Raw genomic sequence first — 68,862 nt, 5'->3', positions numbered from 1 at the left:
GAATTGCGGCGATGGCGGGAAAAATCTGAACCCTGACTGGGCCTCCTCGTGGTCGACTCAGCCTGAAGATGCCGACACGGGGCTCTGTGTGAGGTGAGTCTGTGGGTCTCTGTGTGTGGTGAGTTTGTGTGGTGAGTTTGTGTGGTGAGTCTGTGGGTCTCTGTGTGGTGAGTCTGTGGGTCTCTGTGTGGTGAGTCTGTGGGTCTCTGTGTGAGGTGAGTCTGTGGATGTCTGCGTGAGGTGAGTCTGTGGGTCTCTGTGTGGTGAGTCTGTGGGTCTCTGTGTGGTGAGTCTGTGGGTCTCTGTGTGGTGAGTCTGTGGGTCTCTGTGTAAGGTGAGTCTGTGGGTCTCTGTGTGAAGTGAGTCTGTGGGTGTCTGTGTGAGGTGAGTTTGTGGGTGTCTGTGTGGTGAGTTTGTATTTATCTGTGAGGTGAGTCTGTGCGTCTTTGTGTGAGGTGAGTGTAGGTGTCTGTGTGTGGTGAGTCTGTGGGTCTCTGTGTGTGTCTGTGTGAGGTGAGTGTGTGTGTCTGTGTGAGGTGAGGGTGTGTGTCTGTGTGAGGTGAGTCTGTGGGTCTCTGTGTCGTTAGTCTGTGTGAGGTGAGTCTGTGGGTGTCTGTGTGAGGTGAGGGTGTGTGTCTGTGTGAGGTGAGTCTGGGTCTCTGTGTGAGGTGAGTTTGTGGGTCTCTCTGTGTGGTGAGTTTGTGGGTCTCTCTGTGTGGTGAGTCTGTGGGTCTCTGTGTGAGGTGAGTCTGTGGGTGTCTGTGTGAGCTGAGTCTGTTGGTGTCTGTGTGAGGTGAGTTTGTGGGTCTCTGTGTGTGGTGAGTCTGTGGGTCTCTGTGTGTGTCTGGGTGAGGTGAGTCTGTGGGTGTCTGTGAGGTCAGTCTGTGGGTGTCTGTGTGAGGTGAGTTTGTGGGTCTCTGTGTCGTGAGTCTGTGTGAGGTGAGTCTGTGGGTCTCTGTGTGAGGTGAGTCTGTGGGTGTCTGTGTGAGGTGAGTCTGTGGGTGTCTGTGTGAGGTGAGTTTGTGGGTCTCTGTGTGTAGTGAGTCTGTGGGTCTCTGTGTGTGTCTGTGTGAGGTGAGTTTGTGGGTGTCTGTGAGGTGAGTCTGTGGGTTTCTGTGTGAGGTGAGTTTGTGGGTTTCTGTGTAAGGTGAGTCTGTGGGTCTCTGTGTGAGATGAGTCTGTTCGTGTCTGTGTGAGGTGAGTTTGTGGGTCTCTGTGTGGTGAGTCTGTGTGAGGTGAGTCTGTGGGTGTCTGTGTGAGGGGAGTCTGTGCGTCTCTGTGTGAGGTGAGTCTGTGGGTCTCTGTGTGGTGAGTCTGTGTGAGGTGAGTCTGTGGGTGTCTGTGTGAGGTGAGTGTGTGTGTCTGTGTAAGGTGAGTTTGTGGGTATCTGTGAGGTGAGTTTGTGGGTCTCTGTGTGTGTCTGTGTGAGGTGAGTCTGTTGTTCTCTATGTGGTAAGTCTGTGGGTCTGTGTGCGTGTGAGGTGAGTTTGTGGGTATCTGTGAGGTGAGTCTGTCGGTTTCTGTGTGAGGTGAGTTTGTCGGTTTCTGTGTAAGGTAAGTCTGTGGGTCTCTGTGTGAGGTGAGTCTGTGGGTGTCTGTGTGAGGTGAGTTTGTGGGTGTCTGTGTGGTGAGTTTGTGGGTATCTGTGAGGTGAGTCTGTGCGTCTTTGTGTGAGGTGAGTGTAGGTGTCTGTGTGGTGAGTCTGGGTCTCTGTGTGTGTCTGTGTGAGGTGAGTGTGTGTGTCTGTGTGAGGTGAGGGTGTGTGTCTGTGAGGTGAGTCTGTGGGTCTCTGTGTCGTTAGTCTGTGTGAGGTGAGTCTGTGGGTGTCTGTGTGAGGTGAGGGTGTGTGTCTGTGTGAGGTGAGTCTGGGTCTCTGTGTGTGGTGAGTCTGTGGGTCTCTGTGTGTGTCTGGGTGAGGTGAGTCTGTGGGTGTCTGTGAGGTGAGTCTGTGGGTGTCTGTGTGAGGTGAATTTGTGGGTCTCTGTGTCGTGAGTCTGTGTGAGGTGAGTCTGTGGGTCTCTGTGTGAGGTGAGTCTGTGGGTGTCTGTGTGAGGTGAGTCTGTGGGTGTCTGTGTGAGGTGAGTTTGTGGGTCTCTGTGTGTGGTGAGTCTGTGGGTCTCTGTGTGTGTCTGTGTGAGGTGAGTTTGTGGGTGTCTGTGAGGTGAGTCTGTGGGTTTCTGTGTGAGGTGAGTTTGTGGGTTTCTGTGTAAGGTGAGTCTGTGGGTCTCTGTGTGAGGTGAGTCTGTGGGTGTCTGTGTGAGGTGAGTTTGTGGGTCTCTGTGTGGTGAGTCTGTGTGAGGTGAGTCTGTGGGTGTCTGTGTGAGGGGAGTCTGTGCGTCTCTGTGTGAGGTGAGTCTGTGGGTCTCTGTGTGGTGAGTCTGTGTGAGGTGAGTCTGTGGGTGTCTGTGTGAGGTGAGTGTGTGTGTCTGTGTAAGGTGAGTTTGTGGGTATTTGTGAGGTGAGTTTGTTGGTCTCTGTGTGTGTCTGTGTGAGGTGAGTCTGTTGTTCTCTATGTGGTAAGTCTGTGGGTCTGTGTGCATGTGAGGTGAGTTTGTGGGTATCTGTGAGGTGAGTCTGTCGGTTTCTGTGTGAGGTGAGTTTGTCGGTTTCTGTGTAAGGTGAGTCTGTGAGCCTATGTGTGAGGTGAGTCTGTGGGTGTCTGTGTGAGGTGAGTTTGTGGGTGTCTGTGTGGTGAGTTTGTGGGTATCTGTGAGGTGAGTCTGTGCATCTTTGTGTGAGGTGAGTGTAGGTGTCTGTGTGTGGTGAGTCTGGGTCTCTGTGTGTGTCTGTGTGAGGTGAGTGTGTGTGTCTGTGTGAGGTGAGGGTGTGTGTCTGTGTGAGGTGAGTCTGGGTCTCTGTGTGAGGTGAGTTTGTGGGTCTCTCTGTGTGGTGAGTCTGTGGGTCTCTGTGTGTGTCTGTGTGAGGTGAGTCTGGGTCTCTGTGTGACTGAGTTTGTGGGTTTCTGTGTAAGGTGAGTCTGTGGGTCTCTGTGTGAGGTGAGTGTGGGTGTCTGTGTGAGGTGAGTTTGTGGGTCTCTGTGTCGTGAGTCTGTGTGAGGTGAGTCTGTGGGTCTCTGTGTGAGGTGAGTCTGTGGGTGTCTGTGTGAGGTGAGTTTGTGGGTCTCTGTGTGGTGAGTCTGTGTGAGGTGAGTCTGTGGGTGTCTGCGTGAGGTGAGTTTGTGAGTCTCTGTGTGTGTCTGTGTGAGGTAAGTCTGTGGGTCTCTGTGTGGTGAGTCTGTGTGAGGTGAGTCTGTGGGTGTCTGTGTGAGTTGAGTGTGGGTGTATGTGTAAGGTGAGTTTGTGGGTATCTGTGAGGTGAGTTTGTGGGTCTCTGTGTGTGTCTGTGTGAGGTGAGTCTGTTGTTCTCTATGTGGTAAGTATGTGGGTCTGTGTGCATGTGAGGTGAGTTTGTGGGTCTCTGTGTGTGTCTGTGTGAGGTGAGTCTGTTGTTCTCTATGTGGTAAGTATGTGGGTCTGTGTGCATGTGAGGTGAGTTTGTGGGTATCTGTGAGGTGAGTCTGTCGGTTTCTGTGTGAGGTGAGTTTGTGGGTTTCTGTGTAAGGTGAGTCTGTGGGTCTCTGTGTGAGGTGAGTCTGTGGGTGTCTGTGTGAGGTGAGTTTGTGGGTGTCTGTGTGAAGGGAGTCTGTGTCTCTCTGTGTGAGGTGAGTGTGGGTGTCTGTGTGAGGTGAGTTTGTGGGTTTCTGTGTAAGGTGAGTCTGTGGGTCTCTGTGTGAGGTGAATCTGTGGGTCTCTGTGTGGTGAGTCTGTGTGAGGGTGAGTCTGTGGGTGTCTGTGTGAGGTGAGTGTGGGTGTCTGTGTAAGGTGAGTTTGTGGGTATCTGTGAGGTGAGTTTTTGGGTCTCTGTGTGTGTCTGTGTGAGGTAAGTCTGTTGTTCTCTATGTGGTAAGTCTGTGGGTCTGTGTGCGTGTGACGTGAGTTTGTCGGTTTCTGTGTGAGGTGAGTTTGTGGGTGTCTGTGTGAGGGGAGTCTTTGGGTCTCTGTGTGGTGAGTTTGTGGGTCTCTGTGTGAGGCGAGTCTGTGGGTCTCTGTGTGTGTGTGTATGATGAGTCTGTGGGTGTCTGTGTGAGGTGAGTCTGTGGGTCTCTGTGTGAGGTGAGTATGTGGTTCTCTGTGTGAGGTGGGTCTGTGGGTCTCTGTGTTTGTGTGTGTGAGGTGAGTCTGTGGGTCTCTGTGTGTGTCTGTGTGTGGTGAATCTGTGGGTCTCTGTTTGTGGTGAGTCTGTGGGTCTCTGTGTGATGAGTCTGTGGGTGTGTGTGTGAGGTGATTGTGGATCTCTGTGTGAGGTGAGTTTGTGGGTCTCTTTGTCTTCAGCAGAAGTTGTTTGAAAGGCGACGAGGATGAAGCTGAAGCAGCTGAAGTTTGAGAAGCTGCCGTCTCCTTCATGTCTCGTACTCTGAGGAAGCACGTGGTGATTGCGACGTCACCGGTGATATCACAGTGCGAGGGACGTGACCACGCCCCCTTCAGCCACGCCCCTCCAAGTGACGTGACAGTGCGAGTCCACACCCCCGGAAGCCGCCTCCCGCCCCTCCTTTTTGGGCGTCCCCTCCACCTCCACCCCCAGCTTCGACTTGCGCTTCCGGTCGGGGCGAATGGCGGCGATGGCGGGAAAATTCTGAACCCTGTCTGGGGCTCCTCGAGGTCGACTCAGCCTGAAGATGCCGATACGAGGTTCTGTGTGAGGTGAGTTTGTGGGTGTCTGTGTGAGGTGATTCTGTGGGTCTCTGTGTGTGTCTGTGTGAGATGAGTCTGTGTGTGTCTGTGTGAGGTGAGTCTGCGTGTCTGTGAGGTGATTCTGTGGGTTTCTGTGTGAGTTGAGTCTGTGGGTCTCTGTGTGAGGTGAGTCTGTGGGTCTCTTTGTGAGGTGAGTTTGTGGGTGTCTGTGTGAGGGGAGTCTGTGCGTCTCTGTGTGAGGTGAGTGTGGGTGTCTGTGTGAGGTGAGTCTGTGGTTCTCTATGTGGTGAGTCTGTGGGTCTCTGTGTGAGGTGAGTCTGTGGGTTTCTGTGTCGTAAGTCTGTGTGAGGTGAGTCTGTGGGTGTCTGTGTGAGGTGTGTGTTGGTGTCAGTGTAAGGTGAGTTTGTGGGTATCTGTGAGGTGAGTTTGTGGGTCTCTGTGAGGTGAGTCTGTCGGTTTCTGTGTGAGGTGAGTTTGTGGGTTTCTGTGTAAGGTGATTCTGTGGGTCTCTGTGTGAGGTGAGTCTGTGGGTGTCTGTGCGAGGTGAGTTTGTGGGTGTCTGTGTGAGGGGAGTCTGTGGGTCTCTGTGTGGTGAGTTTGTGTCTGTGTGAGGTGAGTTTGTGGGTTTCTGTGTAAGGTGAATCTGTGTATCTCTGTGTGAGGTGAGTCTGTGTGTGTCTGTGTTAGGTGAGTCTGTGGTTCTCTATGTGGTGAGTCTGTGGGTCTCTGTGTAAGGTGAGTCTGTGGGTCTCTGTGTGGTGAGTATGTGTGAGGTGAGTCTGTGGGTGTCTGTGTGAGGTGAGTGTGTGTGTCTGTGTGAGGTGAGTGTGTGTGTCTGTGTGAGGTGAATTTGTGGGTCTCTGTGTGTGGTGAGTCTGTTGGTCTCTGTGTGTGTCTGTGTGAGGTGAGTCTGTGGGTGTCTGTGAGGTGAGTCTGTGGGTCTCTGTGAGGTGAGTCTGTGGGTCTCTTTGTGAGGTGAGTTTGTGGGTATCTGTGAGGTGAGTCTGTGCGTCTCTGTGTGAGGTGAGTGTGGGTGTTTTGTGTGAGGTGAGTCTGTGGGTCTCTTTGGCTCCAGCAGAAGTTGTTTGAAAGGCGACGATGATGAAACTGAAGCAGCTGAAGTTTGAGAAGCTGCCGTCTCCTTCACGTCTCGTACTCTGAGGAAGCACGTGGTGATTGCGACGTCACCGGTGATGTCACAGTGCGAGGGACGTGACCACGCCCCCTTCAGCCACGCCCCTCCGAGTGACGTGACAGTGCGAGACCACACCCCCGGAAGCCGCCTCCCGCCCCTCCTTTTTGGGCGTCCCCCCCACCTCCACCCCCAGCTTCGACTTCCGCTTCCGGTCGGGGCGAATGGCGGCGATGGCGGGAAAATTCTGAACCCTGTCTGGGGCTCCTCGAGGTCGACTCAGCCTGAAGATGCCGATACGGGGCTCTGTGTGAGGTGAGTTTGTGGGTGTCTGTGTGAGGTGATTCTGTGGGTCTCTGTTTGTGTCTGTGTGAGATGAGTCTGTGTGTGTCTGTGTGAGGTGAGTCTGTGGGTCTCTGTGTGTGTCTGTGTGAAGTGAGTCTGTGGGTGTCTGTGTGTGGTAAGTCTGGGTCTCTGTGTGTGTCTGTGTGAGGTGAGTTTGTGGGTATCTGTGAGGTGAGTCTGTCGGTTTCTGGGTGAGGTGAGTTTGTGGGTTTCTGTGTAAGGTGAGTCTGTGGGTGTCTGTGTGAGGTGAGTCTGTGGGTTTCTGTGTGGTAAGTCTGTGTGAGGTGAGTCTGTGGGTGTCTGTGTGAGGTGAGTTTGTGGGTGTCTGTGTGAGGGGAGTCTGTGGGTCTCTGTGTGGTGAGTTTGTGTGTCTGTGTGAGGTGAGTTTGTGGGTATCTGTGAGGTGAGTCTGTGCGTCTCTGTGTGAGGTGAGTGTGCGTGTCTGTGTGAGGTGAGTTTGTGGGTTTCTGTGTAAGGTGAATCTGTGTATCTCTGTGTGAGGTGAGTCTGTGTGTGTCTGTGTGAGGTGAGTCTGTGGTTCTCTATGTGGTGAGTCTGTGGGTCTCTGTGTAAGGTGAGTCTGTGGGTCTCTGTGTGGTGAGTCTGTGTGAGGTGAGTCTGTGGGTGTCTGTGTGAGGTGAGTGTGTGTGTCTGTGTGAGGTGAGTGTGTGTGTCTGTGTGAGGTGAATTTGTGGATCTCTGTGTGTGGTGAGTCTGTTGGTCTCTGTGTGTGTCTTGTGTGAGGTGAGTCTGTGGGTGTCTGTGAGGTGAGTCTGTGGGTCTCTGTGAGGTGAGTCTGTGGGTCTCTTTGTGAAGTGAGTTTGTGGGTATCTGTGAGGTGAGTCTGTGCATCTCTGTGTGAGGTGAGTGTGGGTGTTTTGTGTGAGGTGAGTCTGTCGTTCTCTATGTGGTGAGTCTGTGTGTGATGAGTCTGTGCGTCTCTGTGTGTGGTGAGTCTGTGGGTCTCTGTGTGAGGTGAGTATGTGGTTCTCTGTGTGAGGTGGGTCTGTGGGTCTCTGTGTTTGTGTGTGTGAGGTGAGTCTGTGGGTCTCTGTGTGTGTCTGTGTGTGGTGAATCTGTGGGTCTCTGTTTGTGGTGAGTCTGTGGGTCTCTGTGTGATGAGTCTGTGGGTGTGTGTGTGAGGTGATTGTGGATCTCTGTGTGAGGTGAGTTTGTGGGTCTCTTTGTCTTCAGCAGAAGTTGTTTGAAAGGCGACGATGATGAAGCTGAAGCAGCTGAAGTTTGAGAAGCTGCCGTCTCCTTCATGTCTCGTACTCTGAGGAAGCACGTGGTGATTGCGACGTCACCGGTGATATCACAGTGCGAGGGACGTGACCACGCCCCCTTCAGCCACGCCCCTCCAAGTGACGTGACAGTGCGAGTCCACACCCCCGGAAGCCGCCTCCCGCCCCTCCTTTTTGGGCGTCCCCTCCACCTCCACCCCCAGCTTCGACTTGCGCTTCCGGTCGGGGCGAATGGCGGCGATGGCGGGAAAATTCTGAACCCTGTCTGGGGCTCCTCGAGGTCGACTCAGCCTGAAGATGCCGATACGAGGTTCTGTGTGAGGTGAGTTTGTGGGTGTCTGTGTGAGGTGATTCTGTGGGTCTCTGTGTGTGTCTGTGTGAGATGAGTCTGTGTGTGTCTGTGTGAGGTGAGTCTGCGTGTCTGTGAGGTGATTCTGTGGGTTTCTGTGTGAGTTGAGTCTGTGGGTCTCTGTGTGAGGTGAGTCTGTGGGTCTCTTTGTGAGGTGAGTTTGTGGGTGTCTGTGTGAGGGGAGTCTGTGCGTCTCTGTGTGAGGTGAGTGTGGGTGTCTGTGTGAGGGGAGTCTGTGCGTCCCTGTGTGAGGTGAGTGTGGGTGTCTGTGTGAGGTGAGTCTGTGGTTCTCTATGTGGTGAGTCTGTGGGTCTCTGTGTGAGGTGAGTCTGTGGGTTTCTGTGTCGTAAGTCTGTGTGAGGTGAGTCTGTGGGTGTCTGTGTGAGGTGTGTGTTGGTGTCAGTGTAAGGTGAGTTTGTGGGTATCTGTGAGGTGAGTTTGTGGGTCTCTGTGAGGTGAGTCTGTCGGTTTCTGTGTGAGGTGAGTTTGTGGGTTTCTGTGTAAGGTGATTCTGTGGGTCTCTGTGTGAGGTGAGTCTGTGGGTGTCTGTGCGAGGTGAGTTTGTGGGTGTCTGTGTGAGGGGAGTCTGTGGGTCTCTGTGTGGTGAGTTTGTGTCTGTGTGAGGTGAGTTTGTGGGTTTCTGTGTAAGGTGAATCTGTGTATCTCTGTGTGAGGTGAGTCTGTGTGTGTCTGTGTTAGGTGAGTCTGTGGTTCTCTATGTGGTGAGTCTGTGGGTCTCTGTGTAAGGTGAGTCTGTGGGTCTCTGTGTGGTGAGTATGTGTGAGGTGAGTCTGTGGGTGTCTGTGTGAGGTGAGTGTGTGTGTCTGTGTGAGGTGAGTGTGTGTGTCTGTGTGAGGTGAATTTGTGGGTCTCTGTGTGTGGTGAGTCTGTTGGTCTCTGTGTGTGTCTGTGTGAGGTGAGTCTGTGGGTGTCTGTGAGGTGAGTCTGTGGGTCTCTGTGAGGTGAGTCTGTGGGTCTCTTTGTGAGGTGAGTTTGTGGGTATCTGTGAGGTGAGTCTGTGCGTCTCTGTGTGAGGTGAGTGTGGGTGTTTTGTGTGAGGTGAGTCTGTGGGTCTCTTTGGCTCCAGCAGAAGTTGTTTGAAAGGCGACGATGATGAAACTGAAGCAGCTGAAGTTTGAGAAGCTGCCGTCTCCTTCACGTCTCGTACTCTGAGGAAGCACGTGGTGATTGCGACGTCACCGGTGATGTCACAGTGCGAGGGACGTGACCACGCCCCCTTCAGCCACGCCCCTCCGAGTGACGTGACAGTGCGAGACCACACCCCCGGAAGCCGCCTCCCGCCCCTCCTTTTTGGGCGTCCCCCCCACCTCCACCCCCAGCTTCGACTTCCGCTTCCGGTCGGGGCGAATGGCGGCGATGGCGGGAAAATTCTGAACCCTGTCTGGGGCTCCTCGAGGTCGACTCAGCCTGAAGATGCCGATACGGGGCTCTGTGTGAGGTGAGTTTGTGGGTGTCTGTGTGAGGTGATTCTGTGGGTCTCTGTTTGTGTCTGTGTGAGATGAGTCTGTGTGTGTCTGTGTGAGGTGAGTCTGTGGGTCTCTGTGTGTGTCTGTGTGAAGTGAGTCTGTGGGTGTCTGTGTGTGGTAAGTCTGGGTCTCTGTGTGTGTCTGTGTGAGGTGAGTTTGTGGGTATCTGTGAGGTGAGTCTGTCGGTTTCTGGGTGAGGTGAGTTTGTGGGTTTCTGTGTAAGGTGAGTCTGTGGGTGTCTGTGTGAGGTGAGTCTGTGGGTTTCTGTGTGGTAAGTCTGTGTGAGGTGAGTCTGTGGGTGTCTGTGTGAGGTGAGTTTGTGGGTGTCTGTGTGAGGGGAGTCTGTGGGTCTCTGTGTGGTGAGTTTGTGTGTCTGTGTGAGGTGAGTTTGTGGGTATCTGTGAGGTGAGTCTGTGCGTCTCTGTGTGAGGTGAGTGTGCGTGTCTGTGTGAGGTGAGTTTGTGGGTTTCTGTGTAAGGTGAATCTGTGTATCTCTGTGTGAGGTGAGTCTGTGTGTGTCTGTGTGAGGTGAGTCTGTGGTTCTCTATGTGGTGAGTCTGTGGGTCTCTGTGTAAGGTGAGTCTGTGGGTCTCTGTGTGGTGAGTCTGTGTGAGGTGAGTCTGTGGGTGTCTGTGTGAGGTGAGTGTGTGTGTCTGTGTGAGGTGAGTGTGTGTGTCTGTGTGAGGTGAATTTGTGGATCTCTGTGTGTGGTGAGTCTGTTGGTCTCTGTGTGTGTCTTGTGTGAGGTGAGTCTGTGGGTGTCTGTGAGGTGAGTCTGTGGGTCTCTGTGAGGTGAGTCTGTGGGTCTCTTTGTGAAGTGAGTTTGTGGGTATCTGTGAGGTGAGTCTGTGCATCTCTGTGTGAGGTGAGTGTGGGTGTTTTGTGTGAGGTGAGTCTGTCGTTCTCTATGTGGTGAGTCTGTGTGTGATGAGTCTGTGCGTCTCTGTGTGTGGTGAGTCTGTGGGTCTCTGTGTGAGGTGAGTATGTGGTTCTCTGTGTGAGGTGGGTCTGTGGGTCTCTGTGTTTGTGTGTGTGAGGTGAGTCTGTGGGTCTCTGTGTGTGTCTGTGTGTGGTGAATCTGTGGGTCTCTGTTTGTGGTGAGTCTGTGGGTCTCTGTGTGATGAGTCTGTGGGTGTGTGTGTGAGGTGATTGTGGATCTCTGTGTGAGGTGAGTTTGTGGGTCTCTTTGTCTTCAGCAGAAGTTGTTTGAAAGGCGACGATGATGAAGCTGAAGCAGCTGAAGTTTGAGAAGCTGCCGTCTCCTTCATGTCTCGTACTCTGAGGAAGCACGTGGTGATTGCGACGTCACCGGTGATATCACAGTGCGAGGGACGTGACCACGCCCCCTTCAGCCACGCCCCTCCAAGTGACGTGACAGTGCGAGTCCACACCCCCGGAAGCCGCCTCCCGCCCCTCCTTTTTGGGCGTCCCCTCCACCTCCACCCCCAGCTTCGACTTGCGCTTCCGGTCGGGGCGAATGGCGGCGATGGCGGGAAAATTCTGAACCCTGTCTGGGGCTCCTCGAGGTCGACTCAGCCTGAAGATGCCGATACGAGGTTCTGTGTGAGGTGAGTTTGTGGGTGTCTGTGTGAGGTGATTCTGTGGGTCTCTGTGTGTGTCTGTGTGAGATGAGTCTGTGTGTGTCTGTGTGAGGTGAGTCTGCGTGTCTGTGAGGTGATTCTGTGGGTTTCTGTGTGAGTTGAGTCTGTGGGTCTCTGTGTGAGGTGAGTCTGTGGGTCTCTTTGTGAGGTGAGTTTGTGGGTGTCTGTGTGAGGGGAGTCTGTGCGTCTCTGTGTGAGGTGAGTGTGGGTGTCTGTGTGAGGTGAGTCTGTGGTTCTCTATGTGGTGAGTCTGTGGGTCTCTGTGTGAGGTGAGTCTGTGGGTTTCTGTGTCGTAAGTCTGTGTGAGGTGAGTCTGTGGGTGTCTGTGTGAGGTGTGTGTTGGTGTCAGTGTAAGGTGAGTTTGTGGGTATCTGTGAGGTGAGTTTGTGGGTCTCTGTGAGGTGAGTCTGTCGGTTTCTGTGTGAGGTGAGTTTGTGGGTTTCTGTGTAAGGTGATTCTGTGGGTCTCTGTGTGAGGTGAGTCTGTGGGTGTCTGTGCGAGGTGAGTTTGTGGGTGTCTGTGTGAGGGGAGTCTGTGGGTCTCTGTGTGGTGAGTTTGTGTCTGTGTGAGGTGAGTTTGTGGGTTTCTGTGTAAGGTGAATCTGTGTATCTCTGTGTGAGGTGAGTCTGTGTGTGTCTGTGTTAGGTGAGTCTGTGGTTCTCTATGTGGTGAGTCTGTGGGTCTCTGTGTAAGGTGAGTCTGTGGGTCTCTGTGTGGTGAGTATGTGTGAGGTGAGTCTGTGGGTGTCTGTGTGAGGTGAGTGTGTGTGTCTGTGTGAGGTGAGTGTGTGTGTCTGTGTGAGGTGAATTTGTGGGTCTCTGTGTGTGGTGAGTCTGTTGGTCTCTGTGTGTGTCTGTGTGAGGTGAGTCTGTGGGTGTCTGTGAGGTGAGTCTGTGGGTCTCTGTGAGGTGAGTCTGTGGGTCTCTTTGTGAGGTGAGTTTGTGGGTATCTGTGAGGTGAGTCTGTGCGTCTCTGTGTGAGGTGAGTGTGGGTGTTTTGTGTGAGGTGAGTCTGTGGGTCTCTTTGGCTCCAGCAGAAGTTGTTTGAAAGGCGACGATGATGAAACTGAAGCAGCTGAAGTTTGAGAAGCTGCCGTCTCCTTCACGTCTCGTACTCTGAGGAAGCACGTGGTGATTGCGACGTCACCGGTGATGTCACAGTGCGAGGGACGTGACCACGCCCCCTTCAGCCACGCCCCTCCGAGTGACGTGACAGTGCGAGACCACACCCCCGGAAGCCGCCTCCCGCCCCTCCTTTTTGGGCGTCCCCCCCACCTCCACCCCCAGCTTCGACTTCCGCTTCCGGTCGGGGCGAATGGCGGCGATGGCGGGAAAATTCTGAACCCTGTCTGGGGCTCCTCGAGGTCGACTCAGCCTGAAGATGCCGATACGGGGCTCTGTGTGAGGTGAGTTTGTGGGTGTCTGTGTGAGGTGATTCTGTGGGTCTCTGTTTGTGTCTGTGTGAGATGAGTCTGTGTGTGTCTGTGTGAGGTGAGTCTGTGGGTCTCTGTGTGTGTCTGTGTGAAGTGAGTCTGTGGGTGTCTGTGTGTGGTAAGTCTGGGTCTCTGTGTGTGTCTGTGTGAGGTGAGTTTGTGGGTATCTGTGAGGTGAGTCTGTCGGTTTCTGGGTGAGGTGAGTTTGTGGGTTTCTGTGTAAGGTGAGTCTGTGGGTGTCTGTGTGAGGTGAGTCTGTGGGTTTCTGTGTGGTAAGTCTGTGTGAGGTGAGTCTGTGGGTGTCTGTGTGAGGTGAGTTTGTGGGTGTCTGTGTGAGGGGAGTCTGTGGGTCTCTGTGTGGTGAGTTTGTGTGTCTGTGTGAGGTGAGTTTGTGGGTATCTGTGAGGTGAGTCTGTGCGTCTCTGTGTGAGGTGAGTGTGCGTGTCTGTGTGAGGTGAGTTTGTGGGTTTCTGTGTAAGGTGAATCTGTGTATCTCTGTGTGAGGTGAGTCTGTGTGTGTCTGTGTGAGGTGAGTCTGTGGTTCTCTATGTGGTGAGTCTGTGGGTCTCTGTGTAAGGTGAGTCTGTGGGTCTCTGTGTGGTGAGTCTGTGTGAGGTGAGTCTGTGGGTGTCTGTGTGAGGTGAGTGTGTGTGTCTGTGTGAGGTGAGTGTGTGTGTCTGTGTGAGGTGAATTTGTGGATCTCTGTGTGTGGTGAGTCTGTTGGTCTCTGTGTGTGTCTTGTGTGAGGTGAGTCTGTGGGTGTCTGTGAGGTGAGTCTGTGGGTCTCTGTGAGGTGAGTCTGTGGGTCTCTTTGTGAAGTGAGTTTGTGGGTATCTGTGAGGTGAGTCTGTGCATCTCTGTGTGAGGTGAGTGTGGGTGTTTTGTGTGAGGTGAGTCTGTCGTTCTCTATGTGGTGAGTCTGTGTGTGATGAGTCTGTGCGTCTCTGTGTGTGGTGAGTCTGTGGGTCTCTGTGTGAGGTGAGTATGTGGTTCTCTGTGTGAGGTGGGTCTGTGGGTCTCTGTGTTTGTGTGTGTGAGGTGAGTCTGTGGGTCTCTGTGTGTGTCTGTGTGTGGTGAATCTGTGGGTCTCTGTTTGTGGTGAGTCTGTGGGTCTCTGTGTGATGAGTCTGTGGGTGTGTGTGTGAGGTGATTGTGGATCTCTGTGTGAGGTGAGTTTGTGGGTCTCTTTGTCTTCAGCAGAAGTTGTTTGAAAGGCGACGATGATGAAGCTGAAGCAGCTGAAGTTTGAGAAGCTGCCGTCTCCTTCATGTCTCGTACTCTGAGGAAGCACGTGGTGATTGCGACGTCACCGGTGATATCACAGTGCGAGGGACGTGACCACGCCCCCTTCAGCCACGCCCCTCCAAGTGACGTGACAGTGCGAGTCCACACCCCCGGAAGCCGCCTCCCGCCCCTCCTTTTTGGGCGTCCCCTCCACCTCCACCCCCAGCTTCGACTTGCGCTTCCGGTCGGGGCGAATGGCGGCGATGGCGGGAAAATTCTGAACCCTGTCTGGGGCTCCTCGAGGTCGACTCAGCCTGAAGATGCCGATACGAGGTTCTGTGTGAGGTGAGTTTGTGGGTGTCTGTGTGAGGTGATTCTGTGGGTCTCTGTGTGTGTCTGTGTGAGATGAGTCTGTGTGTGTCTGTGTGAGGTGAGTCTGCGTGTCTGTGAGGTGATTCTGTGGGTTTCTGTGTGAGTTGAGTCTGTGGGTCTCTGTGTGAGGTGAGTCTGTGGGTCTCTTTGTGAGGTGAGTTTGTGGGTGTCTGTGTGAGGGGAGTCTGTGCGTCTCTGTGTGAGGTGAGTGTGGGTGTCTGTGTGAGGGGAGTCTGTGCGTCTCTGTGTGAGGTGAGTGTGGGTGTCTGTGTGAGGTGAGTCTGTGGTTCTCTATGTGGTGAGTCTGTGGGTCTCTGTGTGAGGTGAGTCTGTGGGTTTCTGTGTCGTAAGTCTGTGTGAGGTGAGTCTGTGGGTGTCTGTGTGAGGTGTGTGTTGGTGTCAGTGTAAGGTGAGTTTGTGGGTATCTGTGAGGTGAGTTTGTGGGTCTCTGTGAGGTGAGTCTGTCGGTTTCTGTGTGAGGTGAGTTTGTGGGTTTCTGTGTAAGGTGATTCTGTGGGTCTCTGTGTGAGGTGAGTCTGTGGGTGTCTGTGCGAGGTGAGTTTGTGGGTGTCTGTGTGAGGGGAGTCTGTGGGTCTCTGTGTGGTGAGTTTGTGTCTGTGTGAGGTGAGTTTGTGGGTTTCTGTGTAAGGTGAATCTGTGTATCTCTGTGTGAGGTGAGTCTGTGTGTGTCTGTGTTAGGTGAGTCTGTGGTTCTCTATGTGGTGAGTCTGTGGGTCTCTGTGTAAGGTGAGTCTGTGGGTCTCTGTGTGGTGAGTATGTGTGAGGTGAGTCTGTGGGTGTCTGTGTGAGGTGAGTGTGTGTGTCTGTGTGAGGTGAGTGTGTGTGTCTGTGTGAGGTGAATTTGTGGGTCTCTGTGTGTGGTGAGTCTGTTGGTCTCTGTGTGTGTCTGTGTGAGGTGAGTCTGTGGGTGTCTGTGAGGTGAGTCTGTGGGTCTCTGTGAGGTGAGTCTGTGGGTCTCTTTGTGAGGTGAGTTTGTGGGTATCTGTGAGGTGAGTCTGTGCGTCTCTGTGTGAGGTGAGTGTGGGTGTTTTGTGTGAGGTGAGTCTGTGGGTCTCTTTGGCTCCAGCAGAAGTTGTTTGAAAGGCGACGATGATGAAACTGAAGCAGCTGAAGTTTGAGAAGCTGCCGTCTCCTTCACGTCTCGTACTCTGAGGAAGCACGTGGTGATTGCGACGTCACCGGTGATGTCACAGTGCGAGGGACGTGACCACGCCCCCTTCAGCCACGCCCCTCCGAGTGACGTGACAGTGCGAGACCACACCCCCGGAAGCCGCCTCCCGCCCCTCCTTTTTGGGCGTCCCCCCCACCTCCACCCCCAGCTTCGACTTCCGCTTCCGGTCGGGGCGAATGGCGGCGATGGCGGGAAAATTCTGAACCCTGTCTGGGGCTCCTCGAGGTCGACTCAGCCTGAAGATGCCGATACGGGGCTCTGTGTGAGGTGAGTTTGTGGGTGTCTGTGTGAGGTGATTCTGTGGGTCTCTGTTTGTGTCTGTGTGAGATGAGTCTGTGTGTGTCTGTGTGAGGTGAGTCTGTGGGTCTCTGTGTGTGTCTGTGTGAAGTGAGTCTGTGGGTGTCTGTGTGTGGTAAGTCTGGGTCTCTGTGTGTGTCTGTGTGAGGTGAGTTTGTGGGTATCTGTGAGGTGAGTCTGTCGGTTTCTGGGTGAGGTGAGTTTGTGGGTTTCTGTGTAAGGTGAGTCTGTGGGTGTCTGTGTGAGGTGAGTCTGTGGGTTTCTGTGTGGTAAGTCTGTGTGAGGTGAGTCTGTGGGTGTCTGTGTGAGGTGAGTTTGTGGGTGTCTGTGTGAGGGGAGTCTGTGGGTCTCTGTGTGGTGAGTTTGTGTGTCTGTGTGAGGTGAGTTTGTGGGTATCTGTGAGGTGAGTCTGTGCGTCTCTGTGTGAGGTGAGTGTGCGTGTCTGTGTGAGGTGAGTTTGTGGGTTTCTGTGTAAGGTGAATCTGTGTATCTCTGTGTGAGGTGAGTCTGTGTGTGTCTGTGTGAGGTGAGTCTGTGGTTCTCTATGTGGTGAGTCTGTGGGTCTCTGTGTAAGGTGAGTCTGTGGGTCTCTGTGTGGTGAGTCTGTGTGAGGTGAGTCTGTGGGTGTCTGTGTGAGGTGAGTGTGTGTGTCTGTGTGAGGTGAGTGTGTGTGTCTGTGTGAGGTGAATTTGTGGATCTCTGTGTGTGGTGAGTCTGTTGGTCTCTGTGTGTGTCTTGTGTGAGGTGAGTCTGTGGGTGTCTGTGAGGTGAGTCTGTGGGTCTCTGTGAGGTGAGTCTGTGGGTCTCTTTGTGAAGTGAGTTTGTGGGTATCTGTGAGGTGAGTCTGTGCATCTCTGTGTGAGGTGAGTGTGGGTGTTTTGTGTGAGGTGAGTCTGTCGTTCTCTATGTGGTGAGTCTGTGTGTGATGAGTCTGTGCGTCTCTGTGTGTGGTGAGTCTGTGGGTCTCTGTGTGATTTGAGTGTGGGTGTCTGTGTGTGGTGAGTCTGTGGGTCTCTGTGTGAGGTGAGTCTGTGGGTCTCTGTGTGAGGTGAGTCTGTGGGTCTCTGTGTGGTGAGTCTGTGGGTCCCTATGTGGTGAGTCTGTGGGTCTGTGTGTGTGTGTGTGAGGTGAGTCTGTTGGTCTCTGTGTGAGGTGAGTGTGGGTGTCTGTGTGAGGTGAGTCTGTGGTTTCGCTATGTGGTGAGTCTGTGGGTCTCTGTGTGGTGAGTTTGTGGGTCTCTGTGTGGTGAGTCTGTGTGTGTCTGTGTGTGGTGAGTCTGTGGGTCTCTGTGTGAGGTGAGTCTGTGGGTCTCTGTGTGGTGAGTTTGTGGGTCTCTGTGTTTGTCTGTGTGAGGTGAGTCTGTGGGTATCTGTGTGTGTCTGTGTGTGGTGAGTCTGTGGGTCTTTGTGTGTGTCTGTGTGTGGTGAGTCTGTGGGTGTCTGTGTGTTGAGTGTTGGTAAATGTGTGAAGTGTGTTTGTGGGTCTCTGTGTGGTGAGTCTGTGGGTCTCTGTGTGAGGTGAGTCTGTGGATCTCTGTGTGTGTCTTTGTGTGGTGATTCTGTGTGTCTCTGTGCGAGGTGAGTCACTGGGTGTCTGTGTCAAGTGAGTGTGGGTGTCTGTGTGTGGTGAGTCTGTGGGTGTCTGTGTGTGATGAGTTTGTGGGTCTCTGTGTGTGGTGAGTCTGTGGGTCTCTGTGTGGTGAGTTTGTGGGTCTCTGTGTGGTGAGTCTGTGTGTGTCTGTGTGTGGTGAGTCTGTGGGTCTCTGTGTGAGGTGAGTCTGTGTGTCTCTGTGTGGTGAGTTTGTGGGTCTCTGTGTTTGTCTGTGTGAGGTGAGTCTGTGGGTATCTGTGTTTGTCTGTGTGTGGTGAGTCTGTGGGTCTTTGTGTGTGTCTGTGTGTGGTGAGTCTGTGGGTGTCTGTGAGTTGAGTGTTCGTAAATGTGTGAAGTGTGTTTGTGGGTCTCTGTGTGGTGAGTCTGTGGGTCTCTGTGTGAGGTGAGTCTGTGGGTCTCAGTGTGATGAGTCTGGGTCTCTGTGTGAGGTGGGTCTCTGTATTTGTCTCTGTGAGGTGGGTCTGTTGGTCTCTGTGTGTGTCTGTGTGTGGTGGAGTCTGTGCGTCTTTGTGTGAGGTGAGTCTGTGGGTGTCTGTGTGAGTTGAGTTTGGGTAAATGTCTGAGGTGTGTTTGTGGGTCTCAGTGTGATGAGTCTGGGTCTCTGTGTGAGGTGAGTCTTTGTGTTTGTCTGTGTGAGGTGAGTCTGTGGGTCGCTGTGTTTCTGTGTGTGTTGAGTCTGCGCGTCTCTGTGTGTGGTGAGTCTGTGGGTGTCTGTGTGATTTGAGTGTGGGTGTCTGTGTGTGGTGAGTCTGTGGGTCTGTGTTTGTCTGTTAGTTGAGTATGTGGTTCTCTGTGTGATGAGTCTGTGGATGTCTGTGTGAGTTGAGTTTGGGTAAATCTGTGAGGCAAATTTGTGGGTCTCTGTGTGGTAAGTCTGTGGGTCTCTGTGTGAGGTGAGTCTGTGGGTCTCTGTGTGATGAGTATGTGGGTTTCTGTGTGATGAGTGTGTGGGTCTCTGTGTGTGTCTGTGTATGATGAGTCTGTGGATGTCTGTGTGAGGTGAGTCTGCGGTTCTCTGTGTGTTGTGGGTCTGTGGGTCTCTGTGTTTGTCTGTGTGAGGTGAGTCTGTGGGTCTCTGTGTGGTGAGTCTGTGGGTCTCTGTGTGAGGTTAGTCAGTGGGTCTCTGTTTGAGTTGAGTTTGTGGGTCTCTGTGTGTGTCTGTGTGAGGTGAGTTTGTGGGTCTCTTTGTGTGTCTGTGTGAGGTGAGTCTGTGGGTCTCTGTGTGAGGTGAGTCTGTGGGTCTCTGTGTTTGTCTGTGTGTGGTGAGTCTGTGGGTCTCTGTTTGTGGTGAGTCTCTGGGTGTCTGTGTGAGGTAAGTGTGGGTGTCTGTGTGTGGTGAGTCTGTGGGTCTCTGTGTGAGGTGAGTCTGTGGGTCTCTGTGTGGTGAGTTTGTGGGTCTCTGTGTTTGTCTGTGTGAGGTGAGTCTGTGGGTATCTGTGTGTGTCTGTGTGTGGTGAGTCTGTGGGTCTTTGTGTGTGTCTGTGTGTGGTGAGTCTGTGGGTGTCTGTGTGTTGAGTGTTGGTAAATGTGTGAAGTGTGTTTGTGGGTCTCTGTGTGGTGAGTCTGTTGGTTCTCTGTGTGAGGTGAGTCTGTGGATCTCTGTGTGTGTCTTTGTGTGGTGATTCTGTGTGTCTCTGTGCGAGGTGAGTCACTGGGTGTCTGTGTCAAGTGAGTGTGGGTGTCTGTGTGTGGTGAGTCTGTGGGTGTCTGTGTGTGATGAGTTTGTGGGTCTCTGTGTGTGGTGAGTCTGTGGGTCTCTGTGTGGTGAGTTTGTGGGTCTCTGTGTGGTGAGTCTGTGTGTGTCTGTGTGTGGTGAGTCTGTGGGTCTCTGTGTGAGGTGAGTCTGTGGGTCTCTGTGTGGTGAGTTTGTGGGTCTCTGTGTTTGTCTGTGTGAGGTGAGTCTGTGGGTATCTGTGTTTGTCTGTGTGTGGTGAGTCTGTGGGTCTTTGTGTGTGTCTGTGTGTGGTGAGTCTGTGGGTGTCTGTGAGTTGAGTGTTCGTAAATGTGTGAAGTGTGTTTGTGGGTCTCTGTGTGGTGAGTCTGTGGGTCTCTGTGTGAGGTGAGTCTGTGGGTCTCAGTGTGATGAGTCTGGGTCTCTGTGTGAGGTGGGTCTCTGTATTTGTCTCTGTGAGGTGGGTCTGTTGGTCTCTGTGTGTGTCTGTGTGTGGTGATTCTGTGCGTCTCTGTGTGAGGTGAGTCTGTGGGTGTCTGTGTGAGTTGAGTTTGGGTAAATGTCTGAGGTGTGTTTGTGGGTCTCAGTGTGATGAGTCTGGGTCTCTGTGTGAGGTGAGTCTTTGTGTGTGTCTGTGTGTGGTGAGTCTGTGGGTCTCTGTGTTTGTCTGTGTGAGGTGAGTCTGTGGGTCGCTGTGTTTCTGTGTGTGTTGAGTCTGCGCGTCTCTGTGTGTGGTGAGTCTGTGGGTGTCTGTGTGATTTGAGTGTGGGTGTCTGTGTGTGGTGAGTCTGTGGGTCTGTGTTTGTCTGTGAGTTGAGTATGTGGTTCTCTGTGTGATGAGTCTGTGGATGTCTGTGTGAGTTGAGTTTGGGTAAATCTGTGAGGCAAATTTGTGGGTCTCTGTGTGGTAAGTCTGTGGGTCTCTGTGTGAGGTGAGTCTGTGGGTCTCTGTGTGATGAGTATGTGGGTTTCTGTGTGATGAGTGTGTGGGTCTCTGTGTGTGTCTGTGTATGATGAGTCTGTGGATGTCTGTGTGAGGTGAGTCTGCGGTTCTCTGTGTGAGGTGGGTCTGTGGGTCTTTGTGTTTGTCTGTGTGAGGTGAGTCTGTGGGTCTCTGTGTGGTGAGTCTGTGGGTCTCTGTGTGAGGTTAGTCAGTGGGTCTCTGTTTGAGTTGAGTTTGTGGGTCTCTGTGTGTGTCTGTGTGAGGTGAGTTTGTGGGTCTCTTTGTGTGTCTGTGTGAGGTGAGTCTGTGGGTCTCTGTGTGAGGTGAGTCTGTGGGTCTCTGTGTTTGTCTGTGTGTGGTGAGTCTGTGGGTCTCTGTTTGTGGTGAGTCTCTGGGTGTCTGTGTGAGGTAAGTGTGGGTGTCTGTGTGTTGTGAGTCTGTGGGTCTCAGTGTGATGAGTCTGGGTCTCTGTGTGAGGTGGCTCTCTGTATTTGTCTCTGTGAGGTAGGTCTGTTGGTCTCTGTGTGTGTCTGTGTGTGGTGAGTCTGTGCGTCTCTGTGTGAGGTGAGTCTGTGGGTGTCTGTGTGAGTTGAGTTTGGGTAAATGTCTGAGGTGTGTTTGTGGGTCTCAGTGTGATGAGTCTGGGTCTCTGTGTGAGGTGAGTCTTTGTGTGTGTCTGTGTGTGGTGAGTCTGTGGGTCTCTGTGTTTGTCTGTGTGAGGTGAGTCTGTGGGTCGCTGTGTTTCTGTGTGTGTTGAGTCTGCGCGTCGCTGTGTGTGGTGAGTCTGTGGGTGTCTGTGTGATTTGAGTGTGGGTGTCTGTGTGGTGAGTCTGTGGGTCTCTGTGTTTGTCTGTGAGTTGAGTATGTGGTTCTCTGTGTGATGAGTCTGTGGATGTCTGTGTGAGTTGAGTTTGGGTGAATCTGTGAGGCAAATTTGTGGGTCTCTGTGTGGTGAGTCTGTGGGTCTCTGTGTGAGGTGAGTCTGTGGGTCTCTGTGTGATGAGTATGTGTGTCTCGGTGTGATGAGTGTGTGGGTCTCTGTGTGTGTCTGTGTATGATGAGTCTGTGGATGTCTGTGTGAGGTGAGTCTGCGGTTCTCTGTGTGAGGTGGGTCTGTGGGTCTCTGTGTTTGTCTGTGTGAGGTGATTTTGTGGGTCTCTTTGTGTGTCTGTGTGAGGTGAGTCTGTGGGTCTCTGTGTGAGGTGAGTCTGTGGGTCTCTGTGTTTGTCTGTGTGTGGTGAGTCTGTGGGTCTCTGTTTGTGGTGAGTCTCTGGGTGTCTGTGTGAGGTAAGTGTGGGTGTCTGTGTGTGGTGAGTCTGTGGGTCTCTGTGTGAGGTGAGTCTGTGGGTCTCTGTGTGTGTCTGTGTGAGGTGAGTCTGTGGGTCTATGTGGTTGTCTGCGTGTGGTGAGTCTGGGTATCTTTGTGTGGTGAGTCTGTGGGTGTTTGTGTGTTCTGAGTCTGTGGGTGTCCGTGTGTGGTGAATCTGTGTGTCTCTCTGTGAGGTGAATCTGTGGGTCTCTGTGTGAGGTGAGTCTGTGGATCTCTGTGTGTGTCTTTGTGTGGTGATTCTGTGTGTCTCTGTGCGAGGTGAGTCACTGGGTGTCTGTGTCAAGTGAGTGTGGGTGTCTGTGTGTGGTGAGTCTGTGGGTGTTTGTGTGAGTTGAGTTTGGGTAAATGTGTGAGGTGTGTTTGTGGGTCTCCGTGTGGTGAGTCTGTGAGTCTCTGTCTAAGGTGAGTCTGTGGGTCTCTGTGTGAGGTGAGTCCGTGGGTCTCTGTGTGAGGTGAGTCTGTGGGTCTCTGTGTGAGGTGTGTATGTGGTTCTCTGTTTAAGGTTGGTCTGTTGGTCTCTGTGTGTGCTGAGTCTGTGGGTCTCTGTGTGATGAGTATGTGGGTCTCTGTGTGATGAGTGTGTGGGTCTCTGTGTGTGTCTGTGTATGATGAGTCTGTGGATGTCTGTGTGAGGTGAGTCTGCGGTTCTCTGTGTGAGGTGGGTCTGTGGGTCTCTGTGTTTGTCTGTGTGCGGTGAGTCTGTGGGTCTCTGTGTGGCGAGTCTGTGGGTCTCTGTGTGATGAGTATGTGGGTCTCTGTGTGATGAGTGTGTGGGTCTCTGTGTGTGTCTGTGTATGATGAGTCTGTGGATGTCTGTGTGAGGTGAGTCTGCGGTTCTCTGTGTGAGGTGGGTCTGTGGGTCTCTGTGTTTGTCTGTGTGAGGTGAGTCTGTGGGTCTCTGTGTGGTGAGTCTGTGGGTCTCTGTGTGAGGTTAATCAGTGGGTCTCTGTTTGAGTTGAGTTTGTGGGTCTCTGTGTGTGTCTGTGTGAGGTGAGTTTGTGGGTCTCTTTGTGTGTCTGTGTGAGGTGAGTCTGTGGGTCTCTGTGTGAGGTGAGTCTGTGGGTCTCTGTGTTTGTCTGTGTGTGGTGAGTCTGTGGGTCTCTGTTTGTGGTGAGTCTCTGGGTGTCTGTGTGAGGTAAGTGTGGGTGTCTGTGTGTGGTGAGTCTGTGGGTCTCTGTGTGAGGTGAGTCTGTGGGTCTCTGTGTGTGTCTGTGTGAGGTGAGTCTGTGGGTCTCTGTGTGTGTCTGCGTGTGGTGAGTCTGGGTATCTTTGTGTGGTGAGTCTGTGGGTGTCTGTGTGTTCTGAGTCTGTGGGTGTTTGTGTGTGGTGAGTCTGTGTGTCTCTCTGTGAGGTGAATCTGTGGGTCTCTGTGTGAGGTGAGTCTGTGGATCTCTGTGTGTGTCTTTGTGTGGTGATTCTGTGTGTCTCTGTGCGAGGTGAGTCACTGGGTGTCTGTGTCAAGTGAGTGTGGGTGTCTGTGTGTGGTGAGTCTGTGGGTGTCTGTGTGAGTTGAGTTTGGGTAAATGTGTGAGGTGTGTTTGTGGGTCTCCGTGTGGTGAGTCTGTGAGTCTCTGTGTAAGGTGAGTCTGTGGGTCTCTGTGTGAGGTGAGTCTGTGGGTCTCTGTGTGAGGTGAGTCTGTGGGTCTCTGTGTGAGGTGTGTATGTGGTTCTCTGTTTGAGGTGGGTCTGTTGGTCTCTGTGTGTGCTGAGTCTGTGGGTCTCTGTGTGATGAGTCTGTGGGTCTCTGTGTGGCGAGTCTGTGGGTCTGTGTGTGTATGTGTGTGGTGATTCTGTGGGTGTCTGTGTGAAGTGAGTGTGTGTGTATGTGTGTGGTGAGTCTGTGGGTGTCTGTTTGAGTTGAGTTTGGATAAATGTGTGAGGTGTGTTTGTGGGTCTCTGTGTGGCGAGTCTGTGAGTCTCTGTGTAAGGTGAGTCTGTGGGTCTCTGTGTGGTGAGTCTGTGCGTCTCTGTGTGAGGTGAGTCTGTGGGTGTCTGTGAGTTGAGTTTGGGTAAATGTGTGAGGTGTGTTTGTGGGTCTCTGTGTGGTGAGTCTGTGTGTGTCTGTGTGTGGTGAGTCTGTGGGTTTCTGTGTGATGAGTCTGTGGGTTTCTGTGTGATGAGTCTGTGGGTCTCTGTGTGATGAGTTTGTGGGTCTCTGTGTGTGTCTGTGTATGATGAGTCTGTGGGTGTCTGTTTGAGGTGAGTGTGGGTCTCTGTGTGACGTGAGTCTGTGGGTCTCTGTGTGAGGTGTGTATGTGGTTCTCTGTGTGAGGTGGGTCTGTTGGCCTCTGTGTTTGTTTGTGTGAGGTGAGTCTGTGGGTCTCTGTGTGTGTCTGTGTGTGGTGAGTCTGTGGGTCTCTGTGTGTGTATGTGTGTGGTGAGTCTGTGGGTCTCTGTGTGTGTATGTGTATGGTGAGTCTGTGGGTGTCTGTGTGAGTTGAGTTTGGGTAAATGTGTGATGTCTGTTTGTGGGTCTCTGTGTGGTGAGTCTGTGGGTCTCTGTGTGAGGTGAGTCTGTGGGTCTCTGTGTGTGTCTGTGTATGATGAGTCTGTGGCTGTCTGTGTGAGGTGAGTCTGTGGGTCTCTGTGTGTGTCTGTGTGTGTCTGTGTGTGGTGAGTCTGTGCGTCTCTGTGTTAGGTGAGTCTGTGGGTGTCTGTGTGAGTTCAGTTTGGGTAAATGTCTGAGGTGTGTTTGTGGGTCTCTGTGTGGTGAGTCTGTGGGTCTCTGTGTGAGGTGAGTCTGTGGGTGTCTGTGAGTTGAGTTTGGGTAAATGTGTGCGGTGTGTTTGTGGGTCTCTGTGTGGTTAGTCTGTGTGTGTCTGTGTGTGGTGAGTCTGTGGGTCTCTGTGTGTGTATGTGTGTGGTGAGTCTGTGGGTGTCTGTGTGAGTTGAGTTTGGGTAAATGTGTGAGGTGTGTTTGTGGGTCTCTGTGTGGTGAGTCTGTGGGTCTCTGTGTGTGGTGAGTCTGTGGGTCTCTGTGTGTGTATGTGTGTGGTGAGTCTGTGGGTGTCTGTGTGAGTTGAGTTTGGGTAAATGTGTGAGGTGTGTTTGTGGGTCTCTGTGTGGTGAGTCTGTGCATCTCTGTGTGAGGTGAGTCTGTGGGTGTCTGTGTGAGTTCAGTTTGGGTAAATGTGTCTGAGGTGTGTTTGTGGGTCTCTGTGTGGTGAGTCTGTGGGTCTCTGTGTGTGTATGTGTGTGGTGAGTCTGTGGGTGTCTGTGTGAGTTGAGTTTGGGTAAATGTGTGAGGTGTGTTTGTGGGTCTCTGTGTGGTGAGTCTGTGGGTCTCTGTGTGTGGTGAGTCTGTGGGTCTCTGTGTGTGTATGTGTGTGGTGAGTCTGTGGGTGTCTGTGTGAGTTGAGTTTGGGTAAATGTGTGAGGTGTGTTTGTGGGTCTCTGTGTGGTGAGTCTGTGCATCTCTGTGTGAGGTGAGTCTGTGGGTGTCTGTGTGAGTTCAGTTTGGGTAAATGTGTCTGAGGTGTGTTTGTGGGTCTCTGTGTGGTGAGTCTGTGGGTCTCTGTGTGAGGTGAGTCTGTGGGTGTCTGTGAGTTGAGTTTGGGTAAATGTGTGAGGTGTGTTTGTGGGTCTCTGTGTGGTGAGTCTGTGTGTGTCTGTGTGTGGTGAGTCTGTGGGTTTCTGTGTGATGAGTCTGTGGGTCTCTGTGTGAGGTGTGTATGTGGTTCTCTGTGTGAGGTGGGTCTGTTGGCCTCTGTGTTTGTTTGTGTGAGGTGAGTCTGTGGGTCTCTGTGTGTGTCTGTGTGTGGTGAGTCTGTGGGTCTCTGTGTGTGTATGTGTGTGGTGAGTCTGTGGGTCTCTGTGTGTGTCTGTGTATGATGAGTCTGTGGCTGTCTGTGTGAGGTGAGTCTGTGGGTCTCTGTGTGTGTCTGTGTGTGTCTGTGTGTGGTGAGTCTGTGCGTCTCTGTGTTAGGTGAGTCTGTGGGTGTCTGTGTGAGTTCAGTTTGGGTAAATGTCTGAGGTGTGTTTGTGGGTCTCTGTGTGGTGAGTCTGTGGGTCTCTGTGTGAGGTGAGTCTGTGGGTGTCTGTGAGTTGAGTTTGGGTAAATGTGTGCGGTGTGTTTGTGGGTCTCTGTGTGGTTAGTCTGTGTGTGTCTGTGTGTGGTGAGTCTGTGGGTCTCTGTGTGTGTATGTGTGTGGTGAGTCTGTGGGTGTCTGTGTGAGTTGAGTTTGGGTAAATGTGTGAGGTGTGTTTGTGGGTCTCTGTGTGGTGAGTCTGTGGGTCTCTGTGTGAGGTGAGTCTGTGGGTGTCTGTGTGTGTCTGTGTATGATGAGTCTGTGGCTGTCTGTGTGAGGTGAGTCTGTGGGTCTCTGTGTGTGTCTGTGTGTGTCTGTGTGTGGTGAGTCTGTGCGTCTCTGTGTTAGGTGAGTCTGTGGGTGTCTGTGTGAGTTCAGTTTGGGTAAATGTCTGAGGTGTGTTTGTGGGTCTCTGTGTGGTGAGTCTGTGGGTCTCTGTGTGAGGTGAGTCTGTGGGTGTCTGTGAGTTGAGTTTGGGTAAATGTGTGCGGTGTGTTTGTGGGTCTCTGTGTGGTTAGTCTGTGTGTGTCTGTGTGTGGTGAGTCTGTGGGTCTCTGTGTGTGTATGTGTGTGGTGAGTCTGTGGGTGTCTGTGTGAGTTGAGTTTGGGTAAATGTGTGAGGTGTGTTTGTGGGTCTCTGTGTGGTGAGTCTGTGGGTCTCTGTGTGTGGTGAGTCTGTGGGTCTCTGTGTGTGTATGTGTGTGGTGAGTCTGTGGGTGTCTGTGTGAGTTGAGTTTGGGTAAATGTGTGAGGTGTGTTTGTGGGTCTCTGTGTGGTGAGTCTGTGCATCTCTGTGTGAGGTGAGTCTGTGGGTGTCTGTGTGAGTTCAGTTTGGGTAAATGTGTCTGAGGTGTGTTTGTGGGTCTCTGTGTGGTGAGTCTGTGGGTCTCTGTGTGTGTATGTGTGTGGTGAGTCTGTGGGTGTCTGTGTGAGTTGAGTTTGGGTAAATGTGTGAGGTGTGTTTGTGGGTCTCTGTGTGGTGAGTCTGTGGGTCTCTGTGTGTGGTGAGTCTGTGGGTCTCTGTGTGTGTATGTGTGTGGTGAGTCTGTGGGTGTCTGTGTGAGTTGAGTTTGGGTAAATGTGTGAGGTGTGTTTGTGGGTCTCTGTGTGGTGAGTCTGTGCATCTCTGTGTGAGGTGAGTCTGTGGGTGTCTGTGTGAGTTCAGTTTGGGTAAATGTGTCTGAGGTGTGTTTGTGGGTCTCTGTGTGGTGAGTCTGTGGGTCTCTGTGTGAGGTGAGTCTGTGGGTGTCTGTGAGTTGAGTTTGGGTAAATGTGTGAGGTGTGTTTGTGGGTCTCTGTGTGGTGAGTCTGTGTGTGTCTGTGTGTGGTGAGTCTGTGGGTTTCTGTGTGATGAGTCTGTGGGTCTCTGTGTGAGGTGTGTATGTGGTTCTCTGTGTGAGGTGGGTCTGTTGGCCTCTGTGTTTGTTTGTGTGAGGTGAGTCTGTGGGTCTCTGTGTGTGTCTGTGTGTGGTGAGTCTGTGGGTCTCTGTGTGTGTATGTGTGTGGTGAGTCTGTGGGTCTCTGTGTGTGTCTGTGTATGATGAGTCTGTGGCTGTCTGTGTGAGGTGAGTCTGTGGGTCTCTGTGTGTGTCTGTGTGTGTCTGTGTGTGGTGAGTCTGTGCGTCTCTGTGTTAGGTGAGTCTGTGGGTGTCTGTGTGAGTTCAGTTTGGGTAAATGTCTGAGGTGTGTTTGTGGGTCTCTGTGTGGTGAGTCTGTGGGTCTCTGTGTGAGGTGAGTCTGTGGGTGTCTGTGAGTTGAGTTTGGGTAAATGTGTGCGGTGTGTTTGTGGGTCTCTGTGTGGTTAGTCTGTGTGTGTCTGTGTGTGGTGAGTCTGTGGGTCTCTGTGTGTGTATGTGTGTGGTGAGTCTGTGGGTGTCTGTGTGAGTTGAGTTTGGGTAAATGTGTGAGGTGTGTTTGTGGGTCTCTGTGTGGTGAGTCTGTGGGTCTCTGTGTGAGGTGAGTCTGTGGGTGTCTGTGAGTTGAGTTTGGGTAAATGTGTGAGGTGTGTTTGTGGGTCTCTGTGTGGTGAGTCTGTGTGTGTCTGTGTGTGGTGAGTCTGTGGGTTTCTGTGTGATGAGTCTGTGGGTCTCTGTGATGAGTTTGTGGGTCTCTGTGTGTGTCTGTGTATGATGAGTCTGTGGGTGTCTGTTTGAGGTGAGTGTGGGTCTCTGTGTGACGTGGGTCTGTTGGCCTCTGTGTTTGTTTGTGTGAGGTGAGTCTGTGGGTCTCTGTGTGTGTCTGTGTGTGGTGAGTCTGTGGGTCTCTGTGTGTGTATGTGTGCGGTGAGTCTGTGGGTGTCTGTGTGAGTTGAGTTTGGGTAAATGTGTGAGGTGTGTTTGTGGGTCTCTGTGTGGTGAGTCTGTGGGTCTCTGTGTGAGGTGAGTCTGTGGGTCTCTGTGTGTGTCTGTGTATGATGAGTCTGTGGCTGTCTGTGTGAGGTGAGTCTGTGGGTCTCTGTGTGTGTCTGTGTGTGTCTGTGTGTGGTGAGTCTGTGCATCTCTGTGTGAGATGAGTCTGTGGGTGTCTGTGTGAGTTCAGTTTGGGTAAATGTGAGGTGTGTTTGTGGGTCTCTGTGTGGTGAGTCTGTGGGTCTCTGTGTGAGGTGAGTCTGTTGGCCTCTGTGTTTGTTTGGGTGAGGTGAGTCTGTGGGTCTCTGTGTGTGTATGTGTGTGTTGAGTCTGTGGGTGTCTGTGTGAGGTGAGTGTGGGTGTTTGTGTGTGGTGAGTCTATGGGTGTATGTGTGAGTTGAGTTTGGGTAAATGTGTGAGGTCTGTTTGTGGGTCTCTGTGTGAGGTGAGTTTGTGGGTCTCTGTGTGGTGAGTCTGTGTGTGTCTGTGTGTGATGAGTTTGTGGGTCTCTGTGTGTGGTGAGTCTGTGGGTCTCTGTGTGTGTCTCTCTGTGTCTCTGACTCTCTGTGTGTCTCTATGGGTCTCTGTCTATCTCTATGGGTCTCTGCGTGTGGGTCTCACGATCATCATCATCCATAATATTCTCTTAGTCTTTCACGAAGCTATGTGTGTCGGTGTTGTTGTGTGTGTCACAGTAGGGGGCACAGGTAGTGCATCGGCCAGTCAGTCGACCCGTGGCACCTGCTGGGTCTGCCCCATGACCTCCTCCTCATGCACCTAGCCTGGCACAGCAGTCAACCCACGGCACCTGCTGGGTCTGCCTCGTGACCTCCAAGTGCACCTAGCCTGGCACAGCAGTGAACCCATGGCATCTGCTGGGTCTGTTCCGTGACCTCCTCCTCCTGCACCTAGCCTGGCACAGCAATCAACCCACGGCACCTGTTGGGTATGTCCCATGGCTATCGCACACGCACACACACACGCATGGATATCACACACACACGCATGGATATCACACACACACGCGCGCCGGTGGTGTTGGCTACGTTGTTTATTGAGTTTCGCTACAGACACGGACAGAGAGACACCAACGCGATCATAGCGACAGACACAGCAGCAGCAGCCTGCAATCATCTCAGGCACCATCATCAGCATTACCGCCACCATCATTACCACCACCATCATTACCGCCACACGGCAGTAGCAGCAGATGGCTCATGCACAGGGGCAGCTGCCACTGGGGGTGCCCCGAGGCTATAGGACCCACACAGCAGCTGACTCACACACAGGGACAGCTGCCTCTGGGGGTGCCCCCTAGGCTACGGCACCACACAGCAGCAGCAGACTCGCACACAGGGACAGCTGTCACTGGGGGTGCCCCCTAGGCTACGGCACCACACAGCAGCAGCACTCCCACACACGGACAGCTGTCACTGGGGGTACCTTTAGGCTATAGGATCCACACAGCAGCCTCGCACACAGGGACAGCTGCTACTTGGAGTGCCCCTAGGCTATAGGCACCACACAGCAGCAGACTCACACACAGGGACAGCTGTCACTGGGGGTGCCCCCTAGGCTACGGCACCACACAGCAGCAGCAGCAGACTCACACACAGGGACAGCTGTCACTGGGGGTGCCCCCTAGGCTACAGCACCCCACAGCAGCAGCAGACTCACACACAGGGACAGCTGCTGCTGGGGGTGCCCCCTAGGCTATAGGACCCACACAGCAGCAGCAGCAGACTCACAGGGACAGCTGCCACTGGGCGTGCCACAAGACCACACAGCAGCAGCTGACTCACAACACAGGGGCAGCTGCCGCTGGGGGTGCCCCCTATGCTACAGGACCACACAGCAGCGGCAGCAGACTCACACACAGGGACAGCTGCCCCCTCCCCGTGTGGCAGAGGAGGGGAACGCTGTAAAATTAAAGTGCAGTCCTCTCTAGTCACGTACACGCGCACGCACACACACACACCTGAGTTAAATTCCCGCTCGCCAGTATGGGTGGGAATCCAACGCGGGTCAGTGCCAGGTTCGTAGTAGTACCGGCACAGCGCAAACCACTACAGCACTCATGGAGACAGACACACACACAGAGATACACAGACACACACAACAACCGCCATTCGCCACTGGAGTGGAAAATATGGCATCTGTGCAGGACCGCCCTTTCCTGAAACCGCATTGGGGCTCCGCAAGCCTCTCCTGAGCGTGCCTGGCAAGGCGATGTTGAATAATCCTTGCCAGGACCTTTCCCGGCACACTGAGGAGTGAGATGCCCCTGTAGTTGTTACAGTCTGTGCGGTCCCCCTTCTTAAAGAGGGGGACCACCAGGGCATCATTCCAATCCTGCGGAACCCGTCCAGTGGTCCAGACTGTTGTTATGATGTCATATAGGGCAGTCTGTGCACAAACGCCACCCTCCCTCAGCATTTTGCTTGGGAGATCATCTCTGCCGGCTGCCTTTCCTGGTCTCAGACTCCGGATCGCCTTCAGTACTTCCTCAACAGATGGCACCTCAGCCAGCCACTCACAGGGGGGGACTTTGAGGCACCGAATATTTGAGGCACCGCAGCCTCAGCAGGGTCATCCCCACTTTGTGCCACGATGTTTTCCTGGCTGAGGGATTTTCCCTCCCCCAGGACCTCACAGAAATGCTCAGCAAATCTGCAAACCTGTTTCTGGGGGTCAGAGATTGGTTCACCGTTTTTTCCCCTAATGATGGTAATAGGTGTGGCGCTGCAGGTTACTTTTTGGATGGAGTTAAATAGAGATTTGTGATCACGGGCCACTGAGGCAGACTCCATCTCCTCAGCAACCCGCGACCACCACCCATCCTTGCAGCGCCTCACGGCTCTCCGAACCTCCGAGCGAAGGCTACGGTAAGCCTCCTCATTCTCTGACTTTGGATACTGTAGACAATTAGAATGGGCCTGTCGCTTTGTCTCAACTATCCTGAACACCTCCTCTGTCAGCCAGGGTCTCTGGGGAGGTCTGGACCGCACTCAAAGCAGCCATTGCAGCTGCATGAGTCACAGTCCTAAACCTCGCCCATTTACCCTCGACATCTGGAGGAGTGGGGGACGATGCCAAGCCCAGCCGCAAGCGATGACGAAATTCTCGATTGCAACTTTCATCAGATAATTGAGACCAGGCCACTTTAGGTTGGAATGGGGTCCTGGGTGTACACCCACCACCGGAGTGGAAGAATGGCAGGAGCATCTTACAGATGACTAGTCGATGGTCAGAGGGCAGATCAGCTCCACGGTAGGTCCTGGTGTCAAGGACATGGGCTCGCATCTGCTGGTCCGTCACTATGTAGTCCAGCAGATGTTCTTGCTTGGACCCGGCATGCATCCATGATGTTGTGTGGATGCGCCGATGCCGAAACAGCGTGTTTGTAATTACAAGCCCATGGGCTGCACAAAAATCTACCAGCCTCCTACCGAGACACACACAGAGATACACAGACTCACTCCCCACAGAGACACACAGACACGCAGAAACACAGACACATAAAACTCGCTCCCCACAGAGACACAGACACATAGACACACACAAAACTCGCTTCCCACAGACACACACAGACTTGCTCCCCACAGAGAGAGACAGACACACACAGAGACACACAAGATTCGCTCCCCATAGAGACACAGAGACTCGCTCCCCACAGACACAGACTCGCTCTCCACAGAGACACACGGAGACTTGCTCCGCACAGAGACACACACACAGAGAGACACACACAGAGACTCGCTCCCCACAGAGACACACACACAGACAGACACAGACACACACACACACAGAGACTCGCTCCCCACAGAGACACACGAAGACTTGCTCCGCACAGATACACAGACTTGCTTCCCACAGAGAGACACACACACAAGACTCGCTCCCCACAGAGACACACAGACACACACACAGAGAGACACAGACACACAGAGACACACAGACTCGCTCCTCACAGAGACACACACACACAGAGACACACACACACACAGAGACTCGCTCCCCACAGAGACACACAGACACACACACAGATAGACACAGACACACACACAGACACACACAGAGAGACACAGACACACAGAGACTCGCTCCCCACAGAGACACACACACAGAGAGACACAGGCACTCGCTCCCCACAGAGAGACACAGACACACAGAGACTCGCTCCCCACAGAGAGACACACACAGAGACTCGCTCCCCAGAGAGAGGCACACACACAGACACACACACAGACACGCACAGAGACTCGCTCCCCACAGAGAGAGACACACAGAGACTCGCTCCCCATAGAGACACACACAGACACACACAGAGACACACACAGAGACTCGCTCCCCACAGAGAGACACACATAGACACTTTCTGCTGCTCCCACTTAAGAAGCCATCACAATCAAATAAATAACCCTCCCACCCACCCGCCCGATGCCCCGTCACACTACGTCAAGTATACTACCACTACTCACACCTCCCCCCGAAGCTACGAGACTACATCACGTCACCATCCCTACTCAACTCACCAGCTACCCCGACCCACCGACGCACACCACCACATCAAGTATACACCGGCCACACGCATCTTGTGGGGAGGGGTGGCGACGTGGATAATATTTACAAGTGGCAGGCGGGAATTGAGGAATCTGTGCGGCGTTTGAGAGGCGAGGGAGTTTCCGCCGCTTTGGGGTGATGTTCCAGGACGAGTGGGGGTGGTGGTGATGATGGCGATTGTGGTGATTGATGGTGGTGACGATGATGTTGATGGTGGTGATTGTGGTGACGATGGTGGTGATTATGATGGTGGTGATTGTGATGATGATGATGGTGATGATGATGATGGTGGTGATGATGGTGATGATGGTGGTGATGATGGTGGTGATGGGTTCAAATGGAACAGGCCCTGGCTAGCTCAGCTGATGCTCGTTAACCCCGAAACCCCCATATCGCTAAGGGGGCGGGGCCTAACAGTATAGGGGCGGGGCTAGCAGTTTAAGGGCGGACCTAAAGTTTGTGGGGGCGTGACTAGGATAGTTAGGGGGGTGGGGCTACTGTTTAGGGGAGGGGCTAGGGGAGTTGAGGGTGGGGCTAGTGTTTCAGGGAAGGGCCAGGGGAGTTGAGGGCGGGGTTAGGAGAGGGGCTCTGGGAGTTGAGGGTGGAGTCAGTGTTTGGGGGAGGGGCCGGGGGAGTTGAGGGCGGGGTTAGTGTTTGAGGGAGGGGCCAGGGGAGTCGAGGGCGGGGTTGGTGTTTGGGGGAGGAGCCATCGGGGTTAAGGGCGGGGTTAAGGGCAGGGTTAGTGTTTGGAGGCAGGGCCAGGGGAGTCTAGGGCGGGGTTAGTGTTTGGGGGAGGGGCCATCGGGGTTAAGGGCAGGGTTAGTGTTTGGAGGCAGGGCCAGGGGAGTCTAGGGCGGGGTTAGTGTTTGGGGGAGGGGCCATCGGGGTTAAGGGCGGGGTTAGTGTTTGGAGGCGGGGCCAGGGGAGTCTAGGGCGGGGTTAGTGTTTGGGGGAGTGGCCATCGGGGTTAAGGGCGGGGTTAGTGTTTGGAGGCGGGGCCAGGGGAGTCTAGGGCGGGGTTAGTGTTTGGGGGAGTGGCCATCGGGGTTAAGGGCGGGGTTAGTGTTTGGAGGCGGGGCCAGGGGAGTCTAGGGCGGGGTTAGTGTTTGGGGGCGGGGTTAGGGGGGTTGGGGGAGGGGCCGCCTCAGGTGGAGAAGTCGCTGGAGCGACGGCGGCTGCCCATCTTGGACCTGGGGTGGGTGGGGGGGGGGGTCACAGAGAGAGTTCAGAGGGGGCTAGACCACAGCGTGTCTCGTCACTGTTCTGGCGTGAGTCCACCCCCGTGAGTCTCTCACCGTTAGTCTCTCACCGTGAGTCTCTCACCGTGAGTCCACCCCCGTGAGTCTCCCCCCGTGAGTCCACCCCCGTGAGTCCACCCCCGTGAGTCTCTCACCGTGAGTCTCTCACCGTGAGTCTCCCCCCGTGAGTCTCTCACCGTGAGTCTCTCCCCTGTGAGTCCACTCCCGTGAGTCTCCCACCGTGAGTCTCTCACCGTGAGTCTCTCACCGTGAGTCTCTCACCGTGAGTCTCTCACCGTGAGTCTCCCCCCGTGAGTCTCTCACCGTGAGTCTCTCACCGTGAGTCTCTCACCGTGAGTCTCTCACCGTGAGTCCACCCCCGTGAGTCCACCCCCGTGAGTCTCTCCCCGTGAGTCTCTCACCGTGAGTCTCCCCCCGTGAGTCTCTCACCGTGAGTCACTCACCGTGAGTCTTTCACCGTGAGTCTCTCACCGTGAGTCTCTCACCGTGATTCTCCCCCCGTGAGTCTCTCACCGTGAGTCTCTCACCGTGAGACTCTCACTGTGAGTCTCTCACCGTGAGTCTCTCACCGTGAGTCTCTCACCGTGAGTCTCTCACCGTGAGTCTCTCCCCTGTGAGTCCACCCCCGTGAGTCTCTCACCGTGAGTCTCTCACCGTGAGTCTCTCACCGTGAGTCTCTCCCCTGTGAGTCCACCCCCGTGAGTCTCTCACCGTGAGTCTCTCACCGTGAGTCTCTCCCCTGTGAGTCCACCCCCGTGAGTCTCTCACCGTGAGTCTCTCACCGTGAGTCTCTCCCCTGTGAGTCCACTCCCGTGAGTCTCCCACCGTGAGTCTCTCACCGTGAGTCTCACACCGTGAGTCTCTCACCGTGAGTCTCTCACCGTGAGTCTCCCCAATGTGAGTTTCTCACCGTGAGTCTCTCACCGTGAGTCTCTCACCGTGAGTCTCTCACCGTGAGTCCACCCCCGTGAGTCCACCCCCGTGAGTCTCTCCCCGTGAGTCTCTCACCGTGAGTCTCCCCCCGTGAGTCTCTCACCGTGAGTCACTCACCGTGAGTCTTTCACCGTGAGTCTCTCACCGTGAGTCTCTCACCGTGAGTCTCCCCCCGTGAGTCTCTCACCGTGAGTCTCTCACCGTGAGACTCTCACTGTGAGTCTCTCACCGTGAGTCTCTCACCGTGAGTCTCTCACCGTGAGTCTCTCCCCTGTGAGTCCACCCCCGTGAGTCTCTCACCGTGAGTCTCTCACCGTGAGTCTCTCACCGTGAGTCTCTCCCCTGTGAGTCCACCCCCGTGAGTCTCTCACCGTGAGTCTCTCACCGTGAGTCTCTCCCCTGTGAGTCCACCCCCGTGAGTCTCTCACCGTGAGTCTCTCACCGTGAGTCTCCCCCCGTGAGTCTCCCCCCGTGAGTCCCTCACCGTGAGTCTCTCACTGTGAGTCTCTCACCGTGAGTCTCCCCCCGTGAGTCTCTCACCGTGAGTCTCTCACCGTGAGTCCACCCCCGTGAGTCTCTCACCGTGAGCCTCTCACCGTGAGTCTCTCACCGTGAGTCCACCCCCGTGAGTCTCCCCCCGTGAGCTCTCACCGTGAGTCTCTCACCGTGAGTCCACCCCCGTGAGTCTCTCACCGTGAGTCCACCCCTGTGAGTCTCTCACCGTGAGTCTCCCCCCGTGAGTCTCTCACCGTGAGTCTCTCACCGTGAGTCCACCCCCGTGAGTCTCTCACCGTGAGTCTCCCCCCGTGAGTCTCTCACCGTGAGTCTCCCCCCGTGAGTCCACCCCCGTGAGTCTCTCACCGTGAGACCCTCACCGTGAGTCTCTCCCCGTGAGTCCACCCCCGTGAGTCTCTCCCCGTGAGTCTCTCACCGTTAGTCCACCCCCCCCGTGAGTCCACCCCCGTGAGTCCACCCCCGTGAGTCCACCTGTAAGTCCCCCCGTGAGTCCACCCCCGTGAGTCCACCCCGTGAGTCCACCTGTAAGTCCCCCCGTGATTCCACCCCCGTGAGTCCACCTGTAAGTCCCCCCGTGAGTCCACCCCCATGAGTCCACCCCCGTGAGTCCACCCCCCCCGTGAGTCCACCCCCGTGAGTTCACCCCCGTGAGGAGTCCACCTGTAAGTCCCCGCGGCCAGGGGGTTGAATGTGTAGAGCCAATCCTGCAGGTCGCGGGAGCTGGAGGCCTGCAGCAGCAGCAGCAGCCCGCGGTGCTGTGTGCAGAGCACAAACGTGAACGGGGTCTGGGTTGGGGGGGGGGTTGAGGGGGGGTGAGGGGGGTGAGGGGGGGGGTGAGGGGGGGGTGAGAAAACCATTACACTCCATCTTTCGCCAATCTCCCCTCTCCCTCACCTCTCTCTCCCCCTCCCCTCTCCCCCTCAACTCTCACCCCTCCCCCCCCACTCCACCCCTCCCCCCCCTCCCCCCACCGTGCAGCCCGGAGGTCCAGGGCCCCACGCTCACAGCGGTCGCTCTCCGCGTTGGTGAGGAGCTCAAACGGCCACCGCACGCACAGCCAGCGGCGGGTCCAGACGCCCGCTGGGGACTCGTTCAGGGAGCCGCTCTTGGTCACCACGGTGGGTGGGTGGTGGGTGGGTGGTGGGGAGAGAGAGGTTCAGGTAGCCGCTCTTGGTCACCACGGTGGGTGGGTGGTGGGTGGGTGGTGGGGAGAGAGAGGTTCAGGTAGCCGCTCTTGGTCACCACGGTGGGTGGGTGGTGGGTGGGTGGTGGGGAGAGGTTCAGGTAGCCGCTCTTGGTCACCACGGTGGGTGGGTGGTGGGTGGGTGGTGGGGAGAGAGAGGTTCAGGTAGCCGCTCTCGGTCACCACGGTGGGTGGGTGGTGGGTGGGTGGTGGGGAGAGAGAGGTTCAGGTAGCCGCTCTTGGTCACCACGGTGGGTGGGTGGTGGGTGGGTGGTGGGGAGAGAGAGGTTCAGGTAGCCGCTCTTGGTCACCATGGTGGGTGGGTGGTGGGTGGGTGGTGGGGAGAGAGAGGTTCAGGTAGCCGCTCTTGGTCACCATGGTGGGTGGGTGGTGGGTGGGTGGTGGGGAGAGAGAGGTTCAGGTAGCCGCTCTTGGTCACCACGGGGCTGTGTGGATAAGTAAAGGTGCTTATGTCATGTAGGAAATGTGGCGGAAAGGCTGACGTAAATCCTATAGAAGTCTATGGGAGTAGCCAGTGAATGATTGCAATTTGTAGTGTGGATAGGTTAGGTAAGCCGTCCGTGCAGAACTCATTCAATGCAACTCAGTGACGTGCCCCCCTTGTGACGTCACCACGGCGCTTTGTATTGGCTAGGTGCATGCACTCTGAGGCCACGTGAAGTGTCAAAGGGTCGCTGCTGGCAGGTCACGTGACAGACCCAGCAGGTGCCATGGGTTGACTGCTGTGCCAGGCTAGGTGCAGGAGGAGGTCACGGACAGACGCAGCGGGTGCCATGGGTTGTACTGCTGTGCCAGGCTAGGTGCATCTGACGACAAACACCTGGGCAGTTCACCACCATTGGTTCAAGCAGAGCCTGTCTCTTGCTTCTGCTGATGAGACACAGAGCTGGGCAGACTTCGAATACAGCAGCAGCAGCAGGCATCGTCAGGGTCGGGATGGAACCCACGACCTCCTCTGTACCAGGCAAGGTAGTTAACATCTCGTCAGGGTCGGGATCGAACCCACGACCTCCTGCGTACCAGGCGAGGTAGTCAACATCTGAACCCAAGTCACCTTAGACCCAGGCAGCAGCAACTCGCCACAACAAACACAATTGCAACGTTATGTTGAGTCCGCTTATTTATTAACAACAATCGATAATCAAACAAATGTCTAGATATATATGTACACATGATTACATTATAACTTATTTATAATATCTCTATCCTAACTCTTCACACGCGCGCGTGGCTAGGCAAGCTGTAGTCCATTGTGTGGTGAGTGTGGGTGGTGAGTGTGAGTGTTGTGTGGGTGGTGAGTGTGGGTGGTGAGTGTGGGTAGTGAGTGTGGGTGGTGAGTGTGGTGAGTGTGAGTGTGGTGGGTGTGGTGAGTGTGGGTGGTGAGTGTGGTGAGTGTGAGTGTGGGTGGTGAGTGTGGGTGGTGAGTGTGGGTGGTGAGTGTGGTGAGTGTGGGTGGTGAGTGTGGGTGGTGAGTGTGAGTGTTGTGTGGGTGGTGAGTGTGGGTGGTGAGTGTGGGTAGTGAGTGTGGGTGGTGAGTGTGGGTGGTGAGTGTGGTGAGTGTGAGTGTGGTGGGTGTGGTGAGTGTGGGTGGTGAGTGTGGTGAGTGTGAGTGTGGGTGGTGAGTGTGGGTGGTGAGTGTGGGTGGTGAGTGTGGGTGGTGTGGGTGGTGAGTATGGTGAGTGTGGGTGGTGAGTGTGGTGAGTGTGGGTGGTGCGTGTGGGTGGTGCGTGTGGGTGGTGAGTGTGGTGAGTGTGGGTGGTGAGTGTGGGTGGTGAGTGTGGTGAGTGTGGGTGGTGAGTGTGGGTGGTGAGTGTGGTGAGTGTGAGTGTTGTGTGGGTGGTGAGTGTGGGTGGTGAGTGTAGTGAGTGTGAGTGTGGGTGGTGAGTGTGGGTGGTGTGGGTGGTGAGTGTGGTGAGTGTGGGTGGTAAGTATGGTGAGTGTGGGTGGTGAGTGTGGTAAGTGTGGTGAGTGTGGGTGGTGAGTGTGGTAAGTGTGGTGAGTGTGGTGAGTGTGGGTGGTGAGTGTGGGTGGTGAGTGTGGTAAGTGTGGTGAGTGTGGTAAGTGTGGTGAGTGTGGGTGGTGAGTGTGGTAAGTGTGGTGAGTGTGGTGAGTGTGGGTGGTGAGTGTGGTAAGTGTGGTGACGGTGGTGAGTGTGGTGTCCAGTCCAATCTCGGTATCAGTTCTGGCGTCCTCTCATCAGGCTTCTGCCACAGCTGGGCCCACGGTGGTGAGCGGTGATGATGACGATGGCGATGATGATGGTGATGATGATGGTGATGATGACGGCGATGGTGATTGGAGCTTCTCCTCCGGCTCCGCTCTGTGGAGAGAGAGGCAGCAGCACCACAGCAGCGCATCATCATCATCATCGTCATCATCGTCATCATCATCGTCATCATCATCATCGTCGTCATCATCATCATCGTCGTCATCATCATCATCGTCGTCATCGTCATCATCGTCATCATCATCATCATCGTCATCATCATCATCGTCACCGTGATGATATCGAGCCCACGACTTCCTGCATACCAGGCAAGGGAGTTAACATCTCCTAGCCACCGTGATGATGATGAGAGAAAGAGAGAGACGCAGACTGCAAATATACAGCAGCAGCAGCCAGGCATCGTCAGTCGGGATCGACCCCACGACCTCCTGTGTACCAGGCGAGGTAGTTAACATCTCATCAGGGTCGGGATTGAACCCACGACCTCCTGCGTACCAGGCGAGGTAGTCAACATCTCATCAGGGTTGGGATCGAACCCCTGACCTCCTGTATACCAGGCGAGGTAGTTAACATCTCATCAGGGTCGGGATTGAACCCACGACCTCCTGTGTACCAGGCGAGGTAGTTAACATCTCATTAGGGTCGGGATTGAACCCACGACCTCCTGCGTACCAGTCGAGGTGGTTAACATCTCATCAGGGTCGGGATCGAACCCACGACCTCCTGCGTACCAGGCGAGGTAGCTAACATCTCATCAGGGTCGGGATCGAACCCACGACCTCCTGCGTACCAGGTGAGGTAGTTAACATCTCATCAGGGTCAGGGTTGAACCCACGACCTCCTGCGTACCAGGCAAGGTACACAGAGAGAGAGGCTCACCGTGGCTCAGCAGCTGCAGAGCCCTGCACAGGAGTGGTGCCGCCGCTGCTGCTGATGGTGGTGGTTGCCCAGCTGGTGGTGTCGGCCCAGCTGGTGGTGGTGGCCCGGATGGTGGTGGTGGTGGTGGCCCAGCTGCTGGTGGTGGCCCAGTTGATGGTGATGGGCCGGATGTAGATGATGATGGGAGTGGTGGTGGCGGTGGTGGGGGAGGCCCTGCTGGTGGTGGCCTCGCTGGTGGTGGGGGTGGCCTCGCTGGCGGTGGGCGTGGCCTGGCAGGTGGTGGGGGTGGCCTCGCTGGTGGTGGCCTCGCTGGCGGTGGGTGTGACCTAGCTGGCGGTGGGGGTGGCCTCGGTGGTGGTGGGGGTGGCCTCGCTGGTGGTGGGCGTGGCCTCGCTGGTAGTGGGGGTGGTCTCGCTGGTGGTGGGGGTGGCCTCGCTGGTGGTGGAGGTGGCCTCGGTGTGGGTGGGGGTGGCCTCGCTGGTGGTGGGGGTGGCCTCAGTGTGGGTGGGGGTGGCCTCGCTGGTGGTGGGGGTGGCCTCGGTGTGAGTGGCACTGCTGGTGGTGTGAGTGGCACTGCTGGTGGTGTGGGTGGCCCTGCTGGTGGTGGGGGTGGCCCTGCTGGTGGTGGAGGTGGCCCTGCTGGTGGTGGGGGTGGCCCTGCTAGTGGTGGGGGTGGCCCTGCTAGTGGTGGGGGTGGCCCTGCTAGTGGTGGGGGTGGCCCTGCTGGTGGTGGGGGTGGCCCTGCTGGTGGTGTGGGTGGCCCTGCTGGTGGTGGGGGTGGCCCTGCTGGCGGTGGGGGTGGCCCTGCTGGCGGTGGGGGTGGCCTTGCTGGCGGTGGGAGTGGCCCTGCTGGCGGTGGGAGTGGCCCTGCTGGTGGTGGGAGTGGCCCTGCTGGTGGTGGGCGTGGCCCTGCTGGTGGTGGGAGTGGCCCTGCTGGCGGTGGGAGTGGCCCTGCTGGCGGTGGGAGTGGCCCTGCTGGCAGTGGGCGTGGCCCTGCTGGCGGTGGGAGTGGCCCTGCTGGCGGTGGGAGTGGCCCTGCTGGCGGTGGGAGTGGCCCTGCTGGCGGTGGGAGTGGCCCTGCTGGCGGTGGGCGTGGCCTTGCTGGCGGTGGGCGTGGCCTTGCTGGCTGTGGGAGTGGCCTTGCTGGCGGTGGGAGTGGCCTTGCTGGCGGTGGGCGTGGCCTTGCTGGTGGTGGGCGTGGCCCTGCTGGTGATGGGGGTGCTGCTCGTGGTGGTGGTGGTGGTGGTGATGATGGTTTGGAGCCAGCTGTGAGCCAGCGCCTTCTTAGGCGTCATCCGGAGTTTCGGATCCCATCTGTTGGGAGGGACACGGGGAGGGAGGGAGGGGGGAGGCGCACACGTGGTGAGAGGGACATGGTGAGATGATTTGACAGTGCAACCGTTTCAATTCGGGCAGCAACAAAAACAAATTCGTGTACATTTGTGTTTGTGTTTCTCCCTTGCGATGGGACTTTGTAGGATGAACGCTGAGATTTATAAGGGGGCACGGGGGGTGACCGATGAGTTCTGAAATTGGGTCTGCAGCGAGGCAGGGCACCGATAAGCTGTTGACAGGTATGGGGTGGTGAGTGGGGGGGTGAGTGAGGGGTGAGCGAGGGGGTGAGCGAGAGGGTGAGCGAGGGGGTGAGCGTGCTTCGTACTGCAGACAGCGGCTGACGAAGTCCACCAGCTGAGGGTGACGGCCCCGCAGGGCGCGGTCCAGGGGGAGACTTCCCGGTAGCCTCTGCTTGGACGGGTTGTCGGGGAGTCCCTCAGAGTCTGCAGAGAGACAGAGAGACGCGCGCAGAGTCACCAACCACCACGTGGCCAACACACCCCGCTCATCCACTTAACCACCCACCTTCCTATCCACCTACACACCCACTCACCCCACTTACATACCCACTCATCCACTTAACCAGCCACCTTCCTATCCACCTACACACCCACTCACCCCACTTACATACCCACTCATCCACTTAACCACCCACCTTCCTATCCACCTACACACCCACTCACCCCACTTACATTACCACTCATCCACTTAACCACCCACCTTCCTATCCACCTACACACCCACTCACCCCACTTACACACCCACCCATCCACTTAACCACCCACCTTCCTATCCACCTACACACCCACTCACCCCACCTACATACCCACTCATCCACTTAACCACCCACCTTCCTATCCACCTACACACCCACTCACCCCACTTACATACCCGCTCATCCACTTAACCACCCACCTTCCTATCCACCTACACACCCACTCACCCCACCTACATACCCTCTCACCCACCCACCCACCCACCCACCCCTATAAGAGCCTCACTGCCACCACCCCCCCCCACCCCACCTAACAAAACGGAATGGGTTACATCGCTAGCGCCGGCCTGCCCGAGCCCTTCAACTCACCAAAGTAATTTTTCCTGTAAGGGGCTTCGTCCACCATCTTCTTCGGGGGCATGCCCAGCATCTGCGCACGATTTCGGACGAAGACAAAAGGAGGAGGAGGAGGCGGGGGGGACAGTTACAGCCGGTGTAGCCTCAGCGGGCCCATTGGGGCAAGTGCCGTCAGTCAGCGGTGAGTAGTGCCGGAGGCAGCTCGTGTGGAGGCCAGCACTGTGTACAAAGATAACAATCCCCTCCTCCACGTATTAGCCTCATCTCATCGCTGGGGCAAGCGCTGCTAGTAGCGAGCGGCACCTATGAAGGCCGGAACGGCACACGAGGGGGTGGGTGCCCAGCGCCACGCCCGGCCACCTTTGTCTCCCCCAGTATAAAATGTTTACTACACACCGCTACGCCAGGTACTCGTTTGAGGCTGACTCAACCTATGATAGGCCCAGGACCAGTTCGGATATTCCTCGCTGGTGTTTGTGGCTGTGGGAGGGATACAACTCTATGAGTATGGTTCTCTGTGGGTCTTTACGGGGTCTCTATGAGGATGGGTCTCTGTGCAGACCCACAGAGACCCATACCCATAGAGACCTGCCCGCCCGCTCACCCACCATACAGACCCACCGTACCCACCGTACCCACCCGCCATACCAACCGTACCCACCCACCATACCCACCGTACCCACCCACCATACCCACCGTACCCACCCACCGTACCCACCCACCCGCCCGTACCTCGATGCAGCAGTGCAGGTGGTCTTTGTAGGTATGTGAATTGAAGAGCACCTTGCCGGTGGCCAACTCGGCCACGGTGCAGCCCAGGGCCCACATGTCCACGGCACAGGTGACACGGTAGCCCAGCAGCAGCTCCGGGGCCATGTAGGGCAACGTCCCGCCCACGGTTTGGGCTGAGCAACAACAACAACAACAACGACGACGATGACTACAAAGTGGTCCCTCCGTCAACAGCGACGCGGGTGGAACAGTTTTTTCTCTCGGTCGGTTAAACGCGTGGTCGGCTTCTGCGACCGATACGTCACGGCGGATGGCGAGTGTTTTTATTTCGGGTTGGACCGCGTACTCTGGCTGCCCGCCCGATGACGATGATGATGATGACGATGACGATGATGATGACGATGATGATGACGATGATGATGACGATGATGATGATGATGATGCTCGGCTGCGAGCGCTCGAATTGTAAACGTCGTAGCGGGTTCACAACTCCAGCGCACCGGTTAGTGCTGTGCAAGCGACGAATCGATTGGCCGCGTCCCGCCCGCGTGACGCTGAACCTCACCGGCTGGCTGCACTTTAGGTGTTCTGTCGGCTTAAAGGACGCGACCTGGCTTGACTTTATTAATTCCAATTCAAAACAACGTTTGCATTTCTAGATTTAAAGTTTTCGTGACTTGCAAGGATCCGTACTCTTTGGTTCTGTTCGGTAAAGTCACGTAGTAGGTAAAAAAATAAAACGACGAAAATCACGACGTTTCGGCCACAACACAAGCGGCCTTCATCAGGTGAAGGGATCAGGCTGTCTCGCGCCAACCGGCATGTGCACCCGCACGTACACCGCCTCTATGCCAAGTCGGCCAATCAAATGCTAATTTGTTATGCTAATTCCTTTGTCAAGGCACCTTGTTTCCTCGCACACAGCTTAAAGGTCCGCGGCCTGAGCGTGGCTGTGTTCCACTCCAGCGCTGTCCTCCAGACAGCCTGGTCCCTTCACCTGATGAAGGCCGCTTGTGTTGTGGCCGAAACGTCGTGATTTTTGTTGTTTTATTTTTTTTACCTACGTGACTTTACCGAATAGAACCAAAGAGTATGGATCCTTGCAGTCACGAAAGCTTCAAGTCTAGAATTACAAACGCAACGATGACGTCGACGCGAGATAACCCCCGAGCAAAAAATATATATATATAAAACTCCACGCACGCAAAAGCCCCACTCGCTCACTTTTATACTTCAGGTAGAAGCTGCACCCGAAGTCGTTGACCCTCACTTTGCCGTCCGCGGTGAGCAGAATGTTGTCCTGGAACAAAGAGCAGAGACGGGGGAAGGGATTCCACGCTCGGAGGTTACGGCAGGAGCGTCCAGTCAGCAGTGTGTCGATCACGCAAGGTGACGCATTTACACCCACACGGGCAGCCCTCCCCACCCGCCCCACCCCACCCCGACTTGTGACACGGGCCACGTGCCTGAGACCCGTTCGAAGTCAATGAAGAATTAAAGCTTTCGTGACCGTGTAAATCGCTCGTTGTTTTTTTCCGGTAAAGTCACGTGTGTAGGAATACCGTAAAATTATATTGAAATAAATCAATCGCGACGTTTCGACGCGCAGCACAAGCGATCCTCATCAGGTGTAAAGTAAAAAAAACAAATCACGGAGGTAAATACAACAAGAATATGAGAGACGAGAATTCAACAAACCTAGGAAAAAACATTACGTGAAGCACAACCAGTCAGGTCAACAACACAGTTAGACACTTACCTGGTGGACCACGAATTTCAGAAGAGTGTTAAATTTCGTGGTTCGCCAGGTAAGTGTCTAACTGTGTTGTTGGCCTGACTGGTCGTGCTTCTATTTAAAGCTTTCGTGACTGCAAGGATTCATCTTCTTTGGTTCTTTCGGTAAAGTCATGTAGAATGAGACTAAAATAATAAATTGATAAAATAAAATAACACAATAATATTCTCACGACATTTCGGCCACAACGCAAGCGGCCGTCTTCAGGTGAAAGGTACGGACCCGTCGGGACGACAGAGCTTCAATGAACGATGTTAAGATTCGTAGCGACTTCTCCCAACCAGCTTAAAAGTCGCTACGAATCTTAACATCGTTTATTGAAGCTCTGTCGTCCCGACAGGTCCGTACCTTTCACCTGAAGACGGCCGCTTGCGTTGTGGCCGAAACGTCGTGAGAATTTTATCGTGTTATTTTATTATTTTATTCTCATTCTACCTGGTGACTTTACCGAAAGAACCAAAGAAGATGGTTGTGCTTCGCGTGATTTTTTTCTTAGCTGTGTTGAATTCTCGTCTCTCATCTTCTTGTTGTATTTACCTCCGTGATTTGTTACTTTTTACACCTGATCAAGATCGCTTGTGTTGCCGTTCGAAGTCGTTTTAAGAAACCACAAAACCTATTTTTACTTCACTATCAGGGTGTAAGGGCCCGGCAGAGCTGCTGTGAAGCTCTTTCATCAGACACGACCTGGCCATCACGTAATGAGAGCAGCTCAACCAAGTGGCTGATATCGTCATGTGCATCATCAGCAGCAGCATCATCATCGCATGGACATTTATCACAGCAGCCAAACACTCTAAACACGTGTTTCAACAGGCCCATAGAGACCCATACAGACCCACAGAGACACATACTGACCCACAGAGACCCATACTCATAGAGATCCATACAGACCCACAGAGACCCATACTCATAGAGACACATACAGACACACAGAGACCCATACAGACCCATACTCATAGAGACCCATACACACCCAGAGACCCATACTCATAGAGACCCATACAGACCTACAGAGACTCATACTCATAGAGACACATACAGACACACAGAGACCCATACTCATAGAGACCCATACACACCCAGAGACCCATACTCATAGAGACACATACAGACCTACAGAGACCCATACTCATAGAGACCCATAGACCCACAGAGACCCATACTCATAGAGACACATACAGACCCACAGAGACCCATACTCATAGAGACCCATACACACCCAGAGACCCATACTCAGAGACCCATACAGACCTACAGAGACCCATACTCATAGAGACCCATAGACCCACAGAGACCCATACTCATAGAGACACATACAGAGACCCATACTCATAGAGACCCATACTCATAGAGACCCACAGAGACCCATACTCATAGAGACCCATACTCATAGAGACCCACAGAGACCCATACTCATAGAGACACATACAGAGACCCATACTCATAGAGACCCACAGAGACCCATACTCATAGAGACCCACACAGAGACCCATACTCATAGAGACCCATACTCATAGAGACCCACAGAGACCCATACTCATAGAGACCCATACTCATAGAGACCCACAGAGACCCATACTCATAGAGACTCACACAGAGACCCACAGAGACCCATACTCATCGAGACCCACACAGAGACCCACAGACGGACGGGGCCCACGGTCGACCCCCCCGCGGGTCGACCGTGGGCCCCGGGGGTGGCCGCCTCCGCGCCAGCCGAGCGAGCGCCCCGGCGGGAGGTGGCCACCACCGCGGCCCGCCCCCCGCTCACCGGCTTGATGTCCGCGTGGACGACGCCCCGCCCCTTGGCGTACAGCAGGAAGTCGAGGATGGCCCCGGTGTACTCCCTCAGACGCCTCGGGTAGATCCGCCCGGCGCTCCCTTTTCTCACGACGTCTTTGAGGCTCCTCCTGAGGCCACAACGACAACAACGACGACGTTAAATAAAAACCCCTTTGCCGTTCCGATGACGTCCGCAGGGCCCCAAACGGACTGTACCACTTGGTTAGTTTTGCGGGGGGGTTGGGGGGGGGGTGGTGTAAAGCCTCGTCGCTCCGCCGGTGTTCATCCGCGGCCTCGCCACGCCGCACTGCTTGCGCTGACGGAGCCAACGCCCACAAAACGACGTTGAGTATTTTACGACGGTGATTTCGTTAAATTTCGATTTCAAGCTTTCGTGACTGGCAGTGATTCATATTGTTGGTTCTTTCGGTAAAGTGACGTCGTGAGAGTTTTATTGTTTTACGTGTATATATATTTTTATAGTTTTTATTGTTTCCCTTTCAACGTGGTGACTTTACCGAAAGAACCAAGAATATAATGATTTAATGATTTTATTGTAATTTCAACTATTTTATAAAAATTTTATTTAAAGCTTTCATGACTGCAGTAATTCATATTCTTAGTTCTTTCGGTAAAGTCACGTTGAAGGGAAACAATAAAATATATATAAAACAATTAAAAAAATGTTTTTAATACAATTATTTTTATACCATATTTTTTTAATTGTTTTATGTATATTTTATTATTTTATTGTTTCCCTTCAACGTGACTTTACCGAAAGAACTAAGAATAATTTATTATTTTGTCACCATCGTTTTATCGCTACGATTTCATCGCAATTTAATCAACGCATTATTTTCATTATTGCTTTATTATCAGCGTTTCACGATTTTGATTTCTACGAGCGGTATATTTTTATTTCATCACAATATCCTCGTTGCTGTTTTACAATTGTTCCGTCATTTTATTACCATCTTATCACGCATTATTTTTTTGTGTTGCATCATTACCCACCTATTAATAATGTATCATTTCATAATTTTCTCACTAACTTTTCAGTGGAAATATTTTATTACTATATTATATATATTTTAAAAAAAAAATTGAACGTGTAATTCGTGGGGAGCGTTTCCGTTGAATCGCGAGGACTTCCTGCGTCCATCTAAACAAACTGTCAAATCGCTCTCCGTGGTGCTAACGTTAAAAAATAAATAAACACAAAGCGCCACTCCTTTAAAATGTTTCTTGCCGTTGGATTTCGCACCTGATGATGACTGCTTGCGTTGCGGTCGAAACGTCGTGGGAATTTTATTGTTTATATATATTTGATTATTTTCATTGTTTCCCTATGTAATTATTATTCTTGGTTCTTTCGGTTAAAGTCACCGCCACGTAGATACGTAAATACATGGTGGTGACTTTAACCGAAAGAACCAAGAATAATAATTTTATTGTTTTACAATAATTTTATTGTTTTATATTTTTATTATTTTATTGTTTCCCTATCTACGTGACGGCGGTGGCTTTACCGAAAGAACCAAGAATAATAATTTTATTGTTTTATATTTTTATTATTTTTTTGTTTCCCCAATCTACGTGGCGGTGACTTTACCGAAACAACCAATAATATGAATAGCTGCAGTCGCGAAAGCTTTAAATAGAAAAATAAAAATAGTTTATAGTTGAGTGATTTTTCGATTTAAAGCTTTCGTGACTGCAGGGATTCATATTCTTGGTTCTTTTGGTAAAGTCACCACGTAGTAGAAGGGAAACAATAAAATAATAACAATATAAAACGATAAAGTTATTGTAAAACAATAAAATTATTATTCTTGGTTCTTTTGGTATAGTCACCACCACGTAGATAGGGGAAACAATAAAATAATAAAAATATAAAACAATAACATTATTGTAAAACAATAAAATTATTATTCTTGGTTCTTTCGGTAAAGTCACCGCCACGTAGATAGGGAAACAATAAAAATAATAAAATATAAAACAATAAAATTATTGTAAAATAATAAAATTTTTATTCTTGGTTCTTTCGGTAAAGTCACCGCCACGTAGATAGGGAAACAATAAAATAATAAAAATATAAAACAATAAAATTATTATTCTTGGTTCTTTCGGTAAAGTCACCGCCACGTAGATAGGGAAACAATAAAATAATAAAAATATAAAAAATAAAATTAATGTAAAACAATAAAATTATTATTCTTGGTTCTTTCGGTAAAGTCACCGCCACGTAGATAGGGAAACAATAAAATAAGAAAAATATAAAACAATACAATTATTGTAAAACAATAAAATTATTATTCTTGGTTCTTTCGGTAAAGTCACCGCCACCACGTAGATAGGGAAACAATAAAATAATAAAAATATAAAACAATAAAATTATTGTAAAACAATAAAATTATTATTCTTGGTTCTTTCGGTAAAGTCACCGCCACGTAGAAGGGAAACAATAAAATAATAAAAATATAAAACAATAAAATTATTGTAAAACAATAAAATTATTATTCTTGGTTCTTTCGGTAAAGTCACCACCACGTAGATAGGGAAACAATAAAATAATAAAAATATAAAACAATTAAATTATTGTAAAACAATCAAATTATTATTCTTGGTTCTTTCGGTAAAGTCACCCCCGCGTAGTAGAAGGAAAACAATAAAAGAATAAAAATATAAAACAATAAAATAATAAACAAAAACATGTAACGTACACTACACTATACACTACACTATACACTACACTACTACACACTACACTTTACACTACACACTACTATACACTACACTATACACTACACTATACACTACACTATACACTACACTCTACACTACTATACACTACACTACACTATACACTACACTATACACTACACTACTATACACTACACTACTACACACTACACTTTACACTACACTACACACTACTATACACTACACTGTACACTACACTATACACTACTACACACTACACTACTACACACTACACTACACTATACACTACACTACACACTACACTATACACTACACTATACACTACACTATACACTACACTTTACACTACACACTAGTTTCAGTTTCATTTATTTTGGTATAGCCCCGTGAGCCATCCGGCTCTTGAATCGGGTGCAACCGCAACAAACAAAAACCAAAAACACGACCAAGAAAAACATCTTAAGGTGACTTTGTGTGTGTTGACTGTGCAAAACAGAAAATCGATGGGGAAAAAACAGCAAAAATATTCCAGAAAAAGCACCGTGCACACCACCAACGCTGCGTGCAAAAATCCCAGTGTGGGATGCAAAGTCAAACAACAACCACAAGACAACTTTAGATTAAGGCCGTCAGTCTAACGCCGTACTACAACAAAACAAACATGTCCAAACCAAAAAAAACGTTTTCAAAATCACCAAAATAAAGTCATAAAAGCAATGTAACAGTGATCATAGAAACTGTGACCGAATTTTTTTTACAATAAACTACATAAACAACATGTACCACCAAACCCTAGAGCCATAGCTGGCTGCATGAGTCACTCCACAATAGCAGGAGCATCGGTCGGAGTATCACATTTTAAAATGCACCTTTAAGATCAGCGCGCTAAATCAAAATACAGATAATACTTTGCAGCGGTCATCCGGAGCGAAACATTTTATTTTATTTTAGGCCACTGAATAGCAGTGGCAGCTAGGGGTGTACAACTCCTCTAGAGCAGTTTTGAGTGAAGATCTCATAAGCAGTGATTCAAGTTGCAGTTTATTGGCAGGGCCTTTGCATCGATAGCAAAGTCCCTTCCTCCAGTATTTGCACGGCAATAGGGAATGTGAAAGCTGGTAAATGAGCGAAGACCTTAGGTCAAATTTGTTCTTTGAAGCAGAGAGGAGATCCAGCAGGTAGTCTGCGGATTTTTTCGTAAGTACATCGTGAATGAATAATATCTGGTGCACAATCCGTCGAACATTAAGAGATGTTCAGTTTGACCCAATGTAGAGATCACAGTGGTGAGTCCTATACGGGCAGTTCAATGTCAATCTTAAGGCCGAGTGATAGATGGAATCAAGCTTCTTCAGTACAGTACTTGGGGCTGATTTATACACGATGTCACAGTAGTCAAGTAGAGGCGGTATGGTAGCTTTCATCAATTCCAAACGGAACATTGGCGGGTAAGCAGTGCCTGTGTCGATACAGAAAACCAATCTTTTATTTTTGTCTTTTTACCAATATAATCAATGTGCCCTTCAAAATTCAGTCTTGAATCCAGGATGACCCCAACGAATTGCCACGTTCTGTCTGCGTGACAACAAGCTGTAAACGTTGTGGGTTCACTCTTCAACACACCGGTGGGCTAAAGCAGTGAACGAATTTTGCCTTTTGTCAACGTGACACTTTATTTTTGCCGATTGGCCGTGTCGGGTGGTGGAGGGTTAACGACACGTTTATAAATAACGGCGATCTAATCCACAAAAAAACCTTCATCACTGAACCCTTACTAGTCGGCCGTGTCGGGTGGTGGCGGATTTCACGACACGACATTGATGCATTTACGCGATCCAACCCCCCCCAAAAAACAAACCAAACCTATTAAGGATGACATTGGTCGCGACAGCCCTGCGAGTGAAACTCATTCAAAGTGATAAATCGACGAATTGAGTTGCTTGATTAACCGTTAAATCAATATTAATTCCGAAATAAAGAAACCATCGAGCGGAGCAATGGACACGCACGTGGGTGGGCGGGGTGGGTGGGTGGGTGGGGTGGGTGGGGTGGGTGGGTGGGTGGGGGTAAGCGGAGGTTCGCGTACTTCAAGAGCTCGACGACGAGGCAATTGTGCCCGCGGAATTGGAACGTGTCGAGGACCCGGATGACTCCGTAGCGCTCATCGCTGGCCCTGCCCTGCAGCTCCTTGGCCATCTTCAGCTCCCTTCTCTGGCAGGCCGCTATCGAGGGGCTGTGGAGCGGGAGGTGGAAGGTCGCGAAATCGATGACGGTGACTCTGCGTGGGTGACTCTGTGTGGGTGACTCTGTGTGGGTGACTCTGCGTGGGTGACTCTGTGTGGGTGTCTCTGTGTGGGTGTCTCTGCGTTGGTGACTCTGTGTGGGTGTCTCTGTGGGTGTCTCTGTGTGGGTCCGGGTGTCTCTGTGGGTCCGGGTGTCTCTGTGGGTCTGGGTGTCTCTGTAGCTCTCTGTGGGTCTCTGTGTGGGTATCTTTGTGTGGGTATCTCTGTGTGGGTCTGGGTGTCTCTGTGGGTGTCTCTGTGTGGGTGTCTCTGTGGGTATCTCTGTGTGGGTGTCTCTGTGGGTCTCCATAGGTCTGTTGGTTACACTTCACGTAGCCTCAAGGTGCACATGGCCTGGCAGAAGCAACGTGGTGACGTCACCGCCACCTAGTGGCCAATGGCGATTGTTGTTGTTAGTTTGTAGTTAGCAATAGTGGTACGGCAGTTATTATTCTGTTGGTTAACTTTGATTCACAGCAGTAGTCTTACGGCAGGTTATTATTTAGTGAGTTAGTTGATATTTAGCAGTAAGTTTTACGGCGGTAAAATTTTGTTTGTGAGTTTTATAGTTAGCAGCAGTTTTATGGCAGTTAGTATTTTGTTAGTTTATAGTTAGCAGCAGTTTTATGGCAGTAAGATTTTGTTAGTTTATAGTTAGCAGCAGTTTATGGCAGTTAGTATTTTGTTAGTTCATAGCAGCAGTTTTACAGCAGTTAGTATTTTGTTAGTTCATAGTTAGCAGCAGGTTTACGGCAGTTAGTATTTTATTAGTTTATAGTTAGCAGCAGTTTTACGGCAGTTAGTATTTTGTTAGTTTATAGTTAGCAGAAGTTTTTCGGCAGTTAGTATTTTGTTCGTTTATAGTTAGCGGCAGTTTTACGTCAGTTAGTATTTTGTTAGTTTATAGTTAGCAGAAGTTTTACGGCAGTTAGTATTTTGTCGGCGAGTCCACAGTTGGTGGCAGTTTCACGGCGGTGCCTCCGATCATTTGATGATTATTTCCCGAGAATCGCGGGCCACCGCGGAAGGCCCTCCCGGCTCACCGCGAGGCCATCGACAGCATCTTGACGGCCACGAGCGTTTTGGTTTTGTGGTCGAGGCACTGCAGCACCAGCCCCTGGCCTCCCTTGCCGATCTTCTTCTGCACCTCGTAGCGGTACTGGAGCTGTTCCTTGCGGACCTAGGGAGGCGGAGGAGGAGGAGGCGGAGGCCGGTGGTCAGAGCCGTCGCGAACGGAGCGCCTGACGCTCGGTGGTGGCGGCGACGGCGGCAGTCGGGGATTCCACGACCGCCATTCTCCACCACGAAGGTTTGTTTTTGCTCGGGTATCGGATCGCGGAAACGTTTAAATGTTGCGTTAAACTTGCCGAACGCTGCTTGACTTGAAGCTTTCGTGACTGCAGGAATTCACATTCTTGGGTCCGTCGGTAAAGCCACCACGTGGATAGGCTCAAAGGAAATAATCAAAGATAACGGAAAACTCCGACGTTTCCATCGCAACGCAAGCGGTCGTCTTCCCGTTACTTTTATTATTGTCTTTGAACCTATCTACGCGACTTTACCGACGGACCCAAGAAGGCCGAATGATGTTAAAACTTGGGGGGGGTTGTTCGCCTTTTTGCGTTTATCCATCTAACACTGGGTAGTGAGACGCTGGTAGTGAGACACTGGTGGTGAGACACTGGTAGTGAGACGCTGCTAGTGAGACACTGGTAGTGAGACACTGGTGGTGAGACACTGGGTAGTCAGACACTGTGTAATGAGACACTGGTGGTGAGACACTGGGTAGTGAGACACTGGTGGTGAGACACTGGGTAGTGAGACACTGGTGGTGAGACACTGGGTAGTGAGACACTGGGTAGTGAGCCACAGGTGGTGAGACACAGGTGGTGAGACACTGGATAGTGAGACACTGGGTAGTGAGACACTGGTGGTGAGACACTGGGTAGTGAGACACCGCTAGTGAGACACTGGGTAGTGAGACACTGGGTAGTGAGACACTGGTAGTGAGACACAGGTAGTGAGACACTGGGTAGTGAGACACTGGGTAGCGAGACACAGGGTAGTGAGACACTGGTAGTGAGACACTGGTGGTGAGACACTGGTGGTGAGACACTGGTAATGAGACACTGGGTAGTGAGACACTGGGAAGTGAGACACTGTGTGGTGAGACACTGGGTAGTGAGACACTGGTGGTGAGACACTGCTGGCGAGACAGGTAGTGAGACACTGGTAGTGAGACACTGGGTAGTGAGACACTGGGTAGTGAGACACTGTGTAATGAGACACTGGTGGTGAGACACTGGTGGTGAGACACTGGGTAGTGAGACACTGTGTAATGAGACACTGGTGGTGAGACACTGGTGGTGAGACACTGGGTAGTGAGACACTGGGTAGTGAGACACAGGTGGTGAGACACAGGTGGTGAGACACTGGGTAGTGAGACACTGGGTAGTGAGACACTGGTGGTGAGACACTGGGTAGTGAGACACCGCTAGTGAGACACAGGTAGTGAGACACTGGGTAGTGAGACACTGGGTAGTGAGACACTGGTAGTGAGACACTGGTGGTGAGACACTGGTAATGAGACACTGGGTAGTGAGACACTGGGTAGTGAGACACTGGGTAGTGAGACACTGGGTAGTGAGACACAGGGTAGTGAGACACTGGTGGTGAGACACTGGTGGTGAGACACTGGTAATGAGACACTGGGTAGTGAGACACTGGGTAGTGAGACACTGTGTGGTGAGACACTGGGTAGTGAGACACTGGTGGTGAGACACTGCTGGCGAGACACTGGTAGTGAGACACTGGGTAGTGAGACACTGGGTAGTGAGACACTGGGTAGTGAGACTGGTGGTGAGACATTGGTAGTGAGACATTGGGTGGTGTGATACTGGTAGTGAGACACTGGGTAGTGAGACACTGGGTAGTGAGACACTGGTAGTGAGCCACTGGGTAGTGAGACACTGGTAGTGAGACACTGGTAGTGAGACAATGGGTAGTGAGACACTGGTAGTGAGACACTGGGTAGTGAGACACTGGTAGTGAGACACTGGTAGTGAGACAATGGGTAGTGAGACACTGGTAGTGAGACACTGGTAGTGAGACATTGCTAGTGAGACACTGGTACTGAGACACTGGTGGTGATACACTGCTAGTGAGACACTGGGTAGTGAGACACTGGTAGTGAGACATTGCTAGTGAGACACTGGGTAGTGAGACACTGGTAGTGAGACACTGGGTAGTGAGATACTGGTAGTGAGACACTGGGTAGTGAGACACTGGTAGTGAGACAATGGGTAGTGAGACACTGGGTAGTGAGACACTGCTAGTGAGACACGGGTGGTGAGACACTGGTAGTGGGACAGGTTGTGAGACACTGGTAGTGAGACACTGGTGGTGAGACACTGGTGGTGAGACACTGGGTAGTGAGACACTGGTGGTGAGACACTCGGTAGTGAGACACTGTTAGTGAGACACTGGTAGCGAGACACTGGTAGTGAGACACTGGTGGTAAGACACTGCTAGTGAGACACTGGGTAGTGAGACACTGGTAGTGAGACACTGGTGGTGAGACACTGCTAGTGAGACACTGGGTAGTGAGACACTGGGTAGTCAGACACTGCTAGTGAGACACTAGGTAGTGAGACACTGGGTAGTGAGACACTGCTAGTGAGACACAGGTAGTGAGACACTGGGTAGTGAGACACTGGGTAGTGAGACACAGGTAGTGAGACACTGGGTAGTGAGACACTGGGTAGTGAGACACTGGGTAGTGAGACACAGGTAGTGAGACACTGCTAGTGAGACACTGGGTAGTGAGACACTGGGTAGTGAGACACTGGGTAGTGAGACACTGGGTAGTGAGACACAGGTTGTGAGACTAGGGCCTAAAGAAGGACGCTCTCTCTGGTGCAGACCAATTAGTGTCAAAGGCAATGCCACTTATTACCAGAGCCTGTTTTTGTTTGCATGTTCACCACAAGGTTGTGTTTTTATTTACAGAAATGGTACAGCCTATTGTTACGCTGTTAAAGACCCCACCACTTGAACTGCCTATGTAGCTCTTCTATCTCAAAAGCGACCTGGCCATCGCAAACCGTAGCTCAACGAAGTGGCCTCATCATTACCACCGTGTGGCAATGATGAGGCCCGTGGGTTCTAAATGTGCGGTGACATCGTCTCTAAATGTCTCTAAGGAAAAACGACGGAGGGAGGACCCCGGCGGAAAGAAATCCACGCCACCCACGAGGAGAGAGATCGAGACGTAAACTCCGCATATGCAACAGCTAACAGCAGCGGCATCAGCGGGTGTCAGGGCCGGTATCGAACCCACGACCTCCTGCACACCGGGCGAGGGAGCTAACATCTTCTGGCCACCGCGGCCGACGTCCTCGTCGTCGTGAGTGGATTGGCCAAAGTTCGCGACAAAACGGTGCAAAATAACTTTAACGCGATGTGTGGCGGCGCCATAGATGGAGCAAGGGGCATCAAAGGGGACCTCCCCAGGTCGATCTGGACCAGTTGAAGACCGAAAGCCTAAGACCAGCAGCTAGACAGGAAGGCCCAAGCCCAGCTAGATAGGAGACCCCCCTAGCCCCCGCTGCCCTTAGCAGGGCCGGGGGACTTTGTGCGGCTCGGCCGTGAGACTCCGGGAACCCCTGGTCCCCTGACGTCCTCGTGAGGGCCGCGTCCAGTGGGTCAGTGGTCGGAACTCGGAACCGTGGCTAGGGCCGAGTTAGAACGGCCTCCCCCCTAGGCACCCATAGCCGGAGGACCCTGAGTGTAGCCCTGTGTTACAGGGCACGTTAGCCCGGAGGCAGTACCCTCACTAGACAGTGGTGTAGGAGGACCCTGAGTGTAGCCCTGTGTTACAGGGCACGTTAGCCCAGAGGCAGTACCCTCCCTAGACAGTGGTGTAGGAGGACCCTGAGTGTAGTTCTGTGTTATAGGGCACGTTAGCCCGGAGGCAGTACCTCCCTAGAGAGTGGTGTAGGAGGACCCTGAGTGTATCCCTGTGTTATAGGGCACGTTAGCCTGGAGGCAGTACCCTCCCTAGACAGTGGTGTAGGAGGACCCTGAGTGTAGTTCTGTGTTATAGGGCACGTTAGTCCAGAGGCAGTACCCACCCTAGACAGTGGTGTAGGAGGACCCTGAGTGTAGCCCTGTGTTATAGGGCACGTTAGCCCAGAGACAGTACCCTCCCTAGACAGTGGTGTAGGAGTACCCTGAGTGTAGTTCTGTGTTACAGGGCACGTTAGCCCGGAGGCAGTACCCTCCCTAGACAGTGGTGTAGGAGGACCCTGAGTGTAGCCCTGTGTTATAGGGCACGTTAGCCCAGAGGCAGTACGCTCCCTAGACAGTGGTGTAGGAGTACCCAGAGTGTAGTTCTGTGTTATAGGGCACGTTAGCCCGGAGGCAGTACCCTCACTAGACAGTGGTGTAGGAGGACCCTGAGTGTAGCCCTGTGTTACAGGGCACGTTAGCCCAGAGGCAGTACCCTCCCTAGACAGTGGTGTAGGAGGACCCTGAGTGTAGTTCTGTGTTATAGGGCACGTTAGCCCGGAGGCAGTACCTCCCTAGAGAGTGGTGTAGGAGGACCCTGAGTGTATCCCTGTGTTATAGGGCACGTTAGCCTGGAGGCAGTACCCTCCCTAGACAGTGGTGTAGGAGGACCCTGAGTGTAGTTCTGTGTTATAGGGCACGTTAGTCCAGAGGCAGTACCCACCCTAGACAGTGGTGTAGGAGGACCCTGAGTGTAGCCCTGTGTTATACGGCACGTTAGCCCAGAGGCAGTACCCTCCCTAGACAGTGGTGTAGGAGTACCCTGAGTGTAGTTCTGTGTTACAGGGCACGTTAGCCCGGAGGCAGTACCCTCCCTAGACAGTGGTGTAGGAGGACCCTGAGTGTAGCCCTGTGTTATAGGGCACGTTAGCCCAGAGGCAGTACCCTCCCTAGACAGTGGTGTAGGAGGACCCTGAGTGTAGTTCTGTGTTATAGGGCACGTTAGCCCAGAGGCAGTACCCTCCCTAGACAGTGGTGTAGGAGGACCCTGAGTGTAGCCCTGTGTTAGGGCACGTTAACCCTAGGTGTAGAGGACAGTAACCCTGAGTGTACTGGGACTGTACTGCCGAGCGAGGTGGTTTAATGAACAGTGTTGCCTCCAAGAACCGACTCCGACGTCTCCTGAATCCACAACACTACACGTGCACAGAGACCCAGATCCCGAGAGACCCACAGAGACCCACAGACACCCAGACCAATCAAGGCTCACACAGATCATTAGAGACCCACAGAGACCCCCAGAAACCCGTAGCACAAAACCTTAACCGACTGTCTGTGTCTGGTGGTGGTGGCAGGTTTAACCATTGCACATTTATACTCGTGCCTTCTAACCCAACAAAAAGCTCTGTGGGTGTCTAATGGTGTCTCTTTGGGTGCCTGAGTGGGTCTCAATGGGAGTGGGTCTCTGTGGGTGTCTCTGTGGGTGTCTCTTTGGGTCTCTGTGGATCTCTGTGGGTGTCTCTGTGGGTGTCTCTGTGGCTGTCTCTTTGGGTCTCTGTGGGTCTCTATGGGTTTCTCTGTGGGTGTCTCTTTGGGTCTCTGTGGGTGTCTCTATGGGTGTCTATGGGTGTCTCTGTGGGTGTCTATGGGTGTCTCTGTGGGTGTCTCTGTGGGTTTCTCTTTGGGTCTCTGTGGGTCTCTATCGATGTCTCTGTGGGTGTCTCTTTGGGTCTCTGTGGGTCTTTGTGGGTCTCTATGGGTGTCTCAATGGGAGTGGGTCTCTGTGGGTGTCTCTGTGGGTGTCTCTGTGGGTGTCTCCGTGGGTGTCTATGGGTGTCTCTGTGGGTCTCTGTGGGTGTCTCTGGGTGTCTCTGTGGGTGTCTCTGGGTGTCTCTGTGGGTCTCTCTGGGTGTCTCTGTGGGTGTCTCTGTGGGTGTCTCTGTGGGTCTCTGGGTGTCTCAATGGGAGTGGCTCTCTGTGGGTGTCTCTGTGGGTGTCTCTGTAGGTGTCTCTTTGGGTCTCTGTGGGTTTCTATGGGTCTCTATTGGTGTCTCTGTGGGTGTCTCTGTGGGTCTCTATGGGTGTCTCTGTGGGTGTCTCTGTGGGTGTCTCTGTGGGTGTCTCTTTGGGTGTCTCTTTGGGTCTCTGTGGGTCTCTGTGGGTCTCTGTGGGTCTCTGTGGGTGTCTCTTTGGGTCTCTGTGGGTCTCTGTGGGTGTCTCAATGAGAGTGGGTCGCTGTGGGTGTCTCTGTGGGTGTCTCTGTCGGTCTCTATGGGTGTCTCTGTGGGTCTCTATGGGTGTCTCAATGGGAGTGGGTCTCTGTGGGTGTCTCTGTGGGTGTCTCTGTGGGTATCTCTGTGGGTGTCTCTGTGTCTCTGTGAGCCTCACAGGGATGTAGTTGTTGTTATCGTCGTCGTAGCCGTCGTTGTTGTTGCCGCCCCGTGGTTTGCCGACCTTGTCCACAGTGAAGAACCAAATTTGTTTCATGGCCGCCAGCTCCAGCTTTTGGCGATGACTCAGCTGAGGTCCAAAGAGTTCCAGGATCGCTAAACACGTGACAACAACAACAACAGCTTAAACTTTGAACTATCTCTGTTTTGTTTACATGCCAGGTAAGGCCCCCATGAAACATGACCATCATGACATCCATCATGCAACATGGCCACAATGAAGTCCCCCTTGCAAAATGGTCACAATGAAGTCCCCCATGCAACATGGCCACCATGACAACCCCCATGCAACATGGCCATCATGACATCCCTCATGCAACATGGCCGCAATGAAGTCCACCATGCAACATGGCCACAATGAAGTCCCCCATGCAACATGGCCATCATGACATCCCTCATGCAACATGGCCGCAATGAAGTCCCCCTTGCAAAATGGCCGCAATGAAGTCCACCATGCAACATGGCCACTCTAACGACCCCCATGCATCATGGCCACCGTGAAATCCCCCACGTAACATGGCCATAGTGATGTCCCCCATGCAAAATGGCTGCCGTGACATCCCCCATGCAACGTGGCCATCGTGAAGACCCCTATGCAACATGGCCACCGTGAAGTCCCCCATGCAAAATGGCGGTAGTGACTTCCCCCCCATTCACCGTGGCCACGTTCCGCTCACTGCTGTTCTCACCTCGAGGCGATTTACAGCGGATAGGTCCGGTGCCGGCTGCGGACAGCGCGCTCCACGTGTTGCCACAGACTCCCTCCCTCCTTCTCGCTGCAGCTTGGCTCGTCTACACGCACACACACACACAAAAACAATATTGCAGTAGGCTCCTCTACACACACAGACTTCACGTGAACAGTAGGCGTTAGTGCCGGGGTCGAACCCACGACCTCCTGTATACAAAGTGAGGTTGTTAACATCTCCTAGCCACCGTGGTGCCACAGAGTAGTGTACGGGCATCACAAACACACTCACTACATCTGGCGGAGGATCGTTCCCAGGTTCGGATCGTGAGTGCGAGTTGCAAGTCGATGTCAAACAAATACATATTTCATGGAAGCTCGTTCGTAAGTGTGGGTGGTGTTCGTAAGTGAGGGTGGTGTTGGTAAGTGATGGTGGTGTTGGTAAGTGAGGGTGGTGTTGGTAAGTGATGGTGGTGTTGGTAAGTGAGGGTGGTGTTGGTAAGTGTTGGTGGTGTTGGTAAGTGTGGGTGGTGTTGGTAAGTGTGGGTGGTGTTGGTAAGTGCTGGTGATGTTGGTAAGTGAGGGTGGTGTTGGTAAGTGTGGGTGGTGTTGGTAAGTGAGGGTGGTGTTGGTAAGTGTGGGTGGTGTTGGTAAGTACTGGTGGTGTTGGTAAGTGAGGGTGGTGTTGGTAAGTGTGGGTGGTGTTGGTAAGTATTGGCGGTGTTGGTAAGTGTGTGTGGTGTTGGTAAGTGCGGGTGGTGTTGGTAAGTGTGGGTGGTGTTGGTAAGTGTTGGTGGTGTTGGTAAGTGTGTGTGGTGTTGGTAAGTGAGGGTGGTGTTGGTAAGTGTGGGTGTTGTTGGTAAGTGAGGGTGGTGTTGGTAAGTGAGGGTGGTGTTGGTAAGTGTGGGTGGTGTTGGTAAGTGAGGGTGGTGTTGGTAAGTGAGGGTGGTGTTGGTAAGTGAGGGTGGTGTTGGTAAGTGAGGGTGGTGTTGGTAAGTGTGGGTGGTGTTGGTAAGTGTGGGTGGTGTTGGTAAGTGTGGGTGGTGTTGGTAAGTGTGGGTGGTGTTGGTGATGGTGGTGTTGGTAAGTGAGGGTGGTGTTCGTAAGTGTGGGTGGTGTTGGTAAGTGAGGGTGGTGTTGGTAAGGGTGGTTGGTGTTGGTAAGTGAGGGTGGTGTTGGTAAGTGTGGGTGGTGTTGCTAAGTGAGGGTGGTGTTGGTAAGTGCTGGTGGTGTTGGTAAGTGTGGGTGGTGTTGGTAAGTGTGGATGGTGTTGGTAAGTGTGAGTGCTGTTGGTAAGTGTGAGTGCTGTTGGTAAGTGTGAGTGGTGTTGGTAAGTGTGGGTGGTGTTGGTAAGTGTGGGTGGTGTTGGTAAGTGTGGGTGGTGTTGGTAAGTGAGGGTGGTGTTGGTAAGTGAGGGTGGTGTTGGTAAGTGTGGGTGGTGTTGGTAAGTGAGGATGGTGTTGGTAAGTGCTGGTAGTGTTGGTAAGTGTGAGTGCTGTTGGTAAGTGTGAGTGGTGTTGGTAAGTGTGGGTGGTGTTGGTAAGTGAGGGTGGTGTTGGTGAGGGTGGTGTTGCTAAGTGTGGGTGGTGTTGGTAAGTGTGGGTGTGGTGTTGGTAAGTGTGGGTGGTGATCGTAAGTGAGGGTGGTGTTGGTAAGTGTGGGTGGTGTTGGTAAGTGAGGGTGGTGTTGGTAAGTGTGGGTGGTGTTGGTAAGTGTGGGTGGTGTTGGTAAGTGAGGGTGGTGTTGGTAAGTGTGGGTGGTGTTGGTAAGTGTGGGTGGTGTTGGTAAGTGTGGGTGGTGTTGGTAAGTGTGGGTGGTGTTGGTGATGGTGGTGTTGGTAAGTGAGGGTGGTGTTCGTAAGTGTGGGTGGTGTTGGTAAGTGAGGGTGTGTTGGTAAGTGAGGGTGGTGTTGGTAAGTGAGGGTGGTGTTGGTAAGGGTGGTTGGTGTTGGTAAGTGAGGGTGGTGTTGGTAAGTGTGGGTGGTGTTGGTAAGTGAGGGTGGTGTTGGTAAGTGCTGGTGGTGTTGGTAAGTGTGGGTGGTGTTGGTAAGTGTGGATGGTGTTGGTAAGTGTGAGTGCTGTTGGTAAGTGTGAGTGCTGTTGGTAAGTGTGAGTGGTGTTGGTAAGTGTGGGTGGTGTTGGTAAGTGTGGGTGGTGTTGGTAAGTGTGGGTGGTGTTGGTAAGTGAGGGTGGTGTTGGTAAGTGAGGGTGGTGTTGGTAAGTGTGGGTGGTGTTGTTAAGTGAGGGTGGTGTTGGTAAGTGCTGGTAGTGTTGGTAAGTGTGAGTGCTGTTGGTAAGTGGGAGTGGTGTTGGTAAGTGTGGGTGGTGTTGGTAAGTGAGGGTGGTGTTGGTGAGGGTGGTGTTGGTAAGTGTGGGTGGTGTTGGTAAGTGTGGGTGTGGTGTTGGTAAGTGTGGGTGGTGATCGTAAGTGAGGGTGGTGTTGGTAAGTGTGGGTGGTGTTGGTAAGTGAGGGTGGTGTTGGTAAGTGTGGGTGGTGGTCGTAAGTGAGGGTGGTGTTGGTAAGTGTGGGTGGTGTTGGTAAGTGTGAGTGCTGTTGGTAAGTGTGAGTGCTGTTGGTAAGTGTGGGTGGTGTTGGTAAGTGAGGGTGGTGTTGGTAAGTGTGGGTGGTGTTGGTAAGTGTGGGTGGTGTTGGTGAGGGTGGTGTTGGTAAGTGCGGGTGGTGTCGGTATGTGAGGGTGGTGTTGGTAAGTCGAGTGTAGGGGCCCATGCGTTACCTGCATGGTGTTGATGCTCAGAGTGGCTTCGCTCACGCAGCAGTCCCCAAGGTCTCTGTGTGGGTGGGGGGGGTGGAGATGATGTAGAGAGTCACAACACGAACTCACATCCTCACCACTGTCCCACATCCCCCCCACCAGGAACCCACCATTCTCACAACGAACTCCCATCCTCACCAGGAACTCCCAATACAGACTCACATCCTCACCACGAACTCACATGGACTCACATCCTCACCACGGACCCAACCTCACCACGAACCCACAACACGAACCCACACACCACGAACCCACAACACTCACCACGAACCCACAACACTCACCACGAACCCACAACACGGACCCACACACTCACCACGATCCCACAACACTCACCACGAACCCACAACACGGATCCACACACTCACCACGAACCCACAACACGGACCCACACACTCACCACGATCCCACAACACTCACCACGAACCCACAACACGGACCCACAACACTCACCACGAACCCACAACACTCACCACGAACCCACAACACGGACCCACACACTCACCACGAACCCACAACACGGACCCACAACACTCACTACGAACCCACAACACGGACCCACACACTCACCACGAACCCACAACACTCACCACGAACCCACAACACGGACCCACAACACTCACCACGAACCCACAACACTCACCACGAACCCAAAACACGGACCCACACACACACCACGGACCCACACACTCACCACGAACCCACAACACTCACCACGAACCCACAACACGGACCCACAACATTCACCACGAACCCACACACTCAGCACGAACCCACAACACTCACCACGAACCCACAACACGGACCCACACACTCACCACGAACCCACAACACTCACCACGCACCCACAACACTCACCACGAACCCACAACACGGACCCACACACTCACCACGAACCCACAACACTCACCACGAACCCACAACAGGGACCCACACACTCACCACGAACCCACAACACTCACCACGAACCCACAGCACGGACCCAGACACTCACCACGAACCCACAACACTCACCACGAACCCACAACACTCACCACGAACCCACAACACGGACCTACACACTCACCAAGAACCCACAACACGGACCCACAACACTCACCACGAACCCACAAAACGGACCCACACACTCACCACAGACCCACAACACTCACCACGGACCCACAACACTCACAAGAACCAACAACACGGACCCACAACACTCACCACGAACCCACAACACGGACCTACACACTCACCAAGAACCCACAACACGGACCCACAACACTCACCACGAACCCACAACACGGACCCACACACTCACCACGGACCCACAACACTCACCACGGACCCACAACACTCACCACGAACCCACAACACGGACCCACAACACTCACCACGAACCCACAACACGGACCCACACACTCACCACGGACCCACAACACTCACCACGAACCCACAACACTCACCACGAACCCACAACACGAACCCACAACACTCACCACGGACCCACAACACGGACCCACAACACTCACCACGAACCAATAACACTCACCACGCACCCACAACACTCACCACGAACCCACAACACTCACCACGAACCCACAACACGAACCCACAACACTCACCACGGACCCACAACACGGACCCACACACTCACCACGAACCCACAACACTCACCACGCACCCACAACACTCACCACGAACCCACAACACGGACCCACAACACTCACCACGAACCCACAACACGGACCCACACGCTCACCACGAACCCACAACACTCACCACGAACCCACAACAGGGACCCACACACTAACCACGAACCCACAACACTCACCACGAACCCACAGCACGGACCCAGACACTCACCACGAACCCACAACACTCACCACGAACCCACAACACTCACCACGAACCCACAACACGGACCTACACACTCACCAAGAACCCACAACACGGACCCACACACTCACCACGAACCCACAACACTCACCACGAACCCACAACACGGACCTACACACGCACCAAGAACCCACAACACGGATCCACACACTCACCACGAACCCACAACACTCACTACGAACCCACAACACGGACCCACAACACTCACCACGAACCCACAACACGGACCCACACGCTCACCACGAACCCACAACACTCACCACGACCCCACAACAGGGACCCACACACTAACCACGAACCCACAACACTCACCACGAACCCACAGCACGGACCCAGACACTCACCACGAACCCACAACACTCACCACGAACCCACAACACTCACCACGAACCCACAACACGGACCTACACACTCACCAAGAACCCACAACACGGACCCACAACACTCACCACGAACCCACAACACGGACCCACACACTCACCACAGACCCACAACACTCACCACGGACCCACAACACTCACACGAACCAACAACACGGACCCACAACACTCACCACGAACCCACAACACGGACCTACACACTCACCAAGAACCCACAACACGGACCCACAACACTCACCACGAACCCACAACACGGACCCACACACTCACCACGGACCCACAACACTCACCACGGACCCACAACACTCACCACGAACCCACAACACGGACCCACAACACTCACCACGAACCCACAACACGGACCCACACACTCACCACGGACCCACAACACTCACCGCGAACCCACAACACTCACCACGAACCCACAACACGAACCCACAACACTCACCACGGACCCACAACACGGACCCACAACACTCACCACGAACCAACAACACTCACCACGCACCCACAACACTCACCACGAACCCACAACACTCACCACGAACCCACAACACGAACCCACAACACTCACCACGGACCCACAACACGGACCCACACACTCACCACGAACCCACAACACTCACCACGCACCCACAACACTCACCACGAACCCACAACACGGACCCACAACACTCACCACGAACCCACAACACGGACCCACACGCTCACCACGAACCCACAACACTCACCACGAACCCACAACAGGGACCCACACACTAACCACGAACCCACAACACTCACCACGAACCCACAGCACGGACCCAGACACTCACCACGAACCCACAACACTCACCACGAACCCACAACACGGACCTACACACTCACCAAGAACCCACAACACGGACCCACACACTCACCACGAACCCACAACACTCACAACGAACCCTCAACACGGACCTACACACTCACCAAGAACCCACAACACGGATCCACACACTCACCACGAACCCACAACACTCACTACGAACCCACAACACGGACCCACAACACTCACCACGAACCCACAACACGGACCCACACGCTCACCACTAAACCCACAAAACTCACCTCGTCAAAAGTTTCTCTAGGATGGCTTCAACAGAAGTTGTTTGAAAAACGACGATGATGAAGCTGAGTCAGCTGACGTTTAAGAACCTGCCGACTCCTTCACGCCAGTCTCGTACCGAGGGAGCTTGTGATGATTGCAGCGTCACCGGTGATGTCAGAGTCCGAGTGACGTGACCACGCCCCCTTCAGCCACACCCCTCCGAGTGACGTGGCAATGCGAGACCACGCCCCCGGAAGCCGCCTTCCGCCCCGAGTCTATGGGCGCCCACCTCCACCCCCAACTTCTACTTCCGCTTCCGGTCGTGGCGAATTGCGGCGATGGCGGGAAAAATCTGAACCCTGACTGGGCCTCCTCGTGGTCGACTCAGCCTGAAGATGCCGACACGGGGCTCTGTGTGAGGTGAGTCTGTGGGTCTCTGTGTGTGGTGAGTTTGTGTGGTGAGTTTGTGTGGTGAGTCTGTGGGTCTCTGTGTGGTGAGTCTGTGGGTCTCTGTGTGGTGAGTCTGTGGGTCTCTGTGTGAGGTGAGTCTGTGGATGTCTGTGTGAGGTGAGTCTGTGGGTCTCTGTGTGGTGAGTCTGTGGGTCTCTGTGTGGTGAGTCTGTGGGTCTCTGTGTGGTGAGTCTGTGGGTCTCTGTGTAAGGTGAGTCTGTGGGTCTCTGTGTGAAGTGAGTCTGTGGGTGTCTGTGTGAGGTGAGTTTGTGGGTGTCTGTGTGGTGAGTTTGTATTTATCTGTGAGGTGAGTCTGTGCGTCTTTGTGTGAGGTGAGTGTAGGTGTCTGTGTGTGGTGAGTCTGTGGGTCTCTGTGTGTGTCTGTGTGAGGTGAGTGTGTGTGTCTGTGTGAGGTGAGGGTGTGTGTCTGTGTGAGGTGAGTCTGTGGGTCTCTGTGTCGTTAGTCTGTGTGAGGTGAGTCTGTGGGTGTCTGTGTGAGGTGAGGGTGTGTGTCTGTGTGAGGTGAGTCTGGGTCTCTGTGTGAGGTGAGTTTGTGGGTCTCTCTGTGTGGTGAGTTTGTGGGTCTCTCTGTGTGGTGAGTCTGTGGGTCTCTGTGTGAGGTGAGTCTGTGGGTGTCTGTGTGAGCTGAGTCTGTTGGTGTCTGTGTGAGGTGAGTTTGTGGGTCTCTGTGTGTGGTGAGTCTGTGGGTCTCTGTGTGTGTCTGGGTGAGGTGAGTCTGTGGGTGTCTGTGAGGTCAGTCTGTGGGTGTCTGTGTGAGGTGAGTTTGTGGGTCTCTGTGTCGTGAGTCTGTGTGAGGTGAGTCTGTGGGTCTCTGTGTGAGGTGAGTCTGTGGGTGTCTGTGTGAGGTGAGTCTGTGGGTGTCTGTGTGAGGTGAGTTTGTGGGTCTCTGTGTGTAGTGAGTCTGTGGGTCTCTGTGTGTGTCTGTGTGAGGTGAGTTTGTGGGTGTCTGTGAGGTGAGTCTGTGGGTTTCTGTGTGAGGTGAGTTTGTGGGTTTCTGTGTAAGGTGAGTCTGTGGGTCTCTGTGTGAGGTGAGTCTGTTCGTGTCTGTGTGAGGTGAGTTTGTGGGTCTCTGTGTGGTGAGTCTGTGTGAGGTGAGTCTGTGGGTGTCTGTGTGAGGGGAGTCTGTGCGTCTCTGTGTGAGGTGAGTCTGTGGGTCTCTGTGTGGTGAGTCTGTGTGAGGTGAGTCTGTGGGTGTCTGTGTGAGGTGAGTGTGTGTGTCTGTGTAAGGTGAGTTTGTGGGTATCTGTGAGGTGAGTTTGTGGGTCTCTGTGTGTGTCTGTGTGAGGTGAGTCTGTTGTTCTCTATGTGGTAAGTCTGTGGGTCTGTGTGCGTGTGAGGTGAGTTTGTGGGTATCTGTGAGGTGAGTCTGTCGGTTTCTGTGTGAGGTGAGTTTGTCGGTTTCTGTGTAAGGTAAGTCTGTGGGTCTCTGTGTGAGGTGAGTCTGTGGGTGTCTGTGTGAGGTGAGTTTGTGGGTGTCTGTGTGGTGAGTTTGTGGGTATCTGTGAGGTGAGTCTGTGCGTCTTTGTGTGAGGTGAGTGTAGGTGTCTGTGTGGTGAGTCTGGGTCTCTGTGTGTGTCTGTGTGAGGTGAGTGTGTGTGTCTGTGTGAGGTGAGGGTGTGTGTCTGTGAGGTGAGTCTGTGGGTCTCTGTGTCGTTAGTCTGTGTGAGGTGAGTCTGTGGGTGTCTGTGTGAGGTGAGGGTGTGTGTCTGTGTGAGGTGAGTCTGGGTCTCTGTGTGTGGTGAGTCTGTGGGTCTCTGTGTGTGTCTGGGTGAGGTGAGTCTGTGGGTGTCTGTGAGGTGAGTCTGTGAGTGTCTGTGTGAGGTGAATTTGTGGGTCTCTGTGTCGTGAGTCTGTGTGAGGTGAGTCTGTGGGTCTCTGTGTGAGGTGAGTCTGTGGGTGTCTGTGTGAGGTGAGTCTGTGGGTGTCTGTGTGAGGTGAGTTTGTGGGTCTCTGTGTGTGGTGAGTCTGTGGGTCTCTGTGTGTGTCTGTGTGAGGTGAGTTTGTGGGTGTCTGTGAGGTGAGTCTGTGGGTTTCTGTGTGAGGTGAGTTTGTGGGTTTCTGTGTAAGGTGAGTCTGTGGGTCTCTGTGTGAGGTGAGTCTGTGGGTGTCTGTGTGAGGTGAGTTTGTGGGTCTCTGTGTGGTGAGTCTGTGTGAGGTGAGTCTGTGGGTGTCTGTGTGAGGGGAGTCTGTGCGTCTCTGTGTGAGGTGAGTCTGTGGGTCTCTGTGTGGTGAGTCTGTGTGAGGTGAGTCTGTGGGTGTCTGTGTGAGGTGAGTGTGTGTGTCTGTGTAAGGTGAGTTTGTGGGTATTTGTGAGGTGAGTTTGTTGGTCTCTGTGTGTGTCTGTGTGAGGTGAGTCTGTTGTTCTCTATGTGGTAAGTCTGTGGGTCTGTGTGCATGTGAGGTGAGTTTGTGGGTATCTGTGAGGTGAGTCTGTCGGTTTCTGTGTGAGGTGAGTTTGTCGGTTTCTGTGTAAGGTGAGTCTGTGAGCCTCTGTGTGAGGTGAGTCTGTGGGTGTCTGTGTGAGGTGAGTTTGTGGGTGTCTGTGTGGTGAGTTTGTGGGTATCTGTGAGGTGAGTCTGTGCATCTTTGTGTGAGGTGAGTGTAGGTGTCTGTGTGTGGTGAGTCTGGGTCTCTGTGTGTGTCTGTGTGAGGTGAGTGTGTGTGTCTGTGTGAGGTGAGGGTGTGTGTCTGTGTGAGGTGAGTCTGGGTCTCTGTGTGAGGTGAGTTTGTGGGTCTCTCTTTGTGGTGAGTCTGTGGGTCTCTGTGTGTGTCTGTGTGAGGTGAGTCTGGGTCTCTGTGTGACTGAGTTTGTGGGTTTCTGTGTAAGGTGAGTCTGTGGGTCTCTGTGTGAGGTGAGTGTGGGTGTCTGTGTGAGGTGAGTTTGTGGGTCTCTGTGTCGTGAGTCTGTGTGAGGTGAGTCTGTGGGTCTCTGTGTGAGGTGAGTCTGTGGGTGTCTGTGTGAGGTGAGTTTGTGGGTCTCTGTGTGATGAGTCTGTGTGAGGTGAGTCTGTGGGTGTCTGCGTGAGGTGAGTTTGTGAGTCTCTGTGTGTGTCTGTGTGAGGTAAGTCTGTGGGTCTCTGTGTGGTGAGTCTGTGTGAGGTGAGTCTGTGGGTGTCTGTGTGAGTTGAGTGTGGGTGTATGTGTAAGGTGAGTTTGTGGGTATCTGTGAGGTGAGTTTGTGGGTCTCTGTGTGTGTCTGTGTGAGGTGAGTCTGTTGTTCTCTATGTGGTAAGTATGTGGGTCTGTGTGCATGTGAGGTGAGTTTGTGGGTCTCTGTGTGTGTCTGTGTGAGGTGAGTCTGTTGTTCTCTATGTGGTAAGTATGTGGGTCTGTGTGCATGTGAGGTGAGTTTGTGGGTATCTGTGAGGTGAGTCTGTCGGTTTCTGTGTGAGGTGAGTTTGTGGGTTTCTGTGTAAGGTGAGTCTGTGGGTCTCTGTGTGAGGTGAGTCTGTGGGTGTCTGTGTGAGGTGAGTTTGTGGGTGTCTGTGTGAAGGGAGTCTGTGTCTCTCTGTGTGAGGTGAGTGTGGGTGTCTGTGTGA

The 68,862-nt window shown here is 53.1% G+C and overlaps 1 protein-coding gene across 1 annotated transcript; it reads right to left on the bottom strand.

Moving 5' to 3' along the window:
* Positions 1-36,878: 36,878 nt before the first annotated feature.
* On the bottom strand, positions 36,879-64,990 carry LOC142907204 (uncharacterized). The gene is made up of 11 exons (XM_076056467.1): positions 64,873-64,990; positions 61,487-61,541; positions 58,754-58,856; positions 58,003-58,160; positions 45,591-45,729; positions 42,022-42,194; positions 41,302-41,362; positions 40,543-40,660; positions 39,544-40,196; positions 38,883-39,191; positions 36,879-38,096 (listed from the first exon to the last, which is right to left on the bottom strand). Exons 2-11 carry the CDS (start codon positions 61,490-61,492, stop codon positions 36,979-36,981), a joined length of 2,838 nt encoding a protein of 945 aa, XP_075912582.1. The 5' UTR covers positions 61,493-61,541; positions 64,873-64,990; the 3' UTR covers positions 36,879-36,978.
* Positions 64,991-68,862: the final 3,872 nt, after the last annotated feature.

This window comes from Petromyzon marinus, chromosome 75 (genome assembly GCF_048934315.1).
Source record: "Petromyzon marinus isolate PM22_M1 ecotype Great Lakes invasive population chromosome 75, UKy_Petmar_22M1.pri1.0, whole genome shotgun sequence".
Lineage (NCBI taxonomy): Eukaryota > Metazoa > Chordata > Hyperoartia > Petromyzontiformes > Petromyzontidae > Petromyzon > Petromyzon marinus.
The sequence above is the reverse complement of the archived record's forward strand: the minus strand, read 5'-3'. Positions and strand labels throughout refer to the sequence as shown.

Coding starts and splice junctions, on each gene's coding strand:
- LOC142907204 (XM_076056467.1), bottom strand. Junction 41,363..42,021: donor ACCTGCACTGCTGCATCGAG/GTACGGGCGGGT, acceptor AATCGTGCGCAG/ATGCTGGGCATGCCCCCGAA. Junction 40,197..40,542: donor TTCGTCAGCCGCTGTCTGCA/GTACGAAGCACG, acceptor CCCTCCCAACAG/ATGGGATCCGAAACTCCGGA.